This window comes from Primulina tabacum, chromosome 4 (assembly GCF_025594145.1).
Source record: "Primulina tabacum isolate GXHZ01 chromosome 4, ASM2559414v2, whole genome shotgun sequence".
Classification (NCBI taxonomy): domain Eukaryota; kingdom Viridiplantae; phylum Streptophyta; class Magnoliopsida; order Lamiales; family Gesneriaceae; genus Primulina; species Primulina tabacum.
Window position 1 is genome coordinate 45,832,583 of NC_134553.1, and position 72,089 is coordinate 45,904,671.

The window sequence follows — 72,089 nt, forward strand, 5'->3', positions numbered from 1 at the left end:
TTAAAGAAAATGATATCTCAACATCACAAGAAAAAGCAAAAACTATAATATTTTTGCGTCGACATCTTGACAAATGATTAAAATGTGAATATCTCATTGAAAAAGATCCAATGGCTTTATGGAAATGATTAAAAGAAAATTTTGAACATATCAGGGTAGTTATACTTCCGACCGCCCATGATGAATTGAATACGTTAAGAGTCCAAGATTTTAAGAAAGTCAGTTATTATAATTCGGCGATATATCGAATAATCACGCAACTAAAATTTTGTGGACATGAGGTTACAGAATCAGAAATACTTGAGAAAATATTTTCCACTTTTCATGTATTAAATATAACTCTACAGCAACAATATAGAGTGCGCAGATTTGCGAGATCATATTTTGAACTTATCGCATAATTTCTTGTGGCGGAAAAAAACAAACGAGCTACTAATGAGAAATCATCAGTCCCGACCCACTGGATCAACAGTATTTCCAGAAATAAATGTTGTAAGTAAAAATAAATTTAAACCTGGAAACCAAAATCAAATTCAGAGACAAGGTTTTGGTGGAGGTCATGGTCGTGGACGTGGTCGTGGTCGCGGCCGTGGTTTTGAAAACAATCGAGATAGTTACTTCTATAACTCATCTCAAAAGGACGTCACGAACCACCAGTGAAAAGGCTTAATGAGAACATGAGTGTTAATGAAAATCACTCTAAACGATTTGAAAATTCTTGTTTTAGATGCGACACTCAAGGACATTGATCTCGTATTTTTCGAGCCTCCGAGCACCTTTGTAAGCTCTATAAAGAATCGATAAATGGGATAGAAAAAGAAACCAACTTTACTGAACACAGTAGCCGTTTGAGTGATTCAATTCATTTTGATGTTGTCGATTTTCTGAATGATTTCTCTGAAAATGATCAATATATTGGTGAAATCGAAATGTAAAATATTTTATTTTTCATGTGCTCATATGCTAATGTTTTATAGTATAATTATGATATACCTTATATTTTAATAAATTACATATGTATTGTTAAGAATTTTTTTTCATTGCATATTTTTTTCAAGTTCAAATATGAAAACTGCTATGAACAAAGCTAAACAAGAAACTAATCTCATGGAAGTATTTATACCTGATAGTGGTACAACACACACTATTCTCCGAGATAAAAGATATTTCTTGGAACTAAAACCAACATGGTGAATACAATATCAGGTCCTGTAGATTTGATTAAAGGTTGTGGTAAATCACATTTTTTGTTACCTAATGGTACAAAATTTATGATAAATGATGCATTGCATTAACCACAACCGAAAAAAAATTTGTTGAGTTTTAATGACATATATTCCCAGAGTGAGTCTCATGTGAGACCGTCTCACGGATCCTAATATGTGAAAAGGGTCAATCCGTCTTTCACAATTTACCCGGTTTGCTTAAATTAGGATCTTTCTCAATTTTTATAGCAGTGCTATTTAAATTACCAGGTTTGCTTAAATTTCTCAATTTCGCAATTAAATATTAATCAAACCAGGATCTTTCTCTCCACTCTCCACTATTGTGACTGCCACACTATCTCCTTCTCGATTGAAAATTCCCACAAAATTTAGCAATTTTCTTCCAAGGGTTCTCGATCATATTTTGGGTGATTGTACATGGAATCAATGTTTCTATCCCCTCAAAGTGTCGTTGAAATCTTCGCATTGCATGTTATTATTTTCCTTTAATTTGATTCTGGATTTTTTCTTCAACTTTGTTTGTGTTTTTTGGGAATTTTTGTATGGAAATGTATTTAATGTTTGCTGTGAATGACATGGATCTATTTGTGTGATGTAAGGAGAAGGTTGAAATGATGCAATTCAATTTGCTAATTTTACTAATAAATGTCTGTTTTTTTCTTTCGTATTTCTTCGTTACAACACTATTATTTCAAACTCACAATCCTGAAAGTATGTATGTATGCTCCAACACGGCAATGATATGAATTGAATCTTGAAATGTATAAAAAAAAAATCATTTTTAGCTTGTTGAACAGTTTTTTTGGATATTGTTTTCTGGGTTTCATGGACTACTTAACAACTGGGATGAGGATTCTGTTGACCCTTGTATCTATTCTATTAAATTCTGTAATTGAGAATGAATTTTGTACAGGGGAGCTCCTAGCCAGGGTTCTTTATCAAGGGAGTAGCAAACCTAAAAAAAGTGTAAGAAAATTGTTGAAAAATATTCATAATAAAGCTGCTGCAAAAGAGATTTTTTGAATATATTTCTTACTCTTCCCATGGCACATTCATATTTCTCTCACATAAGTTGAGCCAGCGCTTGGCCAAGGTAAGTAATCTTGAATACATTGCTGCTTTTTTATGTTTATTTTTTAAATTACAGTTAAAAGAACTATATATAGAGGCATTAGGTTGTTCCTTAATTTCATATGATTGATTTGAAGTATGGAATTCTTGAATTATATTTGGCATACGTTGAAGATAAATCAAGGCTAAAATACAAGTGAAAGGTTGGTTACATTTCCAGTTGTAATTGTGAGATTTCATATTTAACCTTTTATATATGCAGACTGTTTTGCATCATATACTGTCATTGGAGGATTTAAATTACGATAATTGCACTGTTGGATGAACTTTGTACATGTATTGTTAATGAAGTATCCATCAATAAGTTGGTATAACTGTAATGGAGAATAACAGCATAGAGCTAGTTTCTTGCAAGGTAGATTACAGGGAAAAAAAGATTAAAAAATAACACTGCATAATTCCATCTAGTGTATTTTTGCATTGTGGTTAAACTTGTAATTGTGTATAGTATCAATTAATCCCAATATATTTCAGCAGCTTTGATGAAATTTTTGTGTAAATTCTGATTTATGTTCTCCATGATAGTGTACTGCTTCCAGAATGCAATTGGTATCATTATATTTAGCATTTGTTTCAACATGTTCATCATATGAGGTCGAGAATTTGTTGAATTTGTCGTGCAACAATCTTAGGGTCTTCCTATATTTCCTTGTTTCGACCAATTTGACTACTACAATCTACAATGAAGAATGAAGCTCAAACTGGTATTCAGGAAGATAATTTTTTTTCAGTTAACGATACTATAACATCTCAATGTAAACATATTACTTTATATTGAGAAGGTGGCACTTTAGTTGTTAATTTCTAAATTACATAACAACCAAAATGTTTAAAAGTATTAATTTTCATTAAAAAGTGTAATTTCTCCATATTACCAACTCCTGTAAATTTCTATACCTACTGTATAGATTATATGACATTTTATTTTCTATTTTGATTTAATTTATACTTTAATTTGTTCTTGTAGGTCAAAATTTAAATTCAATCGTCACTATTTGTAGCGATAAAGATGATATAAAAATCAATCAAGGTAAGATTAATATGATTTGTTTACCTACATTTTAATCAGTTTGAAATTTTTGTGATATTTATTTGTCTGCATATGAACTTTTAAAATTTCTTATAGATAAAACGCGGGATGCAGTAGCTATCATTGAACAAAATGTACATGTACTAGCCAATGAGGGTAAAGTTTCTAAATCTCGTGAAAAGTATTAGTTTTTGCTCCAAATGTTTAGGTTTTTACTCAAAAAGTATTACTTGTTTCTGAAATATTTGCAGAAGACATTATTGATTGTGTTGATGTATCTGGTTCTCTTGTTGGTATGACAAGAGAAACAATTGATGATATACATCAGTTGTACTGTAAAAATGATTGTGCATTAGGTTTTAGTGTCCATAAAACAACCACTAGATGCTCTAGCAATGAAGTTGTGGCAGAGAAATATTTTGTATGTTCTTGTGCTGGAGCAAAGAAATCGGAAAATGCAGATAACTTCAGTGACGATTGAATTTAAATTATGTCACGCCTCGAAACTCGGGATTTGACACCGGCGTCGTTTAACAATCACACAATTGAAAACTACTAGCCTCATAACATAGTATAAACCAAAATACCAGTTTATTAATCATAATCTCAAAAACCAAAGTCTTTACAACTGAAATAACTAATGCGGAAGCGTTTTACATGAAATTGAAAATACTAAAATTCAAAAAAAACAATAACATGACTAAACTAAATCACCAAATTCACCATCCCCAAAATTGTTCAGATTCTTCTTCTTCAACCTGTTCTTCGGATTTATCTGGGGAAGGGTGTAAGGGGTAAGTATTTTGGGAAATACTCAGCAAGTGGGGGATATCGAACACAACATAAATTTTTTTTCAATATTTTCGAAAATAACACATATTTACAACATACTTTTCATAATCGTAACATTGTATTCATATCATTGTAACACTGCGATTTTTCACCTTTCATGGTTTACTGATATCAGTCCCTAAGTTTTGATCCTCTAAGGGGGCGAGGCCATAAAACAGTTCTATCCCACTGTTAAGGGCCATATGTTGGAATTCCACCCATTTTCAGGGAATTATCACAGTGCCAACGTATAAACGTACCAAGATTTAAAAAAACGTAGACGGTGTTCGACCGAATTTTTCTTTAAAAAGAAAACACATAACCGAAAATTTAAGAATTTTAAAATTTGCCCACTTACCTTGAATTCTTGATGAAGAAAACCGTGAATAACTAGGATTGCTTGCACAGGAATTTTCGAAAATTCCTCTTCGGCGGCTGGACGGCGGCAGCGCTTCGCTGTGCTCGGAAATTCTAGGGAGACTAGGGCACAAATTTCGAAATTTTGTGTGATATGAGGTGTGATTTTCGAGTCTACAGGGTCCCTCCTATTTATAGGGATTGGCTGCTATCATGATCAAGAATAGGGGTGGGCAACGGTCGGTTTGGTCCGATTTTACTCTACAACGATTCGGTTTTTCGGTTTTCGGTTTTGAATATCTCTAGTCCAAAACCAAACCATTTTATTACGGTTCGGTTCGGTTTTTTTGTAATACGTTTCGGTTTATACGGCCGGTTATATACGGTTAGCTAAAATTTGTTGAGAAATAAAATTATATGTCACTTTAAGCCTTTAAAATCTAAATCATAGTATTTTTCAATTATTTAAATTGTGAGACTTAATCTTATATATATATATATATAAATATATATAACATGTATTGTGTACAAACATGTCATACGAATATAATAACAATATATAACTAATTAACCATGTAAACGCGAAAAATGCATGAATCCAACGGAATATTCAGTAAAAAGAATGATAACAAAGTGTCAACCAGGTCGAATGGACACAAATAATCTTACGAAAATATTAAAGAAATATATACAGAAAAAAAAGAGAAAACGTCGACTTGTGAGTGGTGAGAAAGAAGAGAAAACGATCGGATTGAAAAATTGAGGGTTAATGATACTAAGTTCCTAAATCTTAATAGGCCCATTATATCTAAAAAGTCTTATACTTAACAATAATATGGCCCATTATACATAAAAACCTTCTATTTAACAATAATATGGCCGGTTCGGTTTTTCGGTTTTTTGGGGGATTAAAACCGAAAACCGAACCGAAAAACCGAACTTCATAGATTTTAAAACCATAACCGACCGAAAAACCGATAAAACCGAACCATTTAAACCGAATTATTCGGTTCGGTCGGTTTTTTCGGTTTTTCGGGTTTTATGCCCACCCCTAATCAAGAGTTATAGTGCGTTTGAACTCTGAATCAAATCTTAATCCAGAATCATGATATAATCGTGATATTGTTCGAAATCTTAAACCTTCCATCCCCTAATTTGCATTATATATATACACTGTTTAATTTCGACTTCTAGGGATTTTATTATCTCTTGCTTGATTTTTATCCCGGTATCTCAATATCAACTCAATTCTTGGATTTTTATATGCTCAATTTCAAATCATATACACGATATTATTATTCACTCAATCTTGGTAAAATCTTACAAAGCTCACATTCTAAAATGAGATAAATCCTGGTATCCAAAATATACTATCGTGATAAATGATAAAACTTAAATTCTTGGATTTTACATCCCTCCCTCCTTATGGGAAGTTTCGTCCTCGAAACTTGGGTTGGCTTGGTCTATGAAGAGGTACGGGTATTGGTTTCTCATCCTTTCTTCTAGCTCCCACGTGGCTTCTCTTTCGGTGTGGTTAGACCATTGTACCTTGACGTAGGGAATGATTCGTCGTCTTAGTACTTGGTCCTTGGTGTCCACGATTCTAATGGGAACTTCTTCGTACTTCAGCTCTTCTCCCAAGTTACTTTCGATCATGAGCGGTTCTGCTTCCAACACGTGGCTTGGGTCCGAGATGTATTTCCGTAGTTGGGACATGTGGAAAACGTTGTGAATTCTAGACATGCTTGGTGGCAGGGCCAATCTGTATGCTAGTGTGCCCACCTTTTCCAAAATCTCAAAGGGTCCTACATAACGGGGGTTTAGCTTCCCAGCTTTACTGAATCGGACAACTCCTTTCATAGGCGACACTTTTACGTAGGCCTTCTCGCCAACGTTGAATTCCACTGGCCTTCTCTTCAGATCTGCCCAACTCTTTTGTCGATCTTGGGCTGCCTTGAGTTTTTCTCGAACTACGGTAACCTTGTCTATTGTTATCTGTACGAGCTCGGGTCCTACTATTGCTTTTTCTCCCACTTCATCCCAATATAAGGGTGATCGACATTTCCTCCCATACAGGGCTTCGTATGGAGCCATCCCAATACTGCTGTGACAACTGTTATTATAAGCAAACTCGATCAATGGTAGATGATTGCTCCAATTGCTACTGAATTCTAGGGCGCAGGCTCGCAGCATGTCTTCCAGGGTTTGAATTGTTCTCTCGGCCGTACTAAGAGTCACTTTAGTTCCCATGGCCCCTTGAAAGCTCTTCCAAAAACGTGAGACGAACCTTGGGTCTCTGTCAGACAGGATGCTCACTGGTACTCCATGAAGTCGTACAATATTGTCCGTATACAGTGTAGCCAACTTGTCCAGATTATAGTTCATACGGACGGGTAGGAAGTGTGCAGATTTTGTAAGTCTATCTACAATTACCCATATTCCGTCTTGACCTTGCCTCGACCTTGGTAACCCCACCACAAAGTCCATGGAGATATGTTCCCACTTCCACTCAGGTATCTCCAACGGTTGCAATAATCCTCCGGGTCGCTGGTGCTCTGCTTTGACCTGTTGATACACTTGGCATTTAGAGACAAATTCTGCCATGTCTCTTTTAATTCCATTCCACCAAAAATTCATCTTAAGGTCCCTGTACATTTTTGTACTCCCTGGATGGACTGAAAATTTGGACGTGTGTGCTTCTGACAGTATTTCTTGGCGAAGGTTATCGCTGTCTGGTGCACAGTCGTCCTTTCATCCACAGGACTCCTTTGTCATCAATTTGTAGATCTTGAGACTTCCCGCTTTCGACTTGTCCCTTAAGTTTCTTTAGCTCAGGGTCTCAATCCTGGTTTAACTTGACGGTCTCTTGCAGACATGGTCTCGCGGAGAGAAAGGCCAGAGTAATCTTGCTCTCACTTTTCCGACTCAGAGCATCGGCCACCTTGTTCGCTTTACCCGGATGGTAACTGATAGTCAGGTCGTAATCCTTCTGCAGTTCGATCTACCGCCTTTGCCTCATGTTCAGTTCTTTTTGGGTGAACAAGTTCTTGAGACTCTGGTGATATGTGAAAATTTCACACTTGGCACCGTAGAGATAGTGCCTCCAAATTTTTAAGGCAAAGACAACTGCTGCTAGCTCCAGATAATGCGTAGGGTAGTTTTGCTCGTGCGGTTTCAACTGCCTTGATGCGTAGGCTATTACTCTTCCCTCTTGCATGAGTACGCGCGTGGATGCGAGCTTTTCTTTTAATGTCTGAAAACTTTTCTCGCAACCTTCGTCCCATACGAACTTGGAATTCTTCTGAGTGAGTTTAGTCAGTGGTATGGCGATTGAGGAAAAACCTTCGACAAACTTTCTGTAATACCCTGCCAGTCCAAGAAAGCTCCTGATGTTTGTGGCGTTCTTAGGTTTTGGACCACTCTGTAATTGCCTCGACTTTCTTGGGATCCACTGATACTCCCGCTTCAGAGATTACGTGGGCTAAAAAGGATACACTCTTTAACCAGAACTCACATTTCTTAAACTTAGCATAGAGTTCCTTCTCTCTCAAAGTCTGAAGTGCAATGCGGAGATGCTCTTCGTGATCATGTTCGTTAGAAGAATAGACGAGGATGTCGTCAATAAATACCATTATGAACTGATCCAAGAATGGCTTGAAGACTCTGTTCATTAGGTCCATGAAGGCTGCAGGCGCGTTGGTCAACCCAAACGGCATCACTGTGAACTCATAATGCCCATATCTTGTCTGAAAGGCTGTTTTGGGGATATCTTCCGCCCTGACCTTCAGTTGGTGGTATCCTGTCCTTAGATCCAGTTTAGAAAATACTGCGGCTCCCTTAAGCTGATCAAATAGGTCGTCAATCCTCGGGAAGGGGTACTTGTTCTTGATGGTGATCTTGTTCAGTTCTCTATAGTCGATGCACAATCTCATACTCCCATCTTTCTTCTTTACGAAGAGTACTAGTGCTCCCCATGGTGACACACTGGGTCGCACTTGCTTTTTGTCCAGCAATTCTTGGAGTTGTTCCTTTAACTCCTGGAGTTCAGCTGGCGCCATCCTGTAAGGCGCTTTCGAAATTGGTGCTGCACCAGGGACCAGATTAATTTCGAACTCAACTTCGCGGTCCGGGACTATCCCTGGGAGTTCTTCTGGAAAAACATCCGGGAATTCGCATACTACTGGGATGTCTTCTATCTTCAGTTCGACTTCTCCTTGTACTTCGCTGATCATGGCCAGGTAGATATCTTCTCCGGATTTCATGGCCTTCCATGCTTGGGAAGCAGAAAGAAGTGATTTCCGTTCCTTGGATTTACCATGATACACGATCTCTTCCTGATTTGGGGTTCGGAGCTTAACTCTTTTCCTTTTACAGTCCACTATTGCATTGTTTCTGGCTAACCAATCCATTCTTAGAATGATGTCGAAGTCGGCCATAACTAATTGTATCAAGTCTGCACTGAAAGTCTGATTACGATACTGATTAAACAGTCCCTGTGAATCTCGTGAGTTTCGATGGCCTTATTTGTAGGTGTGGCTATTCGAAAAGGTTCGGCTAATAATTCAGGCTTAAGTCCTAGTTTCTTAGCCAATCTCTTAGATACAAAAGAATGCGTAGCACCACAATCAAATAACGCATACGCAGGCACTTTTTGAATTAGGATGGTACCTGACACGACTTCATTGGCGTCGTCGGCCTCTTCTTGAGTCATAGCAAAGACCCTGGCGTTAGGCTTGCTTTCCTTTGGCTTGTTGGGGTTAGCTCCTGAATTTGGCCCAGTTCCCTTATTGGGCCCGGCGGCTTGGTTGGCGGCAGTAGGGCATTCGGCAATTCGGTGTCCCGCTTTCCCACATCCGAAGCATACACCACTGTTTCTTCGGCATTCTCCCAGGTGTCGTAAGTGACAAGTTGGGAAAGGCTTAATATCCTGGTAGCTTGAGGTAGGCGAAGGCCCTTTAGATGGTCCACCGGACTGGTTAGGCTTCTTGAAAGTCTGATTGCTACGTGAGGACTGACTATTCATGGGCCTTTTGTTCTTAAATTCCTTCTCCCTGCGCTGGATGTCAGTTTATTAATCATAATCTCAAAAACCAAAATCTTTACAACTGAAATAACTAATGCGGAAGCGTTTTACATGAAATTGAAAATACTAAAATTCAAAAAAAACAATAACATGACTAAACTAAATCACCAAATTCACCATCCCCAAAATTGTTCAGATTCTTCTTCTTCAACCTGTTCTTCGGATTTATCTGGGGAAGGGTGTAAGGGTTAAGTATTTTGGGAAATATTCAGCAAGTGGGGGATATCGAACACAACATAAATTTTTTTTCAATATTTTCGAAAATAACACATATTTACAACATACTTTTCATAATCGTAACATCGTATTCATATCATTGTAACACTGCGACTTTTCAGTTTTCATGGTTTATTGATATCAGTCCCTAAGTTTTGATCCTCTAAGGGGACGAGGCCATAAAACAGTTCTATCCCACTGTTAAGGGCCATATGTTGGAATTCCACCCATTTTCAGGGAATTATCACAGTGCCAACGTATAAACGTACCAAGATTTAAAAAAAACGTAGACGGTGTTCGACCGAATTTTTTTAAAAAAGAAAACACATAACCGAAAATTTAAGAATTTTAAAATTTGCCCACTTACCTTGAATTCTTGATGAAAAAAACCGTGAATAACTAGGATTGCTTGCACAGGAATTTTCGAAAATTCCTCTTCGGCGGCTGGACGGCGGCAGCGCTTCGCTGTGCTCGAAAATCCTAGGGAGACTAGGGCACAAATTTCGAAATTTTGTGTGATATGAGGTGTGATTTTCGAGTCTACATGGCCCTCCTATTTATAGGGGTTGGCTGCTATCGTGATCAAGAAGTTATAGTGCGTTTGAACTCTGAATCAAATCTTAATCCAGAATCATGATATAATCGTGATATTGTTCGAAATCTTAAACCTTCCATCCCCTAATTTGCATTATATATATACACTGTTTAATTTCGACTTCTAGGGATTTTATTATCTCTTGCTTGATTTTTATCCCGGTATCTTAATATCAACTCAATTCTTGGATTTTTATATGCTCAATTTCAAATCATATACACGATATTATTATTCACTCAATCTTGGTAAAATCTTACAAATCTCACATCCTAAAATGAGATAAATCCTGGTATCCAAAATATACTATCGTGATAAATGATAAAACTTAAAATTCTTGGATTTTACACTTTAACACGACATATCGCACTAATAAGTATAATCTGATTTGTGCTCCATTAATTGGTATCAATAATCATTGGAATAATGCTATGTTTGGTTCTGCATTCTTAGCTAATGAGAAAGTTGAATCGTTTCAGTGGTTGTTTGAAGTTTTTAAGAAATCAATGGGAGGAAAATGTCAAACCACTTTGTTCACTGACCAAGATCAAGCAATTGCAACTGCAATAGAGAAGGTATATAAATATTGAAATGTAGTTTTAAATTTTATATTAAAATCCTTGATGTATATTGTGCTTGAAGTTATGCCAGTTTATTTAGTTTTAGATAATTGTCTTAGTTTCTTCCTTATTTTGCATGTGAAACTTTTAAGAGGGAATTGAAAAATCTTAAAAGAGTTTATTTGTTGCTTTTGTGTTTTTGCATATTATTGGGCTTATTGATGCATTCATCATCTTTTTGTTGTAATAAATATTCCAATATTTAGTAAGTACTGAAATTATGTACATTATCAATGTTTGATGCAGATTTTTCCACAAACAAGGCATAGGCTGTGCTTATGGTACCTTCAACAAAATGCTGTAAGCATATTTGCACAATTGAAAAGTGAGAATTTCTTTAAAGTCGCCTTTAAGATATGCTTGTCAGGTTGTGCTAATGAAAATGAATTTGAAAGCTGCTGGAAATCCATGATTTCAAAATATAATTTAGAAGATCATTCTTGGTTTTGTCGCTTGTATGTATTGTGGGAAAAATGGTATACTGCTCTAAGTAATGGACTTTTTCTCTGCTGATATTCTTTTTTCACAAAGAAGTGAAAGCACAAATCATGTCATTGGATTCAATGCAAAGAAAAACACCAGTTTAACTGAATTTTATGGTATTTTCATGGCAACAATAAAGCATTGGAGGAGCAAAGAACAAAATAATGAATTCCAATGCTCAAAGTCGGTTCCTGAATCCGTTCTACCAATGACTGGGGTGTTCAAGCATGCTTCTGAGGTATATACACCAACACTTTTCAGAGAATTTGAGTCTGAATTTCTGAAATCAATTTCTACTTGTTCTACTACTTGTTTTGGTTGAAGATAGTATGATGGTTTATGATGTTTCATCTCATGATGCCAGTGCGTGTGCCCATTGTGTTGTGTTTGATTGTCTTAGAAATATGATCACGTGCTCTTGCAAGAAATTTGAGGAGTGTGGTTTCCTATGCTATCATTGTTTAAGGGTCCTGCACATAAATTATGTGGTTAGTATACCATAATTTTATATTCAAAAAAGATGGACCAAGTTTGCCAAATCTGAAATATAGGATAAGTTAAACAATAGAATTAAGAGATCAAAGAAGGCTGAGGATTGCATTCCTTGGCGTCATGAAATGGCACGCAAGTATTATAATTTGGTGTTGAAATCCCAAGGAAATGAGGAGGCAAGAAGAATTGTTGAGGAAGCATAAAACAGAGATACATTATCTGTCGATGCTTTGATGACTTAATTGTCTTCCACCGAGCAATCAAAGACTTATGTTCATTCAAATTCATCTAATGTTGTTCGAGATCCTGCTCGTTCTATTACAAAAGGAAGATGTCAAAGGATAAAAGGACACTTCCATAAAAAGGAGAATAGAACTGTTAAATCAAATTTAATTCCAGCAAAGGAATTTGGTTTCAAAACTCCAAATGTTCATTTATTTTAGTGTATTTTTATTATCCATTTGAATTCTGAAATTTGGATATTATTTAATTTTGGGATATTAAAATTACTTCACTTTTAGATTGTAATTCTTGATATTTTATTAACAAATAGAATTTTCGTCTTGTAAGGATCAAGTTATTACAGTTCAGAGATAGGTTAGAGACATTTCTTGGAGGTGATAATGAGTGGTCACATATTACCTATATTACCTTATCTGATGTTTTGTAATTCATTAGTATGATTATTCATCTGTGGTGCCAGAAACTTCATTGCCCTGTGTTAAGGTTTAGTTTTTTCAAGCAGGAATTTGTTTTGTTGGAAATAATGCTCAAGAATCTGTTTTCGTGTATGCAAAATGTAGTTCAAAATCATTTTATCAGGATTTCTTCATATCAATTACGACCGTTTTCATTAATTTTTGGGGGATCATTCAGTTGGAAGCCAAAATATTAAGACACGTCTCTGGATAATTAATGTGCATCTCTTTGCCAACAGATCGACGGTCACCAATGTTTTCTGATAAGCACAAAATAACAATATAATATTATTATTTTGCATTTTCAATAATTTCTGAAACTATGCGTGTCCACATGCATTGGCCATAGTGTGTGTAATACATATGGGCTGCTGGCTGAATGAGGAAATTAAAGGGCCTTCTCAGTATATATATATATATAATAATAATAATTCTTATAAGTATTTCAATATTTCTAGTGAACATGGATATAAGAACTACAACCATTTTCGATCATCGTGATGAACTTGACCGATTTCGATGAATAATTTTGTTTACACATTTAACTTTTTCATGTTTAATATTGTATATGTGACTATTCTTGCAACAAGAGCAATCCCGATTCAGAAATACAAGCAAATTAACGATTCCCCACTCTCAAACTACCATCAAATGACAAAACTACAAATTCTAGATCACGTTTGAAAAATGGTCATTCTGAAATTTCAGTTATAGAGATATGTTAATTTATATATACATCTGACATAGTGTTTTACATAGAAGACGAGAAATGTAGAAGCAAATAGGGTAAGCAACTCAGCATAACTTCCATTTTTATGTTTGAACATTAGGAAGGAGACGCAAACTGGGGAGAATAAGATCTACAAAAGACAAACTACATCAAAATAAAATGTATTTGCAGGACATTCACAAATCAGTTTTCCTTAGAAGGTTGATTTTGTACATCAAACTCCACAAAATTCAGAATGTCACCTCCTAAATTGCTAAAAAATTTCAAAATATCACAATCCAAGATGTTTCATTTATTTTGCTTCTTCTTCTTCTTGATCTCTCTTTAAGCCCATCTTTTCAGCTTTCTTCGTGTAAAAATCAAACACTTTACTCAAAACATCGAATCTCAATTCATTTACCTCACTAAGCACAATGGTTGCACATATTTCAGCTCTAATACCGTGTCTTATATCAGCCTACAGTAAATCAAAAAAAAAAAAATCAATTATAACTTTAAGATTAAAAGAGGAAATTTAGTTAATACACTATAAGTCAAATTACCATACCTTGAACAAATTTGGAGATGAATATACTACACCTTCAAAATACTTCATGTGATGCATCAGGTATACACCACTATCAACATCCCTCTTTTTTGTTTGCCAATTGAAGGCCACATTTTCAATCGCATATATCAGAATTCCATCAGCTCCTTTAACATGATTGTTTGCTTTCAAGAACATAACCATTTCATTACACTACAAATTGAAAAACAGGAAATAAGACTGCATCATTTAAAAACATAATAATAATAATAATAATAATAATAATAATGCATCACACCCAAAAGACTATATCCATCCACCAAATTAAGAAACAATTGCTATAGCGTGGTACTTTTAAAACACATGTCAAAATAATGAAAACTCAAGTATGTTAGGCAGTTTACCACTATTTGTGCAGCCTGAAAGAAGGAATTTTCAGATTCATCATACTTCCAGTTGTCTAGATACTGAATTTTTTGTTCACGAAAGTTGATAACAACTGCAGCGACATGGTTATTGAAACGAAATGGCAGAAAAATCTACATTTTCAAAATAAAGATAATTGTTAGTGAAATATTATTATTTAATAGAAAAAAATTTCAAATAAAATCTAAAACAAGAATGATAAATATTTCCAAAGTTTCTTACCATCTCCACCAAGCTCAAATCATAACTATTTTGGCTCAACCAAACATTCCAACAACTCCTCATACCAATTTTAGCAATGTCGATATCATGATCCACATAAACAAGCTTTTCCAAAGAATCAAAAACAATTCAGATTTCAACAACACTAATAATAAATCTAAAAAAAAAGAATCACATGATAAAATTTTAAATCTTACACTTTGGGTGAGGTTGAAGCAAAAACGTCTGTGTTTCTTTTCAATTGCTTCTTCATCATTGATTGACAGAGACCATGCATCAATGACAGAAAAAAATATTTCGTTCAATGGACTCAATGATAAGATGTTCTCTTTTGAAACAGCACAAATACTTCCACTACGAAACAACATCTCCCTGAAAATTGAAAATATATAAGAAAATCAGAATACTTTTTGCATCGAAAATGATACATTTTTCACAAAAAGTAATACTTTGCATAAAATACTCGAATTATAGCTTCATTAATAACTTACTCTTTACTCAATGTCTCATCAACAAAGAGACAATAATCAACCAATTCTTTCTGTTGTCGATCAAAACCAGATAGGACATTTTTGTTGCTATTTATGAATTTTGAAAGATATCCAATCTCTTCATTATTAAGCCAAAAATCTTCTGATCGAACATCAGATGAATTTGCTTCACCCCCTTCATTATAAAATCCATCGTTAGTTTCCTCTTCTCCAACACCATTTTCATTTTCAGCTTCAGCATCTTGTCCATGATCCGGTGTCAGGAGATCAAATGTGGGCATCTCTTCAGTCAACTTTTTAATAATCTCAAAATTTTCAACTACTTCATCAATATATTTCTGAACTCTAGGATCAGAAAAGAAGTTTTGACTATCTGACAAAACATGTGATTGAGAACTTCCAACATTCTTCTTTTCCATTGTCTTCATTTGTTTCAACAAATTCATCATGTGATAGTCTGAAACCACTGAAATGTCCCTCTTCAGCAAAAGCAAAGTCTCATGTACTTCCTAAAGTTGTACAAGAAATAAATTGATTAATAATCAAGGAACATAAAGAAAATCAAGCAGTAATAAAACATGAAAAATAACTTACATCTTTTGCAGTCTTTCGGATCTCAAAATTATCAAGTTTGTCGGTAGGAAGCTTATATTTAATGAATCTGGATCCAGAATCATTAAATCCATCAGAAATCAATAGAATTTCATTCACTTCCTCCACCAGAACACTTGAGTGATGTTCTTTTTCCTCCACCATTGTCTTACCATTCAAACTGACAGGGTATGTGCCAATAACCCATTCTCCTTGCCCGTAATCCCCTGCAGCTGACTCTTCTTTGATTCTTCTGCGAATTCTCTCATTGGTCCAATGTTGAATGAGAGGTAAAGTACATCGTTCAGCAATGCCATGCCACTTCAGCTTGTGGAAATACAAAATTTGTAAAAGTAAAACACAACCATTCACATTCTTCTGAAGTGGATTGATATTGTACTTGTGCACACCTTTACAAAGCTTTTTCAGGACATACGTACACCAGTCGTAATCTGAAATCCTCTCCACATGAACCAATGATTTCACAACACCCAAACTGACCAAACGATTTGAACTAGGAGTTAAAAATGAATACAAACTATAAAGGATGAAAAATCTCTTAAAATCATCCCCTCCATCTGTCAACCTTTTCTGAATAACATCCTTCAAAGAGCTCAATGGTGACCGTGCATTTATACCATAATCATCCTTTAGTTTGACCAACAAATCTAAATTCTCGTTGCGTCCCAACTTCAAAACATCAGTTCCATTACTCCGTGGCAATAAGAAGACATCATGAACATCATCTGCAGTGACAACAAAGCTTCTGTTGTTGTCAATTTTCAACATTCGGCTGGCTCCATTAAAATTTTTAATCAACCATTTCAACATTTTTGTAGGGTAGGACTTAACAGACAAATGGAGCAAGCCACCAAAACCAATGCTCCTAACTGCATCTCTTTGCTGGTCATTAAAATTTTGTATGAGCTTGTATAGACCTTGTGGTCTGCATTGTGTAACAAAACCTCTGGCACACACACAAAAGCAAATCACCATATATTAGAAAAGCAAAAAAAAAATATATCAAAAGAAATTCATAGCATAACTAATATAACCTAACAAATAAAAATATATAAGTAATTATTTAAACAGAAATATCAAAGCAGAAATGACATACCAAAAGTGATACTTTGGCTGAAACAATTAATACATTTAATTTAAAAAGTAATAATAAGCAAACCCCAAAAAAAATTAAGAAAACAAAAAATTAATACATTTAATTTAAAAAGTAATAATTAGCAAACCACAAAAAAATTAAGAAAACAAAATCAGCATATATATTAGAAAATAGTGTCGGAGAAGCAATAACTAAATAGAAGTGAGACTTTTGAGGTAAAAAATAATACATTTGAGGAAAAAGGTGATACCTTTTACCATCTGGTTTGATAGGAGGTTTCTCCTCGTAATGGGAGAGCTCAGTGTACTTTGCAACTTTTTTTCTTTTAAGAAATAAAAATGTTAGAAAAAGAAAATCAGTATAGATATTATAAACAAATAAAATAATAATAACTTTTTAAACAAAAAAATGAAAGCAAAACTATAAAACCAAAAGTAATACTTGAGCTGTAAAAAATAATACCTTTGAGTAAACAATTAGTACTTTTTGAAACAACAGTAAGTAAGACACACTCAAACAAAGCAATTATATATCAAAAAAATATGATTAGTTATTTAAGCAACAAGATCAAAGCAAAACTAACCAACAAAAACTAGATCAAAGAAGCACTAACTAACAAAAGTGAGACTTCATCGGTAAAAAATAATACATTGAGGAAAAATGTGATACCTTTTAGCATCCCGTTTGATAGAAGGTTCTTCCTCGTAATGGGAAAGCTCGCTGTTCTTGATAACTTTTTTTCTATTCAAAAATATAAAACAAGTTAAGAAAAGAAAATCAGCATATATATTAGAAAGCAAATGAAAATATAATAACAGTTTTTTAAACACAATATGAAAGCAGAACTATAAAACCAAAAGCGATACTTGAGCTGTAAAAAAAAATATATTTGAGTAAAAAATTAGTACTTTTTGAAACAACAGTAAGTAAGACAAAATCAAACAAATCAATTAAACTATATCAAAAAAATATTATTATTTATTTAATCACCAAGATCAAACGAAAATTAACCAACAAAAACAACATCAAAGAAGCACTAACTAACAAAAGTGAGACTTTATAGGTAAAAAATAATGCATTTGAGGAAAAAGGTGATACCTTTTACCTTTTAGCAACTGTTTCGATAGAAGGTTCCTCCTCGTGAAGGCAAAGCTCGTTGTTCTTGGTAATAGTTTTTTAAACAGCAATATGAAAGCATAACTAAACCAAATATGATATTTTTGGCTAAAACTAAAAAATTCTATGAAAAGTGATATTTTTTAGAGAAAAAACTAATGCATTTGAGAAAAAAAGTAATACCCCTTATCATTTGGTTTGACAGAAGTGTAAACCTCAGTAAGGGAAAGCTTCCTCTTCTTTGCAACTCTTTTGGATTTCATATATGCAAATTACCTTGCGTATTATTCAAACAATCGTCAAGTTGGTGTTATAATTAAAAAATTTCAATCATTATAAACATAAATGGAAACAAACATATCAATAGAACACCATAACCACATATCCAACACAAAAGCAAAGGTAAACAATGAAAAAGCTTATCCAACACCATAATCACATAATTTATCATCCCTCTTATCAAACTTATCATCAATGTCCATACTAAACTCTTTGCATGAGTCACTTTGTTGTTGTATATTTAGCGAAGAGAGAGTTTCACAATTTTCTCCAAATTCCATGTATTGATAATTGATTAGTAGAACGTTGCACTTTCTGGTTCAAGATTGCAGCCCAAAAGATTCAATACATCGCTACCTCAAACAAGAAAATCAAATTGTAAATGACTAGGGGGAGGAAGGCAGCAGCTTGTCTAGGCAAAGCATAGTTATTATAAGCAAATTCATATAATAACTAGGGAGAGGTACAAGAAAATCAAATTGGAAGTGATTAGGGAAAAACGTTCAGAGGTGATCTTCTAGCCAAATTTATCACATTTCTTAGTCAAATGCAATGGTTTTTAAATTTCAGTCGGAGGTGATCTTCCAGCCAAATCTATAACGTTTCTCAGTCAAATGTCAGCAGCTCACATAGGTCTAACTGAAATTTAAAAATCATGTCATTTGAAAGATTTCAATGCGGCCCGCTAAGGTTAAAAAGTTGGGGCAATAACATAAAACAACAAGCTTTGAAGTTTTGACACTTGAAAAGCAACTGCACATCATGACGGAATATAAAATTCATATATATAAGACTTGGTTGAAAGAATTTATCACCGAAATAAAAAGTGCAATTTGAATTTAAGTATTAGAAAACAAAACAAAACCACCACCAAAACAAGTGTTTCAGATTGTGAGATGACATCAGTAAAACAAACAAGCCAAATCCAATTTGAAGTTTAGGGCTTTTGAGTTTTTGACAGTAAGTACCTTGAAACCAATTGCAATAAAAAATGAATCACAAAGATACAGACCAGAAAATGCTTTTCTGCTTTTCCCCTACTACCACCAAAACAAGTGTCGAGCCAAATTAAAGCGTACACATTGTTAATTCAACAATCGGAACAAAAACTTACGTGACTTGAACTTTGAAGTCTTCTACTCTTCTCCGAGAACGAGAGATGCGGCCGCTTTAATCTTGAACTGTTTGACTTGTTTGAGTGCTGTTTGACTTGTTTTAGTGCTGAAGAAGGTTTCCCATGTGTATTTTTTTTAAAAAGCAGGTGACGGTCTCATCAATATTTATCTGTGAATATTTTCTCGAATATTTATCTGTGAGACGGCTCAACCCTATCGATATTCACAATAAAAAGTAATATTTTTAGCATAAAAAGTAATACTTTTTTAATGGATGACCCAAATAAGAGATCTGTCTCACAAAATACGACTCGCGAGACTGTCTCATGCAAGTTTTTGTCTTTCTAACAATGGGCCACTCCAATTATAATCTCATTTTTTTATTTTAAAAAAGGAAAATGGTTAGGGTAGAAATCCGAATAACATATAATCGGGTTCGGGTAAATCACACCGATCCGGTTCGGAGCGGGTGAAAACGGAAAAACCCAATCTGATTGCCCACCCCTAACAAAAAACCCCATAAAACAACTAAACATACATGATATTTTATATTTTTTGGAAAAAATAGAAAATCCAAAAGCTTTGGCTAGTACGCCAACCAGACTAATTATCCAAAAAATGCACCCGGTTGGATTCGAAGCGGGTGGAACCGATTGTCCACTTCTAACAAAAACCCCATAAAACAACTAAACACACTTGAGATTATATTTTTTTAGAAAGAAATGGAAAATCCAAAAGCTTTAGTTATAACTCCAAAGTGCCAAACTTTTTAATCTTCTACTTCAGAAAGTAAAACAACATAGTTTTAAATAACCTGTCAGGAGGATAAAAGTTAGTTCTAATTTATAATAAATCTGCATAAGAAAACTCGAACATTTCACTCATTTGTTGACGTACATAACTAACATCAAGATTAATTGAAGATAAAATAACGATTAGAAACCACAATTTGGAATATAATTTTATCAATATTTCAACGAATTAAATGAGTTAATAAGGTGTAAAATCTAGAAATAGCAGAGCATAAAAGACGAAAATTAAAAAAAGGAAACTGATTGATGGGGGGCTACCAAAGCTGCTTAACTTCAACAAAGCATTTGTGATCTGTGTAGTGGAACAAGAAAATAGAGTCAAAGAACGCCTAAAATGAGCTTTCCAAGGTCATTTTCAACCAATTACGATATCTTTAGTGTAAATTTAACTTCGAAATAATATAATATTTACGTTAAATATAAAATTCATTTCCAATCCATCAACTATTACTATATTATAACAAGAATATTCTTTATTAATCATATCTATCGTTCCGCCAACTGTGTGACTCATTTTCTAACTCGCATAACTTATGTTTCTCTAGATTTTCATTGGATAAATAGAAATATTCCATCTAAATTTTTTCGTGTTGTTCTTCGAGATCTCCTTCATTGATTTTATTATATTTTTTAATGTTAAAAAAATATTATCTATTATTTTATTTACAACAAATTCATCCCACAATATTTATTACCACATTAATTAAAATATCAATATATTAATTAATTCCTATATTAAATTGGATTAAAAATATCAATTTTTTTACTAACTAATTTAAAAATAATAAAAAATTCTTTAAATATTTAAATATCCAATTTTATTATTCTAAATAGATAATCCAACATGTTTTTATATATATAATTTTATTTTTTTTACTAATTATGAATTATGTGTGATTGATTAATTCTACTCTATCGATTGACAACAATATTATGATGAATGAAATGACTAAAAATAATTTAGATAAGTAAACAAACGTAATAATATCCATATAAAATTGGACGTAAATCCAACAATAGCACATTAAACTTCCCAACAATTCAAGTTACACAAGGCATTCGAATCTTTGAAGCTCAACGGGAAGCATTTCACGCCCTTCTCTCAACCCCGTAAGCTCTCTCATATCACCTTCCAAGTAGCCTTTCAAGAATGCCACCACGACCCCTCCCACGAATCTCCTCATCGGCTCTCGGCACTTACCATTCTTGCACAAACAAAACGTTGCCTTCCCTCGAATCCCCTTCGTGTCATCGTCCAACATATCAAGATGCCCGTAATCCTTGGCCACGAAATAATAAGCCGGTTTGCAACATTCGTTGTAGAAGTCCTGATGATTCACCCCTTTTGGTGCACAAGGAGGAAAGAGAGGATTCTTCTTTATTTCCCCTAATCCTGATCCTATAACCAAAACTCCCGAGCCACCAAGATCGAATGAATGAGGAGCATAACTTAGGATCGGAGGAGGCGTTTGTCTCCCTTTGTCCATCCCATCGACAGGGTCGATGCCTATGATGGCCGAAATGTCGAGGGTCGTGAGATTGGATTTGCGCAATGCTAAGCCAAACGCGACTTTACCTCCACGACTATGGCCTGCTAATCCTAGCTTATTCAAATTTGGATTCACCTGAGGTGGGAGGAAATGGACTAATCCCTCGGACAACCAGTTGATTATCTTGGCTGTTGCCTCGATTTCTTCGTGCGAATCTGGTCCCGCCACGGTGTATAACTGGTCCAAACGAAACAAATTTGTCATGTTTCGGACACAGTGAATCAAATACACAACATTATTCACAACACTATTCAAGAACTCATAGTTGACATAAGTTCGATTAATGCAAGTAAAGAGAAATCGGACACTATACTAACCTGCGGCGCCACAACAATGAACCCATGGGATGCAATATGTTGGATAAGTTGAGAATAGAAAGAGTTGTAGAGTAGATACCCGTGAAGAAGTAACAGCACAGGGAACTCTCCTGTTTCTGTCGGGCTGCAAATTAAAAGAGGCTTTGGGGGTGAAAAGGGGGAAACTTTACTGCTGAAACCGCATGTTCTTGACTCGATAGTTATGAAATTTGTTGGGTATTTTCCAAGACTGAAGATATTTGTAGAAGCAGGAGTGGAGATGGTAGGTGCTGAATTCATGACCTTCAGAATTCTTCAAGACCCGGGCTTGTTTCTTTTTCTCTTTGATTAGAGTGAGCTCTTTCTTCGGAAGGGATAACAAGATCAGTTCGACTTTTGTGGCAACGAAGAGTCCCCTACTTGGTGTTTTTCTTTCCACGTTCTCACTTGAATTTATATTTTTTTAAATGGGAACCGAGACTTTGGTAAGTAGATATTTTTGTGGCAGATGTTGATATAAGTTATCACGTTTGGAATTATTATTTAATATTTAGATTCAAGATTTTTTTTCTCAATAAAATAAATGAATTAAGACGAATACGAAAATTATTCATTCTATTATTAGAAAACCACGTAGAGAAATCATTGTTAAGTCAATTAATATTCGACACTGAGTTAAGGATGTATAGAGCCATATCATGCGTGACTTCATTAGTTCTCTTCCTGTAGTTGATAGTTAAGTTTTCCGGTCCTTGAATAATTTCCTCGATTTCCAAAACTAATACGCCACCAAGATCAAGTTCAGCTTCTGACTAAGTAATAGCGTTAATAACTGATGTTGCTGAAATCCAAGGTGGTAGCTGAGCGGTCGAAACTTCACTTGGAAAACTCGGATCGGACCTTCGAAATTTGGAAGCACAAACAAGAACATTAGAAAGGGACCGGAAGGTTGTTCTGACGTAGCCCCTCCGACGTTCAAGTCAGATAATAGAAAACAGAGAGAATATTGTGTGTGTAGAGTGAGTGAGTATATGAATGAATAAACAATGAATGAAACCCGGTATTTATAGGAGGAGAATATAATCCTTATTTGATATATTTAGATTATTAGAATCTTGCACAAAATTAGGTTAAATCTTAATAAACTTTACCTCTCTGGGCTTGATTTCTGTGGGTTATCTCTTAATGTCTAGGTAAGAGCTCTCTTAGGCAGTAGCCCATCCATAGTCTGGACCCTGTGAGAGCTCGGATTGGGAGCTCGGCTGAGACATTTCCAGTCAACACGCTACCATAATCTAGGAGGTCGGCTCGGTTCGTTCTGGGAGGTCGGCATGTGAGGTCGGCATGGGAGCTCGACACCATCTTTTCTGTCATGATTACGGCCGTTTGGGAGGTCGACTGAGATGACCTCCCGCCAACTTCGTGCGAGTGAGAGGACTTCCTATCGAGGCTTTATCGCGTAGATGACCTTCCAGGAATTTCTGAATGCTGGGCCATTAACTAGCACTAGCTGGGCTACTGAGAGTGGGTCGAACCCCTCCTCGGTTCGGGGGTATCAATCACATTAAGTGAATATGTGTAAATTCTTGCATCATTTAGCCATAGCTGAACAAAGATATTAACTGTACATGCAAACACCAACTCTAAGCTTGGTGTTGAAAAGAATCATCAAGATAACTGTTATCGTGCCGCCTAGGCCGATAATTCAGCCATTGATTGAGAAACTTGATGATTGAGTTCACAAAGGGAAAAAGAAATAGCTGCAGTCTTTATGTGTAAAACACATGTGTAGCGAGTACTGAACAAATTGGAAGAGCAAGAAATATAGACACCCATGGAACTAAGTTTGTCCAAGAAGAATAATATGAAAAAGATGAACTCCAAGGTGATAAGTTGTTAATGGCGTCATCTCAAATAGAAGATGGTTCTTAAAATAATATATGCGAGTGCATTACTGGAAGAAGGAATCAAGCATGATCTGATTGGCTTAGTGATGGAGTGAGTAAAGAAAGCAGGACACTGTATAATTTGTTAGGCCACTTTGCATATATTTTTATGTTTATGTTATGGTTACTTCTGTTAAATTTTATGAAATATTGTGGAGAAAGTAGGCTCATAGCCATTATTATTATTATTATTATTATTATTTTTTTTTTTTTTTGTTGGTGTCGTGGTAACGCATGAGGTGGGTCTTCGGACTACTTGAAAGGCAAAAAAGAAGATAGCATGGAAGTGGGGAATTAGGCTTGCTTTGGTCAACTATAAGAGAATTAAAGAAGAAGAAGCACATGATGAGGAGACTACATGGTTTATTTAGTCACTTTTGAAAGTTTCATCATGTATAGAATATGCTTTCTAGCCACCTTTATATTAATTTTGTTCTCTATTTAAAATTTTACTCTGAGTAGATCATAGGGTCACTACTGTAAATAATTTGTGTTTATTATTCAAGGATGAAAATATTTGAATGAAGTTGGCCATTAGATCACTTTTATCATTTTATATGTTTTTTGGTTTATCATGAAATCAATGAAAGAAATAAGCGGAAGTGGAGAGTTGTGCAGGCCAATTTATGATTTTTGACAAGAAATGGGAGAAGAGAGTTGGCTGGATTAGCTCAAAATATGAAAATCAAAATAATGAATCATCTCCAACATCACATACATACAAACCCATCTCCATTACTCAACCAACGTCTAACAATCACAATATCAAACCAACAGTCACCAAATGTAAGCAGAGCCACCTCATGCAAGAGCAGTAAATAAAGATGTAAGCGGGTAAGGGGTCTGACTAAAGTTTATAGAGATGTATGTGGGGAAATGATCCAAGTGAAGTGTTATGCAAAAATGCTAGGGACATGGAAGTTTCTATGAGTGAATGCGCCACATAAGTTCAAGCATAAGATAAGAATTACCTATGTTGCAAGCTCATTTTCATATGTTAAGCTCTGAAAACTCACCAATACATGTGCAACAGTCATTGGAGAGTTATGCCAACACATGGCCTATAGCTGTCACGGACAAAACCTACAAGCGTAATTTGCCATGAAAGATGCATGCACACAAATAACTGCTTGGGAAGGGAGAGATGACCCAGGTGAAATACGACACACAAGCTTAAATATAAAAAGAACATAATCTGCGTTAAAAATGCATTGGCTCGTGATGAAGCTGCAATGGGATTTTGACTAAAATATGGCATGTCAATTCTCGTCTCAATAGTAACTCTCACCAACAAAAAGAGCCACAGAAACACTCTCATTATGCCGAACATTTGGATCCATTTGCAGCAACCAAATGAGTTCTTATATTCATGGGTTGTTCAACGTTTAACGGGGTTGAGAACAAGGCAGTAGAAAAATAGGTAGCCATGAAGAAAAAAGATTTTGTACCGGTCTTCAGAAATAGCACTAGACGTTGGACAAGTTCCTGACCCAGTTGGTGGTTGTCTGAAACTCAATACACCTGCAACGAAGTTATGACATATCAAACTTCCCCGTCAGACAAATAATAAGTAAAGATGCGAGAAGGCCAAATAATGGCTTATGACGCTCGCATACATTACTTGCACGAGGTAAATGAATCAAAAGAGCAAAGTCATACCTGATGCAATGGGTGCAAGAGATGAAGCCATGGAAGCGGCTAAGACCGAGTCAGAAATAGATGCCACAACATCAGACCAATTGGTGTGAAGCATGACAGACATGGATGGAAGGACAACCTTTGATGATAAAGTTGGTGCAGCAAAAGTCATGAAAAGTGGAGAGATCGCAGTAACTAACGACCTATAATTCAAAAAAGGTACTGAACAAAGCTACTCCCTACACTGCACTAAAGCAACAAAAATGCGTACATATTCTCTTTAGTGCGTGTAAGAAGGAATAGACTCGGAACCAATATGTTTCTGGGATTAAAAAACAACTGCACACATATAAGAAGTCTCTCACTCAAGAACCAGTTTTCCTCGAATACATATCATAAGGTCAGTCATCGCACCAAAACCGTGGTATAAAGGCTAATGGATGGCCCGAAAACATCAAGTCGCCTAACTCCCCACAAGAGTTCACAAAAGCAAATAAAAAAGGGCGGTGAGATGTAAACATTTTGAAGGAGCAAACATAAAAAATATATAAAACATCGTGGAAGTGACTGCTGTGGTGACAAACCTAATCAAATTTATCTCGAATAAAAAAACGACGAGATATGCATAAAAAAAATGTGTACTTTGTTTCTATGAAGTCAAAACACATCAAGGTGAATCACGGAGAGAAGAAAGAGATAAAATCCCATCTAATCAAGGTAACGAACGATTCCACGTAATCATTTTTTGCACAAATACAAGTAACATTGTGATTAATTCTACAAAACATGGAAAATTCAAGAAAAGAGAATAAGATACCAATAGCAATATCGGACGAAGAAACTCCAATGATTAATGGGTATAGCCAAGGATTCAACTTGGGTCGGGCCGAACTGGCCATGAAAGCCTTGCAACCAGGGCTCGAGCGAGGAGCAGTAATCGATTCGGTTGGGAAGAGAGAATCGAGAATCGATCGGGCTCCGGAGACAGCTGCGAACGGGTTGGGAATAGTGGTGGAGGCCGCGAATATGGCAGGTAGCGAAGTCAAGGACGACGCTGGAGTGGCGATTTGCAGGGGAGTGGTTCTTGCGATAGTCGATCTAGGGGACAAACAATTCAGGTGGAAGAATATATCTGCTTCTAATTTAAAGTCTTGGCTTTGGCTTTCCAGCTGCATCATTTTATACATAAAAATTTATTTTCTGCGTTTTCTACTCTAAATTGGAGTTCATGTCCTTGTACAAGTTTGTATTTTCTTGATTTGTCCAACACTTATTATCATTGATTCCTATGTCATATTTTCCATCCGAGTATATCTTGTAAGATGGTTTCACGAATCTTTATCTATGACAATGGTCAATCATATCGATATTCACAATAAAAAGTAATAATTTTTCATGGATAAATAAGATATTTGTCTCACGAAATACGACCTATTAGACCGTCTCACATAAATTTTTGTTTTTCCATCCAATCCAAAGGGCATATATATTGATTGAGTTTAATTTTGATCCCAAAAGTGTATTGGTTTATAAATTTGACCCCCTTTTTATTTTTATATGATCGAGTTTTGGTCTCAATATATCCACATAAACTGAATTTATATTTTCAAAATATTTGATTTGCCAAAAATAAAATTAGTTTGATGTGTACATATTATTGCTGTTTAATTTGGATAGAGAAGAAAACGAGGACCGAAAATGATGAGCGCAAAACATCTTGGGGCCAAAATCGATTTGGTCTCATATTTTGGGGATCAAAACTGAAATTATCTCTTGTTGAGAACTTTGAATCTGGTTTATATTTAAGTATCTCTCGAGTGATCTTTAATTTCTAAAATGCATTTTTTTAAAGTGGGAGAGAAGATTGTTATAATTGGATCTCGAATCTAATATTAGTCTCGAACTTTGAAATTTCTTGTCAGATGAACTATAAGGTGAGACAGGTTTAGATAATTATCACTTAACTAATCTTAAATTCCCATTTTTACAACGAAAACACGAGGTGAAAAAAATACCACCCAAGCTTCATAATATATTGTTGGTCCACAGCTCTAAAAGATTGAGAAATATTATTCTATAAGGCTATACCAGATCCACTCGATCGACTACTACCTTTTGTGCACATCATTTTCAAGAAAATATAACATCTTTGCGTCCATTGTTCTTCTCTGCTGCAATTGCGAATAATCTTGTAACCCCTTGAGTCCACATATCATATTCTCTTTGATTCCTACATTCGAACTCGACCACCCCTCGTGCAACGGTCTTCAATGCGAAATACCTCCGGTGCTCGCCGCCTTCCAGAAGATGGCGGCCCGCCCATGGAGGGATATCTTTCAACACCTCCAAGACTACATCTGAAATTCCAAAAAGATGGCCAACGATAAAGATTGCAACTTTTTCATTTTTAAATTTCCACAGAGATCTCAAACCACTTTCTCAAATCCCAAAATAGAAAGAAGCCCCACTTCCTAGAATTATGATCTCGTTATCATTGAAAAGACAACAGCAAAAATAGAATAAAACCATGAATAATCGATAAAAACTCACTCTTTTTCTTTTTAGTAAAGGTACCAGCAACATGTCTGCTCTTCATCTTGAGCATCACCTGCCAAATTTGAAAAATATTATGATTATGAATCAAAAGTGAACAAAGCAGATTCATTTTGGACACTTTAACTTTTGTTCTTGCAAGAAGTTTCATTGATATCCATAGATTTTGAAGTGTATTATAAAGTTTCGAGGGACTAATAACAGGCTCTCGATGGATCAATCATGTAGAACAAAAGCTTACCTGTCCCATTCTGTTTATATATACTGACACTATTTTCCAATGAAGATCACCTGCAAATACCACAGGAAATCGAACTGTCACCGAGCAGAATCTAAAATGAAGTCGGAACTTTATCATCCGATGGTGCTAATATGCCTAATTATGTTACCACTGGATCTGATCTAAACAAGATTCACGAGGGTAACAACTATAGAAAATTTTAGCAAATACAGATTAGTTTACGAAGTCTGGACTTCAAAGAGAAGAGTGTGTGTTACCCTTGCGCGTTCTTTTCAGAAGTTCACAACCTTTGGCTAGCAACTCTTGACCGCAGATTCCAAGAAAATTTTCTTCGCGAACAAGTTCGCCACTAAAACTGTCATTTGAACTTCCATTATCACTCCCACCATTTGTATGTCTCATGCCCTTGTCCACAGGGATCACAGAAGCAATGTTCCACACTTCCTTCATTGCCCTTGCTTTCAATGTGGCAGCACCGCGTAGCGCTAAAAAGTCGATATTAAAATCAATCAACATAAACAAAGCTCCAAGTTCATGTAAATTACGTACATAAATCAAAGTGTCATTTGCTGTGGTGACATTAGACTGAACATACAAAAACAAAATTAATCCAAGAATTCAAAGCCAAGAAGCCAGAATTTGTGCCTTTTTTGGTTCATCTGCTTCAGTTCTTACTCCTATTACTTGAAAAGAACAGTGCCAAATAGCTTTTTTTAAAAATTAAGTCGTTATGGATCAAAACTTTCCGATAATTTTATGAAAAAATAAAGTATGATACCAGTAGCTGCAGCAGCCGTCAAGGTCATGATATCCCCAGCTGAACGAACATTCACAGCTGAGCTCACGACTGAAGCCAAGCGTTCCCGCTCGGCTCCCATCAGCTCAGCTGCTTCGACACATTGTGCAGCCACCAATATGGCGGCAGATGCAACAGCTATGTCTGTTTTCGCCATCTGTTCATCTTTTCCAGCACGGGACGACGCAGCAGTGGCCGCAGCAATCGCAGCTATAGCAGCAGCAACCCCTGCAACCGAAATTGTAGCATGTAGCTGTGCGTTTTGCACCCTTGCCTCCTCTTTCTTTTTCTCTCTTCGGTCTTTCAACCACCGCCCCACTGTTTTTCCTCCACCACTCGTGGCAGTTCCACTAGCAGCGGCACAGCCTCTGTACTGGTTGCTCACCGGAATGCTCCATTGTGAATTCTACACGCCGAAATCCACGTCAGCATCGGGAAAAACCGAACCGTTAGTTGTACAAGGTCTTAATCAACCGAAATACGACCCATAAAATTCAATGCAGAGTCTACATACCGAAATTTAATAAGATTCAATTAATGAGACCGTTAGAATACATCCCATAAACAACCGGAAAATTTTTCTTGTCCCACGATTTGGCCCCTCTTCTCAAACCAACATGAATCACAGACTAAATATCGTGGTCCCTTCATCATTGATTACGTAAAATCCTTTGGTGCTAAATAACAGTAAGACAAAATTTTATAAATAAATCATGCCAATTCATGATAATGAAGAAGATTGACGCTAGTGTACAATAACTTGGCAATATTCTTGTACCTAAGAGAGGTTGATATGGTAGGATGGCCACCCCATCGCTTCATGGACCATTAACAGATTACCTATGCTTTTACCTTTCTCATTTATCTTCATCTGACAATGACACAGTTTCATAACATGGTACCGACAAAATATTTCTTGGAAAAAATGCATATTTCTTTTAAAAAATATGCTATGTTTCCGCAATTAATCCAAGTTAAATATCATATTCCCAGAAACAAAATACAATGAAAAACTATAAATTTTAACGAGTAGAATTAGGAAAGGTATCAAAGCAGTACTTTTTTGACTCGTTCTGAGTATGTATTTGGGTAAAGAGAAAGCTGAAATATGCTCAAGATTATATTTAAGAAGATACCAAAAAATGTGAAGAAAATAAATATGGTAAAAATAAAAGTTTATTAAACCTCGGGGTCATCAATTTCAGAGGGGGAAGCAGGGGGGCTGTTAGTGTGAGAGCCGCAGCTCTGGCCTCCATGCAGAGGGCCACTGCTGTGTGATAGCCTTCTAGAAGTGCGTGGTGATACATCCTGCTGCACCTGTCGTACGTATATCATATCAAACAACAAAGAAGTGCGATGACTATACTATATAATTTTAAAAAAATGGGATTTAAGGAGAGAGAAAGAATCTAGAAAAAATGAAAATCCAGGGGTTTTTAATATTTGATTTGATATTGATCTCCTTCTCAAGGAGACAAGCCTACTTATTAAATGCTCTCTAAATAGATTAAAGTTCCAAGAAACTCTTTGTTTTCACATATCCAATTACACCTAAATTAAATGCTGCTTCATATTTTACAACCTCAAAAAATAATAGTTCAACAAAACAAAAACACAAGAACGCAAACAAACAGCAAGAATGAACATAGTTACTGGTAAATCGTGGCAACGTTAATCCTAAGAATCAACAAAAGAACAAAAAAGGACCACAAAATTGCAATGATCCCCTTGTCAAGAAATAAACCCGGAAATACAGAACCGCTAAATGTATTCAAAATAAAAAAAATTCGCAAGCAGACACAAACCCGAGGACAAATACCCAAATAGAATATAGAAAAAAAAGAAAGATTTTTTTTGGCACCAGTGGAACAAGTCAAATTTAAAAATAGTTCCAACTCCAGCAACACACTTGGAGAAACAAAAATCAAGGCGCATATGAAATCAAACTAGTGATGTCAAGCGACACAAAAAAAAACATTCATTTTGTGCATAAAAACAGTTTCTTGATTCCCCAAGCAATTTTGAGCCTTCGCTTACAGAATGCGACATGATACGCTCCATAACAAGCTGAGACGTCTCAGAACAAGCAAATGAGAAAGGGTTCCCGGAAACAGTGGCCGAAGCAGCCTCCAAGTCGTGGGAGACATCTTCAAGTATAGTTTCACCGCCATCCCTTATGTTTTTGTGACCACTCCTCGGTGGAAGCTTGGGTGGCGGTGGAGCCAAAACTTTTGTAACTTCGAAGGCCGAAACACTCCAAGAACGTGCCAGAAACTCCATTGGCTCCATTGGAGTTTCTGGTGGCCTAAACATCGGCTGAAACTGAGCCTTCTCCATAAGAAAAGGAGCGATAGCAGGAAAATATTGAACTGTGGATGAAAGGTAAACAGAATAGCAGCAATATATTAAGAACTTGTGTAGTATATGTACATTATTATCGTAAAGAAAAAAGAACAGTTTGTGAGAGGGGAGGAGGAGAGAGAGTCAGGCTTGTCTACTGAAGGCGTTATATTGGCAGAGCGACGAGGGTAAATATTTTCACTTTGTCACTCATTAGAATATTTTGTGTGTACATATATTTTTTTAATTAAATAATTGATGGAAATTATTTTATAAATTTTTCTTTCACTCGTATGTATAGAAGATAACTTTCTACACGAATTTAAAAACCCACGAGGAAAATCGGAAACAAGGATGAAAATTTCTGATTTTTTTTGTTTTTATTCGGATTCGGAGGTTTTTTAAAATCTTTCAAAGTAGTTTGAGACAGATATAAAATTACCATGTTCATCCTCGAACTAGTCTCAAAAGTAATATTAAAAATAATAATATTGATATTAATATTAATATTATCACTAATAATAATAAATAATAATAAGTTTTGGTTTGAAAAAATCTCTAAACTCGTCTTCGTTTTATCTCATTAATATTTTTGAAACGGAGATGAGGCGGGGATGAGAATTTGATCTCCGCAGTTTCGGATTCGAAGATTCCTCGAACATGAAAAAGCAGCGATCAGAGCTGGTATAGGATGAAGATGGAATTCAGAGACGGAGATGAGAATAATAAACCGTCTCCGCCCTACCCCATACCATTGCCATCCCTACTCTTACGTGAAGTTGGTTTATCACAGTTTGAATATTTAATTCCTTTGTGGTTTAAAAATTTTATACAAATTCTTTTCAATTCACACATCAAAATCTAAATAAAGACATATTTCTGATCAATTAATAACACCAAAATAATTTTTGAATAAATTGGAGCATGATATTTATATAAAACCTCCTCCTCCCTCATAAGATTTTCAATATCATGATTTATAGAATATTACATTAGTCCGTAGTTTTACTCAATAGTGTGTATCAAAGTTAACAGCAATGTATTCTCACTTAAAAAGATATCACATATTATATACATATACACATATTATATATATATATATATATATATATATATTGATGCGATCCGGGTTAAATGGGTGAGCCGGGTCGGATGCTCCACCGGATCAAATCAATAATTTATAGTGTTGTTTAGGAAAATGAGCAAAGTAGATGACTTCGATCGTGACCTGCACACAATGAAAGGAACTCGTGAATGGGCGCCGGAGGGGTGTCCGGCGTGGCCACTCCGATGCTTAAGTCAGCAGGTTGAAGATGAGAGAAAATGGCGATATATGTGCGAATATATGTGAGTGCCAATGCTCATGATTTTTCCCCCCTCTTTAAATGAGAAACATACCTGCTATTTATAGGAGGAAATATCATGATTACTTCGACTTGCGTGTACACCTACCACTCATAGCCTTTGATGTTGACTTCCTGTCAAGCCACCCTACCTCTGATAGCTTCTCTGACACGCCAAACCCCTGTAGTTCTGACAGATAAGACTGCCTATACCGATACACTCGAGTATGGTGCGCTTCTCGAGGTAACCCGAGTAGAAAGTTCTCGGGAGCTTGCATGAGAGCCCGGGCTATGATGATGGCCCGGGAAGAAATGGAATGCCCGAGAAGCTGGCTATGATCTGGGCTTCTCAATTAATAAACCGGGTTAAAGACGACCCGGATCCTTATGGGGGTATCACCACCCATCCCTAAAATAGTCGGGCTAGAGCTTGGCTCGCTGTCCCGATCAGTCATACTTTGTACTTTTGTTGAAACATAATTTAGAGTGTGTAAGAGCATCGGAGGCTTCAAATGTCCCATAGATGAAATGGGGTACCGGGGTCTGATACAACCCGGGTTTTGAATGAGGCGACTGGCTCGGGCTCTCAGCTCGGTAACTCTCTTTTCCTTGTCTTGTCTTTCCTTTTCTTTATTTATGTTTCTTAGGTGATACCCTTTGTTTTTTCATAAATGCAGACAAGATGCAAGAAGCTTTCGCAAAAAAGTGGGAGGCTGAGCGGCTAGCCAAGGAGAAGAAACTGGCAGCACGGAAGGCTGCTGCTGAAAAGAGGAAACAAGCACTAGAGGAGGCGGCGGCCCGGGAGAAGGAATTAGCCCGGGCAAATACTGAGCCAGAACGGGAGGTGCCTTGCTCCCCGGAGGATGAAGAAGATCATATCCCCCTTCGGCAGAGGAAACGAAAGGCTACCACAAGCCCAAAGTTGATTCTGGTTGAAGATGATCAGGCAGGAGACCAAGGTTCCTCCCGGGCAAGCCAATCCAACACCCCTTCCCTCCAACAGGCCCTTCAGGAGCCACTCCAAGAGCCCTCCCTATCCGAGCAGCCTACCCGGGCCAGCATCTTCACAGCAGGGGCTACGGCACTCGGGGTGAACCTTATTAGGCAGATGTTGATCCCTGCCAAGGAGGCTTTTCTGAAGAGCTCCACCCCGGTTCCTCGGTTCCTCGAGGGCTCAAAGAGGCTTCTATCAGTAAGTTTCCTTACCCTTCTTTCCTCTTTCTTTTCTTGTTTGTTTCTAACCTCTTTCTTACAAAACAGGGCATGCAAATGCTGATATCAGCCTTCGAGGAGGTAGCTGCCATAGCTACTCGGCAGGCTCCCCAAGTCCGGGCTTCCAGAGAGATCCACGATCGCCTCCAGGGAGAGATTGCCCGGCTGAAAGGGCTCCATGAAGAAGAAAAGGCTGCCCTTCACGCCTCCCTGGATGTAGCCCGGGATGATTTACAAGAAAGTCTTGTCCGGGAGAAATCCCTTCAAGAACACGTCTCGTTTCTTGAAGGCAAGAATAAATCCCTGGCAGAGGGTATGACTGAGCAGACGTCCCGGGCGGATGCCGCGGAGGAGGCTCTGGCTGAGGCTGAGCGAAAGAGGGAGCAACTTCAGACCTCCTTCCTCACCTCCCCAGAATTCAAGGCAGCAGTTGAGGATCGAGCTTATCCTCTTTTCAAGACTGGTTTCAACAAATGTCGCAAACAATTTGAAGATGTCGGGCTCTTGCCTAAGGATAAGTCTAACTTCCCAGACTTTAGGCTAGCCATTGCATCACTTCCAAAGGCCGGGGAGGAGGAGAAAGAAGACTCCGAGGATGAAGAAGATCAGCCAGGGTCCGCGCACCGGACATAGAATAGGATTTGTACTTGCGTTTCTCTTCTTTTTCCTGCTCTTACTTGTAATTTCTCGGCCTTCGGGCCTTCTTTTTTTAATGAAATCTTCATTTTCCCTTTATCATTTTTGCAGTCATATCCTGATAAATCTTCAAAGATCCAAGTAATATAATTTCTTGTGTACAAAATAATTTAGAAATTTTTTAAGTGTTGTGATTTAACCGATAACTTCAAATGAGTACCCGGGATCTTGATCCTTATAATGAATAAAATGCCTCATAATCAGTAAGTGACCCAGATGTAAGCAAACTTAAACCCGGATATTGGTGCATATAACCAAAATGGGAAAATCGGGCAAGAAAACAAATCTCGGGATTTAGATTGGTCGAGGTGTGGTGCTCCGAGCCAGGGTGTAGTGCCCTGGGCTTTTGAATAACCAAGGTGCGGAGCCTTGGGCCGGGGAGCGTGTCTTGGTAGTGGTCGAGGTGCGGAGCCCCGAGCCAGGGTGTAGAGCCCTGGGCTTATGAATAACCAAGGTGCGGAGCCTTGGGCCGGGGAGCATGTCCCGGGACTTGGGAGTGGTCGAGGTGCGGAGCCCCGAGCCAGGGTGTAGTGCCCTGGGCTTATGAATAACCAAGGTGTGGAGCCTTGGTCCGGGGAGCATGTCCCGGGACTTGGGAGTGGTCGAGGTGCGGAGCCCCGAGCCAGGGTGTAGTGCCCTGGGCTTATGAATAACCAAGGTGCGGAGCCGTGGGCCGAGGAGCATGTCTCGGGACTTGGGAGTGGTCGAGGTGCGGAGCCCCGAGCCAGGGTGTAGTGCCCTGGGCTTATGAATAACCAAGGTGCGGAGCCTTGGGCCGGGGAGCATGTCCCGGGACTTGGGAGTGGTCGAGGTGCGGAGCCCCGAGCCAGGGTGTAGTGCCCTGAGCTTATGAATAACCAAAGTGCGGAGCCTTGGGCCGGGGAGCATGTCCCGGGACTTGGGAGTGGTCGAGGTGCGGAGCCCCGAGCCAGGGTGTAATGCCCTGGGCTTATGAATAACCAAGGTGCGGAGCCTTGGGCCGGGGAGCATGTCCCGGGACTTGAGAGTGGTCGAGGTTCGGAGCCCCGAGCCAGGGTGTAGTGCCCTGGGCTTATGAATAACCAAGGTGCGGAGCCTTGGGCCGGGGAGCATGTCCCGGGACATGAGAGTGGTCGAGGTGCGGAGCCCGAGCCAGGGTGTAGTGCCCTGGGCTTATGAATAACCAAGGTGCGGAGCCTTGGGCCGGGGAGCATGTCCCGGGACTTGGGAGTGGTCGAGGTGCGGAACCCCGAGCCAGGGTGTAGTGCCCTGGGCTTAGATAATGTGCCGGGCCCTCGTGTCTCCCGGACTTAAGATAATGTGCCAGGGCCTCATACCTCCCGGACTTTCAACCTTTTTGCTCCTCCTGCTATACTAGTTTTATTAAAAATCAAATCACTAACCTGGAAATATTGAATCCGAATTCATTTCCGGTAGAGTGAAACTTCTCTGGTTGAGCTAAATTAGGTGACTAATATAGCTGTATGCTACTGAGTGCATAGTAAATGATCTTCATGCCAATCAGGGATAGCTGCTGAGCTTTGAGCCCATATGAAATCCACATATAAGATCTGTGTGTCGAGTTGGTCGGACTTGTATGTTTGCCAAGCAGAGTTGGGCTTACTGAGGTGCCGAGCAAGGTCGGACTTACTTTTGAATGAAAACCATATCTACGTCTTGAGCTCAAGATTCCCACAGACGGCGCCAATGATGCGATCCGGGTTAAATGGGTGAGCCGGGTCGGATGCTCCATCGGATCAAATCAATAATTTATAGTGTTGTTTAGGAAAATGAGCAAAGTAGATGACTTCGATCGTGACCTGCACACAATGAAAGGAACTCGTGAATGGGCGCCGGAGGGGTGTCCGGCGTGGCCACTCCGATGCTTAAGTCAGCAGGTTGAAGATGAGAGAAAATGGCGATATATGTGCGAATATATGTGAGTGCCAATGCTCATGATTTTTCCCCCCTCTTTAAATTAGAAACATACCTGCTATTTATAGGAGGAAATATCATGATTACTTCGACTTGCGTGTACACCTACCACTCATAGCCTTTGATGTTGACTTCCTGTCAAGCCACCCTACCTCTGATAGCTTCTCTGACACGCCAAACCCCTGTAGTTCTGACAGATAAGACTGCCTATACCGATACACTCGAGTATGGTGCGCTTCTTGAGGTAACCCGAGTAGAAAGTTCCCGGGAGCTTGCATGAGAGCCCGGGCTATGATGATGGCCCGGGAAGAAATGGAATGCCCGGGAAGCTGGCTATGATCTGGGCTTCCCAATTAATAAACCGGGTTAAAGACGACCCGGATCCTTATGGGGGTATCACCATATATATATATATATATATATATATATATATATATATATATATACACACACACACACACCGATAGTTCCAAAGGTTGCACAGTGGGTTCCAAAAACACGAGTAGCTTGTTCCATGTCAAAATAAAATACCTATTTTGTATTGAAAGACCTAGTAACGGGACATGCCCGTTGTATGCAAAATGTTAGGATTGTTTGGCACATTCGGCGCACAGTGCACGCAGTTGTAAATTTATCAGCATTTTTTGTTATTTCTTACCAAATTTTTTTTGTTTGGAAACCCAAGGAATTTTGTTATTGGTTTGTAAATTTTGTAACCATTGATATTTCTTAATCTCAATAATATTACAAGTTTGGTATAAAAAAAAACTATGATAACTTTGTTAATTAGAAGATCACAAAGGTCCAATTCAATTAATTTTTCTTATATATATATATATATATGGGTTTTTTTAATAAATAATTTAATTTTTAAATTTTTTTAAATTAATTTAAATTATTTTTTTTTTTGCACATTTACTGCAATCCGTGAAAAATTTGTTGTATCGATTCCTAACATTTGATGCACAACTTCAACCAACTCCAACAAATTAATAGAGCGTAATACTCGTATCGGTCTAACAAATGGAATGCTATATTCAACCGATCCATTATCGATAACTACATGACCACCAAAATATAAGAGAATATCGATGTTAGACATTTTGCCAATGAAATTTGAGAGAAAAAATCAAGAGGCAATTGATAACTCATTCGTCGAAGTGATCGTCAATTATATAGACGAAAAATATTGAAGAATATTTACATTATAATTATTGAACTTCATGTGAAAATTCAGATATTCAGATTTCACGTGAAATGTTAAGGAAATGAATGGATAATAAGGAAGCGAAAAAAATCAACTGATAATAAAAAGCGAAAAAAAAGGGAAAAAATAATATAATATACAGCGTATGTGCTTCGTAAGCACGGACTCTCACACACGTGTGTTGGTCCCACGTGCCAAAATTAAGATAATAAAACCCGAAAAATAAAGAATAAAATGGACACCGAGATTTACGTGGAAAACCCCTAAAAATTATTAGGGTAAAAACCACGGGCAAGATGAAAAGAATTTCACTATAATATTTTGTGGTGTACAACTCACTCACTGTGTTTCCAAAGAGAACACACACTCTCTTAATACAGGAGAACAAAACACCTCACAAATATTATAGAACTAAGCACTCAAATGCTTATAAGATGAGAGAAAACTCGAAGAAGGGATAATTTCAGAATGAAGGGGGGAGCTCTATTTATAGAGCCTATTGACCGTGTGAAAACGCGTTTTATACGCGCTTCCGTCTTCTGAGTTATTCAATCAAACAGCCCACGTTTCTTTTGCCAATTCAATTCGATAGAGTCTGCCACTTTGGCCCTACCACCTATTGCCGACATTTCTCCCACTTGGAGATTTGATTGAGAATCAAACACATCTCCACACATCCTTTCAATCTTGCCATTCCCTGTTGCTTACGTTTCCGCTAGGTCACTTGAGGATCTACACCACTCAAACTTATCAATGTTCACTGGCTTGGTCAGAAAATCAGTTATGTTATCCTTCGTATGGATCTTCTGCATATCCACACTTCCTTCTTCTACTACTTCTCGCACAAAATGAAATTGTACTCCAATGTGTTTCGTCCTAGAATGAAAGGCTGGATTCCTTGCGATGTGCAAGGCACTCTGACTGTCACAAAACAAAGAAACATTTTTTTGTTTGTGCCCGATCTCCTCCAATAACCTTTTGATCCATATTGTCTCCTTGCAACCTTGAGTAGCTGCCATATATTCTGTCTCTGTTGTAGATAACGTCACAACTGTCTGCAGTTTTGAAACCCAACTTACTGCTCCCCCTGCAAGTGTAAACACATAACCAGTAGTAGATTTCCTCTTATCAGGATCACCTGCATAATCTGAAATCGACAAAGCCCCTGAGTGTAAAATCCGATCCTCCATAACATAATGCAGCATTCGAGGTACCCTTAATGTATCTAAGGATCCTCTTAACAGTGCTTTAATGCTCTCGTCCAGGATTCGCCATATACCGACTAACTGCTCCCACTGTTTGAGCAATGTCCGATCTTGTACATATCATGCGAACATCAAACTTCCCACTGCTGATGCATATGGTACTCGAGACATCTCCATCCCCTCTGCTTCACTGCTAGGACACATCTCGGAGGATAACTTGAAGTTAACAGGAAGAGGGGTCGATATTGGCTTACTATCTTGCATGTTGAAGCGTTGCAAGATTTTCTTCAAATAATTTTTCTGGGAAAGCCAAATCTTTCTGTTACTTCTGTCTCGGTGAACTTGCATCCCTAGAATCTTGTTTGCTAGTCCCAAGTCCTTCATATCAAATTCCCTAGCCAATTGTTCCTTCAATCCTTCGACATGATCTTTGTTGGGGCCTGCTACCAACATGTCGTCCACATACAACAGTAAAATAAAATAATCATCACCAGACCACTTGAAATATGTACAAGGGTTTGCACTCAGTCTGTTGTATCCAAGGCTCATGGTATAGGAATCAAATCTCATGTACCAACACCTTGGCGCCTGTTTGAGACCGTACAGAGATTTCTTCAACCTGCAAACCAAGTTCTCTTTGCCTTTTTCCGCAAAACCTTCTGGCGGGAGCATATATATTTCTTCTTCAAGATCTCCATGAAGAAATGCTGTTTTCACATCTAGCTGTTCTAGATGTAGGTCAAACACTGTACACAATGCCAACACTACTTTGACTGTTGTAAGTCGAACCACAGGGGAAAATATCTCATTGAAGTCAATGCCTTCTTTCTGAGTATACCCTTTTACCACCAATCAAGCACGATACCGCTCCACTTGGTTATTGTCATCTCGCTTGATCTTATAGACCCATCTGTTACCGATGGCTTTCCTTCCTCGTGGTAGTGTAACAAGATCCCAAGTTTTATTCATGTCTAATGCCTCCAACTCTTCTTGCATTGCTATCATCCACAAAGATACATCCGAGCTTTGAGTATCCTCGTGGAAACTCGATGGCTCACCATCCTCTGATAATAGACAATATGCAATGTTGCTTTCAGTGACATAATCTGAAAGCCAACCTGGTGGTCTTCTGTCTCGAGTTGACTGCCTCACATTGGAAACTTCAGATCATCGTGCTCTGGTACTGCTTCACAAGAAACTTGACCTTCATCCGTCTTATTTTCCACCTGAAAAATAGTAGTTTCTGAATTCGCTGTGCCTTTGTCTCCCTTTACTTTATCTTCCTCGAACATAACATCCCTGCTGATGACAAGCTTGTGAACAGTAGGATCCCACAAGCGAAATCCCTTTACTCCATCAGCATAGCCCAAGAAGATACATTTTTTGGATTTCGAATCCAAGTTTGATCTTTCTTGCTCATTGTACAGAACGTACACCGGACTTCCAAATGTATGCAAATGAGAATAATCTGTCGGCTTTCCGGTCCACATCTCCATCGGAGTCTTCAGATCAATCGCCACTGAATGAGAACGATTGATAATATAACAAGCGGTTTTGGCTGCCTCCGCCCAAAATGACTTGTCTAGACCCGCAGTCCTCAACATAGCTCTTGTTCTGTCCAACAAGGTCCTGTTCATCCGCTCCGCCACTCCATTCTGTTGAGGTGTGTAAGCCACCGTGAACTGTCTCTTGATGCCCTCATGTTGACAAAATGCATCAAACTCGTCACTGGTATATTCTTCTCCATTGTCAGTCCTCAGACACTTGATTTTCTTTTCAGAATCAAGTTCAACCCGCGCTTTGAAATCTTTGAAGACTTGGAAAACATCTGATTTCTTCTTGATTGGATACACCCAACATCTCCTAGAGAAATCATCAATGAACGAGACAAAGTATCTCGCTCCTCCTAGGGATACAACCGGTGCTTGCCAAACATCCGAATAAATCAGCTCCAATATGCTTTTGCTCCTGGCAGTAGAAGTGCCAAACTTTAATTTGTGTTGTTTACTGGTAACACAGTGTTCACAAAAGGGTAGTGACACTTTTGTAAGTCCCGACAACAGCTTCCGTTCTGAGAGAATTTTCAACCCTCGTTATGACATATGCCCGAGCTTTCTATGCCATAACACTGTTAATTCTTCTCCTGAACCAATTGATGCAACAACTAGTTCTGCTTTTTTGTGTGTTTCTCCCAAAAGTACATACAGATTTACAGCAACCTTTTCCGCCTTCATAACCACAAGCACGCCTTTTACAATTTTCATGATCTCGTTCTCGATACGAGTTTTGCACCCGATGTCATCCAACTGCCCCAAGGACAAAAGATTGTTCGTCAGTCATTTCACAAGTCGTACCTCCTGAATTGTGCGAATGATGCCATCAAACATTTTAATTTTGATATTACCGACCCCAGCGATTTCCAAGGCATGATCATTTCCCATGAATACAGATCCTCCTGAGACTGGTTCATAATGATCAAACCATTCTCTCCGAGACGTCATGTGCCACGTCGCTCCTGAATCCATAATCCATGTGTCACAAAATTTGTGCCTGCCTTCTGCAACTGTGCTGCTTCGCTGAATAATATTTCACCACTGCCTGAAGTACTGGCCACATTTCCTTGAGAACTTTTCTTGATACTCATACACTATCTCTTGAAGTGCCCTTTACCGCCACATTTAAAGCAGTAAATATTTTTCTTCTTACTTCTCGACTTTGATCTACCTCGCCTTTGGCTCCCACTGGAGTCACGGTCCATGAATCTTCCTCTTATCATCGGTAAAGCCTCTGCTTGCTTCGAGGTTACCAACCTATATTCCTTATTCTTGCGCCGGCTTTCTTCTCCGAGAACCGCAGTTAAGACATCGTCGAATCTTAGAAAGCCCATAAGAATATTGTTGGTAATGTTGATGATAAGTTGATCGTATGAATCTGGTAGACTTTGAAGTAGAAGCTCCGCACGTTCATTTTCCCCTATTTTATTCCCCATGGAAGTGAGTTGGGCAAATAGAGTATTTAGTGTTTTGATATGGTCGGTCATCGAATGGGATTCCGCCATCCGAAGAGTATAAAGCCTTCTCTTTAGGAAAATTATATTATGTAGGGACTTGACCTCGTACATCTTTATCAGAGTATCCCATATAACTTTTGCTGTTTTTATCTCAGAGATATTTGATAAAATTTCGTCAGCTATAGCCAAGTGTAAATTGACAACAGCATTATCATTCATCTCGTTCCACTTTCCATCATCTGTAATCTCCACCGGTCTATCTCCAATAGCCGCCAAGCAATTTTCCTTTCTTAAAACTGCTTGTATCTTTATTTTCCACAGCATAAAATTGCTTCCATTGAATTTTGTTATCTCGTACCTTCACGTCATTAGTCTACAACAATTTTAGTAGACCAGACAAAATAATCTCGCCTTAAATAAAAAATCTCAAAAAATCTTTTCTGATGTGGAAGATCAGTCTATGCTGCAACCACAGAGCATACTCAGAATTTTAAGAAATTTTAAACCAAGGCTCTGATACCACTTGTTGGTCCCACGTGCGGAATTCGATATAATAAAACCCGAAAAATAAAGAATAAAATGTACACCGAGATTTACGTGGAAAACCCCTAAAAATTATTAGGGTAAAAACCACGGGCAAGATGAAAAGAATTTCACTATAATATTTTGTGGTGTACAACTCACTCACTGTGTTTCCAAAGAGAACACACACTCTCTTAATACAGGAGAACAAAACACCTCACAAATATTATAGAACTAAGGACTCAAATGCTTATAAGATGAGAGAAAACTCGAAGAAGGGATAATTTCAGAATGAAGGGGGGAGCTCTATTTATAGAGCCTCTTGACCGTGTGAAAACGCGTTTTATACGCGCTTCCGTCTTCTGAATTATTCAATCAAACAGCCCACGTTTCTTTTGCCAATTCAATTCGATAGAGTCTGCCACTTTGGCCCTACCACCTATTGCCGACAACGTGGAGCATGGTCCGTGCTTACGAAGCACGGACCCTGGTCCACGTGAGCGTGGTCTGTGCTTCATAAACATGGATTGCAGTAAATGTGCAAAAAAAAATTTTAAAATAATTTTGAAACAAAATTTAAAAATTAAATTATTTATAAAAAAACCCATATAAAGATTTAAGGTAACGGGTTACCCCTTGCTCTCCGAGAAATAGGACCCCAATCATGATTCCTTTGTCACATTAAAGAAAGCAATACACAAAAACAAATAGATATGTGACGGTGGGTTTCTGGACGTAATCAAAAAGTCTAAATCTGATCTACAAAATATTTAATGAAGGGACCATATATTATATTAATATTAATTATAAAAACAAAAAAATAGTGTATATTTTAATATGATAAGTTTGAGATACAATAGAGAGAGGAGATCCCACATCCGCCCGTGGACCCGACCCGACAATCCAGTACTACATTTCGATTATGGCTCAATTACTCATTTATTTCATAGCTGGAAAACCTCGGGTAATCGAATAAAATGTTCCAATCCTCACAGCTACGTCTCTCTCCCATTATGGTTCCCACTCTATATAATTCCAGGGTTTTATTAATGTTATGCTAGAATATTTATTGTTTAATACATTAGTTACATAGACGGAATAGAGCTTATATTTACGGTTCTCTTGTAAATGTTGCATACTAATATCTATCGTTATTTGTGTAGTAGAATTTGGAAAGATTGATTTGTTTTGTTACTTCAAAACATGCATGTGAAGCCACCGCTGTCATCTCTCGAGCCGGGGTTAGTCGGCATCAGCGTTATTTAGTAATCACATAATTGAAACAACAAACCTGGTATATCAAAGTTTAGTCAACTAGTTTATAAATCATAATAAACATTGTTGTTACCACGTAAAAATTTTCGAAACATAAATAAACTTGAGGAAGAGTCTTGTAACTTAAATTAAATAAAACTTAAAAAAAAACATAATTAAAATAGGCTCCTTAATTTCTCTCTATTACCCGTCCCAAAACTGGTTATGTATTTTTGACATAAAAAATCATACTTTTTAATGAACCGGATCAGATTTAAAATCAATATAAAAAATTGACATGTAAAATGGTTGATAGATTTTTTTTTTTTTTTACGAATTAGTGGAACATATTCCTATTTAGTCTCATTCTTACAATTAAGGCTTCGTTTAAGTCTGTCCGTACGATAGAACAGGTTCGATGTGGGCCTACAAAATTGTGTGAGATCTTACGAAATCTTCGTTCTTAAAAACGAAAAAACTCGTTGCTGCCATTAGGTATGGACAAAAAAATGATATTGGGGACGAATAAATTTTTTTAATGGTGATTTTTTCAAAAAAATATATTTTTTAATGGTAATTTTTTCAAAAAAAATATATATCAATTGACACGAATGCACAAAATAACAACACTTTATTTATATATATAAATATATATTCCAAATTTAAAAAAATTATCACAAGAATAATTAGTATAATAAAAAATCATTAAATAAAGCTACAATTTCAAGATTTTCAATTCTTGTATTTCCTATAGCAGTATTAGTATATAACTTGAAAAAATGAGAAAAAAATATTGTAATCTTTATAATATACTAAGATGAAAAATAGATATAAAATAATCTTCTTTATTCTTATGAAATCTCTGTCTCCTTGTTAAATTATTTTACTATGGTGATTTAGGTTTCTCAAATTTGATTATTATATATTGTGTCGTTTTTTATTGAATGTGATTTATCATGTTTGTTTGTTACGATTGACGTTTTATTTTTAATTGATTTGGGTTTTTCGGGATTCTATAAATTTGTTATTTGTTTATTTGACTCTTGACCGATTACTCAGTTCGATCATACTTATTACTTGTATATGTTAATATTTAAATTATAGTATGTATTTGTTTTGGGACAAAAATAAATTATTCATGTTTCTTTATTTTGATGATTGAATATATTAGTGAAATTTAATTTATTACAACTTCAAGGTACTTGAACACATTATACACGTCATGAAATGAGTCGATGTTCTGGAAATACAGGGACCAAATTGATGTGAGTAAAATGAGATAAGGATAGAACTCCAATTTAATGAATATAAAAAAGAAAAATGAATTATTGTAAGGAATATTAAATCCCATCACCCCAACTTCCAAGGTGTTGGAAGCCCACATTTACCATTGAAATTCCTTAAGCTAAATCATTTAAATTTTATGAAAAAATCAAATAAAATTTAAATGGAAGACCGACAGCCAGTTGGTTAATACTTGCATACACATATTTTTCTTAAGATTTTAAGATCGGATCATTTGAGTTTTTATACTTATCCACTCTTCCTTTATATTAAGACGTGCTTGATTTGGAGGGAGAGATTTGAAGTCACGAGTTTCGAATTAACTTGATTGTTTGGATGAATTTATGTCGCGTGAATTTCGAAAACATGTTTCAGATTCATTCTCGAATCAGATCTTATCATCCAACAAAATACGTTACTGATATCTGGAATTCAAAGTTGGCAGCTACATAAGAGGTGCACAAGACTCGATTTTCATTAGAATTGTGTGATGTAAATGTGGATATTGACATAAGAATTCAACTGATAAATGTGAGGATTGAATTAAAATCCTAATTAATTATAGTTTGGGTGGTATAGATAGCTGGACAGGACCATTAACCCATAAATGAAAAGGTAGTCCAAATCAGACTGCACCGTATAACTAAAATTGTGTGACTCGGTAAATTATTAAGTGTACCATCTATCATTCTCAAGAATTAAATAATTATAGAGACTTACATTTAATTGATTTTGTAATGAGCGGATAATCTTATATTACGAGGTATTACTCACGAAAAATTTTAGGTTCCGTTTCCAGCAAGTGTCACTAGTCCAGACGCAGATTTTGAAATTATCCTGAGCCTGAAATCACAAATAAGATTATTAGAAGGGGTCAGGAGTGTGTCCTGACGTAGTCCATCCGACGCTCAAGTCAGAGACTGAAGATATATGGGGGAGCAGCTAAGGATGCTGCTGAAAATAATATAGTGAATGAATTAAATGACCACTCAAACCTGATATTTATAGGAGAATACGTGGACCCTTGATGGGTCTGTCTTCCATTTGGACTTGAGATGGGCCAGGGATAGTAGGCCCATCCATGGGATATCACGAGGTTAATAAAAATAATAAAATGAAGCGTAGATCATTGAAAACTTAAATAAATATGATTAAAGATGATATCTTAGATCTTGATTTTAAGATATGAAATATGAAAAAATCGTTTAATTTAGATAACTGATATCCATATAATTGATCGCGCAACTAATAAAAATGTGCTTTGAGACGAGATGTAATGACACATAAATTTCAAAGAAATATATATTTGAGGAGAAAAATTAAATGACATGAAATTAAGTTGAAAAGTATATATATATATATTCTATATTATTAAGTGTGAGCACATGATAATAACTACCTAAAGAGGACATCAATTTTTTTTCCAATTTTACCCTTACATGATACTAATATTACACTTTTGTTTTTTGTTTTTTGTTTTTAAATTTCAACACACTTTTATTTTTATTTTTTTTTATTTCAATCATTCAAATATCAATTTAGTCCCTCCATATTCTGTCAAATTTTACTTTAGTCCAACGATAATAATAAAAAAAATTGTACACACACGCATCGCGTGTGCAGAATAACTAGTATATATTATATTTGTGTATTTTCATGTCAGATTCCTGAAGTCAGAAATAGCTAGCTGTATATCAGGAGCCTACCACCTTAGCCTGTCACACAGTCTTCCCATGCCTGTGCTAACTCCTTTGATCCGACAGCCTGCGGCGCCGCCGCGAGAGGGGGCTCGTATCCGTACAATATAGGGCGTCTGCCCTTGATTTAATCACGCACACGGGCACCAGAAATTATGGAGCTAGAATAGGTGATTGACATGAAAACTAGTTACGAAAAAGTTGGTACTGTATCGAATCCTTTGCATTGTGATTTGGACCTGGCCCAGCCCATGTTGATAATGATAATTTCTATCGTGATTTGGACCTGACCCAGCCCAGCCCATGTTTTACCGGATTGGATAATCAATGGGTCAGTTTTTTAAACTCAACATGAACATGTCATCAAATGCACATGCATGCATACACACACACACATGTATATATATATATATTACATTATTCATTACTGATATTTATTTTTAATAAAATAAATCAAATAATAGAAAAAATAGATAATTTTATTAGTGTTGTATTTTTTTTATTAAGAATATATATGTTCATAATTTGGAAAACGTATTGCTTAGATTCTTTTACATGTGATTATAATCTTTTTTATTATATTAAAATTTAAACTTATGTTTATTTTTTTATTTTTTCATATATCAGGTCTATATATTTTTTCCCATTTTTATATTTTTTGACAGATCAGTTTGTATTTAATTAATTTAATAATTAGAATAGTGGGAGTTTTTTTTGAGTAGGTCTACGGTCTCACAAATCTTTATCTGTGAGACGGGTCAACCCTATCGATATTCACAATAAAAAATAATATTCTAAGCATAAAAAGTAATAATTTTTCATTGATGACTCAAATAAGAGATCCATCTCACAAAATACGATCCGTGATATCGTCTCACACAAGTTTTTGCCTTTTATTTTTGAAGAAAAATAGTAATAGTTTTTACAATTTCTGGAGGAGTTAATAAATCATCGATCAATTACCACCACTTTTAATTAATAAAATTTAGATGACAAAAACTTGTATGAGACGTTCTCATGGGTCGTATTTTGTGAAATAGATATCTTATTTGGGTTATCCATGAAAAATTATTATTTTTATACTAAGAATATTACTTTTTATTGTGAATATCGGTATTGTTGACTGTCTCACAGATAAAAATTCATGATATCGTATCACAAGAGACCTATTCAAATTTAGATGATTTGACGCTGTTAATCTATATAGTGATTCTTGAATTGAAGAAATTTTATTTATATAAATATGAATCATTAATATATTATATCAACATTAAAAATTAATGATCTACACATATATTAACTATCTGCCAGTAAAATTATTCAATTCAATTGTCTCTCCGTATTTATTTATCCTTTTTTCGACCATATGATTTAATTTCTTTGTATATTAAAAATCAGTTACTATATTTTACGATAACCTCTTCTTCGAGATGTGGTGGTGTTCTCGTAGAAGTATAGCTAATGTTAACGCGAATCTCGAGTTTGAAGAAAATTTGAAGATATATTATCTTGAAACTTATAAGGATTCGAAAATTAAGTGCAGAGTTAGTTTGACAACTGCTATTTGGACTAATGTTAAAAATAGATCTGATCTTGTCATTACATGTCATTGAATTAATGATATTTGGTGTTTGAAAAAAAAACTCTAGAATGTTTAGACGAAACACACACTTGTTACATAACTATTAGATATATCATAAATATTCGTAGATATTATCTTATTTAAAATAAAATTATTTTCATCACATTAAACAATGTATCAAATTATAATGTTGCGATAAAAATATTAAAAATCATTCCCAATTCAATGTTAAATGGTGAATTATTTCATGTCATATGTGTGTATCATATAATTAATTTATATGTTAAAAGATGATTTGTATGATAACAGTTGTAATTAGATACAAAAAATTAAATGTTGTGGTAAATGATATATGATACTTACTGAAAATTTAAGGTCCGATTTCAGCAAGTGACACTAGTCCAGATGCAGGCTTCGAATTTGCCCTGAGCATGAAATTACGAAGAAAACTGTTAGAAGGGGGCGGGAGGGTGTCCCAGCGTAGTCCCTCCGACGCTCAAGTCAGAGACTGGGGATATAAATGGAGAGCAGTTAATGAGTGCAGCTGAAAAATAATATAGTGAATATGGATAAGCTGGACACTCAAACTTGATATTTGTAGGATAATACTTGGGCTTGTCATGAGCCTTTTATCTTGGCTAGGGATGGGCCGGGGCCCATGATCCGGTGTGTGCTCGATTTAGATGGGCTCATCCCCGGGGTATCAATATATATAAAAAAATATGGTAAAAAATTTAAATATTTATATGAAAATAATAGTGTTAAAGATAAAATATTTCCTACTATCGTTGGAATTTTTTTATCGTTTGTTTAATACAAGATTTTCATATAAAAATTACTTGAAGAAAATGACTGAGATCTAATTACTAAACGTACTGCTTTATTATAAACATTTAAAAGTGCAATTGAAAGATTCTCAGACATTCATTACTCAACCACTCTCATGTTCATTCATTTTATTTTTAATATGTTTTATAAATTTGTTGAATATAAAGATGATAAGATTTTATCACAAATATATTAAACATAAAATAGAAATTTTAAAAAAATTGGGAGGTAATCATACATGTGCATTGTCTAGCAACTTTAGTTGACCTGAATCAAAATAAGTGAGGTCAGTAGAAATATTTTTGAATATTATGGTAAATTCTGGAGAAGAATGTTAATGATCAGAGGACGTCTGCGATGCAATTGATTCAGAAAATGTTTCAATTGTATTGTAGTGAACAATAGGAGAAGGAGCTAGACTTGGGAGAAAATTCAGTAACGAAATCATTATGAAATTAACTTTCTACGAACTTTATGACGCAAAAAATGTAAAGTAAAAATAATGTCCATAAGCTCAGAAATTGAACTACAATTCTTTTTGAATCAGAGTTTTCAAACGAGAACTAATTTCGAGTTTTACAATGATGTAAATAAAATTCAAAATAATATGTAATCTTATCATCAATTGCAAGAGACATATTTGAAATTCAGTGATCAAGTCTAGCATATGATTCTGCTTTCTCAACATGCAGATGAGTAATTGAGAATCATAGATACAATAGTTGGTTAGAAGTGAATCACTTTTCATGGTTCTATTACTACAATATTGGTTTAAGGCTAAAAAAAGAATAGGACGGAATGCACTATTGATGAATTTGTGAGTCAACAATATGAAGTGGAAGAAAAAGAATTCTAGAACTGTTTTTATTAATTATGATGAAAATCGAGATGTAATTATTTTAGCTAAAATTAAAGTTGAAATATTCATCTAAGTTGAAATTTCAATAAATGAGTATTTATATTGTTTGCAATTTTTATATAGTATGTTGGAATTGTTAAGTCTAATGAATTTAAATAACGCAATGAAATTTTTTTAAAAAAAGACTCGAATTAAATAAAGCGACACAAGAAAAGAATAACAGTCCAAAAGTTGTCCGGGAAGTTTTGGGCAGTAAGGGGCACCCCAACTCCCCAAGTGTTGCCTGGAATTTCACGGCATCAAGGGTAGGGCAATGACACTCATTTTGGAGCCACTGCGCTCCAAATTTTGTCCGATAACTTCTCGAATATTTCACATGTGGGCTCGAAACAACTCTGATGATACGGAATCGGACTTCCATTCCCTTCGAACCGGAACTTAACCGGGTTTCAAACTGTTACGTCCGGTTGCTGGACCTCTGGCATCGGAACACGTCAGAACCTGAGAACCCTTGAGCATGCCAACTCAAATAATTGAAACTAAAATTTAAAATCTTCCGGTAACTTTCTTATTTTCAATTGGATTTGACCGAAATTCCTATGTGGACCACCTATAACTCTTTTGATTAATCCATTCAAAATACTTATTGAATTATATATATATATACACACACCCACACGTGTGTGTTGCGATTCAATATATCTTTTCTAACAAAAAGAAAAAGAGTAGGTCTCTTGTGCGACAGTCTCACGAATTTTTATCTGTAAGACGGGTCAACATTATCGATATTCACAATAAAAAGTAATACTCTTAGCATAAAAAGTAATATTTCTCATGGATGACCCAAATAAGAGATCCGTCTCACAAAATACGACCCTTGAGACCGTCTCACACAAGTTTTTATGAAAGAAAAAAAAGGAAAAATACATGTCACGTGCGATTTGTCGTGTACTATTAGAATCTTGGCATGCATGCATATGAAATTCACGGACTCCTGAAAAGTGTATATCAAAAAATTTTATTAAATAGAATGAACTTCTTTCAAACTATAGGATAAAAATTCATACATACGGGGAGACATAAATAATTTTATGGAAGTGGTTTAAATAAGCTTTTCTAAACATTACATATATAAAATTTAAAAACTTTTTTGTGGGGACGGAGGGTATTCAGAGATTTTTAAAATTCTTTTTTTTTTTTGTAAAAATAAATTTAGTGTACTTTTGCTTTCAAAGTTAAAAAAGATCATTGGATTAAAATTTAATTTAGCTAATTATAAGTAATTAATATTAGTGGGGATAATCATAATCTCAATCACGTGATTGCCAACTATTAAGTTTATTTATTGCCATCAATTGAAAGCCACTATTTTATAATAAATTATTATAACGATATATTATTTTTTTAAAGAACAGGATATTATATTACTAATCCAGCAAACCACCAAATACATTATAATCGATACATTCCCCTTTTGAGAGACCAAAAACCTGCAATGATTTCTTGTTTGCATATGTTCTACAATGTTGAATCGATCAAAGGAGATATCGCAATAAGAAATGTAAAGTAAAATCTATAATAGACGTCTTCGTTGTCGAAGATTTAAAATGATTAATGAAATGAACAACATTACTTGCATCTGTCTCAACAATAACTCTTGGCAACTATTGAGAATCTGTCAAAATGAAACTATGTTCTAACCGTCATTAACTCAACTAGATAGCGTGTAAGATGACCCTCAATACATTGTGCTTGGGCGAATAAAACAAGTCTAGTTTCATTTCTCGGGAAAAAAATTTGTGTGAGACGGTTTCATGGGTTTTATTTTGTGAGACGGATAAAAATATAATTTTTTTATGTTAAAAATATTATTTTTTATTGTGAATATCGGTAGGATTGATCCGTCTCACAGATAAACTTCATGAGATCGACCGTCTCACAAGAGACCTACTCTTCATCTCGGACAATCATCCCAACTCCAAACAATTTCGAGTCTCTGACGATCGCGACATCAATGTAATTTTAACAAAACCCGAAAGAGGAGCAATATAATGAACTATAAGTAGATAAAGCTTGTATTATAATATAATTGATTATTCTCTTTTATAAAAGGTCAAAATAAAGTATTGTACGTGATTAAGTATGTTCATTTGTTGGAGGGTCTTTTTTGCAATAGTCAATTTCGCCCTAATTCTCCACGTAAGATGTAACAATAGTCTCGGTTAGGTATGTGGTATATTTTGTTTGACAGTAAAACGAGTAAATTCATATGTGATCGTAAATTTGTGTTTATCAGAATAAGTGTTATGTGAAATTGTACGACATTTCAGACAACATGCAGCGGAATATATAAGTTTGTAACATAAATTAACTAAGTAAATACGATGAATTGAATAAATTTTGAACAAGTATAAATATTTGCGCTGTGACTCAGGGCAAAAATAATCACTAGAAAACCAACGAGTTTATACAAAAACTATCACTAATGATTTTAATCAAAAAATCAATTTTCTCAACACGTTGAGAAAATCAAATGCTTCCTAAAACAAAGAACCACATTAAAAACAATTTATAAGAAAGCAAAACACGATGCCAAAACTGGAGCAATAAAAACAAATCATTAGCCTACTCCTTCACAGTTGTTGTTTGCAGATGTCTCCAACAATCACGGCAACACGTGGATTCAGCACTCTTCGATCAACAACAACGTTTTAGATTGTTTTCTCTAAAGTTTATAGCGTGTAAAGGTGCAAGAGTATGTATGTATTTCCGCGTAAATCACCACCCTCTGCATGAGATGAATCATCTTATTTATTGCCTTAAAATTTATCAACAAGGAAACCTACACAGTATGGAACATAATAGTTTTATTAGAAAAAAACTCTTTTTAAATAAAGATATTATATCACAAAAAATTTAGCATAATTATTACATTATTTAGAAAAACAAAACTATAATTAAATATTCAAAATCATATCAACAATGAAAAATTAATCTTGGGAAATAAAGTTAATAATCGAGTCTCCTTATATTTTAATACAACATATCAAGAATTTAGATAAATAATTAAATATGGTTGTTACTCCAAATATAATATAGACTTACCATACGAAATAATATATTTACTAATGATCATCTTTTGTGGGTCTTTTTTACAATTGTCATTTTTGTTCTATGTTTCAGAGATGTGAACTATCCGAACGAATTATACAGTGACACAAAATATGTCTTCTTGGTGAACGTTAAATATTGCATTAACTAATTTGTTTGTCTACTATTCTATTCATAAATGCTCGTTGGTCCATTTCCTCCTTGTAACATCTTTTTTTAACTATGAAATCGCTTATATACATGGATTTTTTATATACGATCGAGTGCTTATCATTTTACCAAAAGCTATAGTTAGTGTTAATGATGCAACTCAAATCTTTTAAATCACACAGCAGCTCAAACACCACGGTTCGATCGCTCTACTAAATAATAAACACAATTATTGCACCCAATATTTCAATTTCAGAAAAAAAAAAGTTAAATAATAAACACTTTAAAATACCTGGAGAAATTAACATGCGCATTGTTGGAGTGCGTCTCACAAAGAAATGGCATCGGGATAAGAAGTTTATCAGTTGGTGACCATAATTTATAGGGAATTTCATATACAGATGGCTGTAAGAACTCACATATGACAGCAAGTCCAGAGAAGCAAAACACTGGGAATTATCCTTATCATGTGGAACAAGATCCGAGAGCTTTGGAAGGAGAGGAAAGATGAGTATAATATAAAAGAAAAACACTGTAATTATATATAAAGTTATCTTTGTGAAACTGGGCATCGAATTGGGGTGACAACAATAGAACAAGCGCGGCTATTCTCCCGTAGATGTAAGTCTTCGACCGGACTTGTTGCGAATATATTTGTTCGCTGTGTTTGATTCATGGTTACCAATCTCAATTCGAGTTCAATATCCGCGGTTCGAGATTCTTTTGTCCTTAGTTGAGAATTAATCCAAGAATATTTCCATAATTCTAATCAACCGAAGAAAAATCAATTCATAACAGGCATCTATATAATATAATGTATATATATAACGTATATGTAGACATATATATAAGATCAGTTTCGATTTGATACACTGTTCCTCATACTTTTTTCAATGAGATAATAATCACTTATTTGATGTACAATTTGAATATACTTAATCATATTAATAGGTGAGTATCATTTCAAAAAGCCGTCGTCCAATGGGGTCATAAATAAAAACTTTTGGACCCATCAAATTATATTCCGGATAGTATTCATTAAATTAATCTTCATTCTTCTGATATATAAAAATTTATGAAACGAGATAAAATATAATGAAAATATTATTTTTTAGGTGCAAATCGCTGAAAAGGATTATTTTTTAGAGAATGAAATTTCATGCAACTCCATGTGTGACATGCAATTGGAGCACTGAAGAATACGTCATTGTCTTATGAATCTTTATCCGTGAGACGGTCAACCCTACCTATATTCACAATAAAAAGTAATATTTTTAGTATAAAAAGTAATATTTTTTCATGGATGACCTAAATAAGAGATCTGTCTCACAAAATACGACCCATAAAATCATCTCACATACATTTTTATCAAAGAATGAAGGCATGCTAAAATTGGCCACCCCAATTTAATGTGGGATAATATATCCCTATTATTGCATGAGTATTGTGCATGTCACGCCCCGTGACGGGGGTTAGTTGACACCGGCGTTGCTCTCAAATTTACATTCGAAAACAACAAGCCTCAGAAGTACGAAATTCAGAAACCAGTCTTTTTATTCATAATACGAAGTAATTCATTGTCTGATACAAACTCGAATCACTAATGTTTTACAGCGGAAATGTAAAATAAACATAACATTGCTTCTACAGATACAGCGGAAAATATAATCTAAAACTGAAAGTGACAGTCTTCTTCTTCACCATCCCCAAAACTGGTTCTGCTCCTCTGCTTCTAATCTTTCTTCTTCGTTCTTATCTGAGATGTTTTGGTGGGTGAGTGATATGATTGTCACTCAGTAAGCAGGGGTGGGAATAACTCCCAATTTCGAAATCGTTTTCAACAGAAACAGTAATACAATAATATACAGAAACTCTTTATTTCAGAACAGAAATCAGTATTCAGAAATCAGTAATCGGGAATCAGTATTCGGTATTCAGAAATCATAATTTAACAAGTAAGCACTGAGCACATTCGTGAATTTCATGGCTAAACTGATATCAGTCCCCTATATGTTCTCTCCTCTAAGGGGTGAGGCCAGTAATCAGTAATCAGTAATGTTCAGAATATATATTCCTACCATTAGTTCACTAAGTTTCAGTGCTTCGAAATCAGATATCAGAATTCAAGAATATACTTTGCTTTAAAACAGAAATCATCAAACGGTTTTTAAGATATTTATACATAAGCCCACTTACTGTAATTTGCTAGAGTTTCGGTTGAAGTCTACTGGAAATCTGGTTGCTCTCGCTACTGGATTTTACAGCTCCAACAAGGCACTCTCTTAGCTCGAATATTTCAAGTGATACCTCAAGATTTGTGTAACACCAATTCAGAGGTTTGAGGGTGTTATATATAGGCAAAATTCTGACTGTTAGCCTCCCAATTAATGGCCATAATCTGCCATTAACAATCTTTATTCCGTGTTAAATGCTTCAGTTACAAGTCATGGGCTGAATTAGTAACTGTCTGCTGGAATTTCGTGCTGCTGCTGCTGGATTTTATCTGTGGTTTTCGTGCTGCTGCTCTTGAATTTTATTTGTGGTTTGCTGCTGGATTCTAATCTGCTGGAAAAATACCAGCTTCTGAAATATTAGCTTATGCTGGAATTTTGCATTGCTGCTGGAATGCTGGAATAGCTTCTGCTGGAAATTTGCATTGCTGCTGGAATGCTGGAAATTCGGGTTCTCACATCCCTCCCTCCTTATGAGAAGTTTTGTCCTCGAAACTTGGCTATACATGATCTTCAAAGAGATAAGGGTATTGTGCTCGCATCTTTTTTTCCAACTCCCAAGTAGCTTCTCTTTCGGTATGGTTGGACCATTGTACAATGACATATGGAATAGTTCGTCGCCTCAGTACTTGGTCTTTGAAATCCACAATTAGAATCGGAATTTCTTCATACTTCAGTTCTTATTTAAATTTCCTTCAACCAACAGTAGTCAGCTTCAAGAATATGACTAGGATCAAAAATATATCTTCTCAGCTGCGAAACGTGGAATACATTGTGAATTCTTGACATGTCGGGTGGAAGTGCTAATCTATAAGCAAGTGTTCCCACTTTCTCAAGAATTTCAAATGGTCCGACGTATCTGGGATTTAGTTTCCCAGCCTTATTGAATCGGATTACACCCTTCATGGGTGACACTTTCACATATGCCTTCTCTCCAACTTCGAATTCCACGGGTCTTCTTTTAAGGTCAGCCCAGCTTTTCTGTCGATCTTGTGCAGCTTTTAATCTCTCCTTGATCACAGCAACTTTATCCACTGTTTCTTGGATCATTTCGGGTCCAACAATGACTTTTTCCCCTACCTCATCCCAATACAGTGGCGATCAACACTTTCGTCCATACAGAGCTTCGTATGGTACCATTTCAATACTGCTGTGGTAACTATTATTGTACGTGAACTCAATTAAGGGCAGATGTTCGCTCCAATTACCACTAAAATCTATAGCACATGCTCTCAGCATATCTTCTAGAGTTTGAATTGTCCTCTCTGTTTGGCCATCGGTCTGAGGGTGATATGCCGTACTAAGAGTAACCTTAGTCCCCATAGCTTGTTGAAAGCTCTTCCAAAATCGAGATGTAAATCTAAGATCTCTGTCTGATACTATGCTAGCTGGTACTCCATGTAATCGTACGATCTCGTTCATGTACAAGGTGGCTAGCTTGTCCAAATTATAATTCATGCGGACAGGTAAGAAATGCGCAGATTTTGTGAGTCTATCTACGATTACTCATATTCCGTCATGACCTTGTCTCGACTTTGGTAAACCAACTACAAAATCCATGGAAATATGTTCCCATTTCCATTCCGGGATTTCTAATGGTTGAAGAAGTCCACCAGGTCTTTGGTGCTTTGCCTTGACTTGCTGGCACACGTGACACTTAGAAACAAACATTGCCACGTCTTTTTTCATTCCATTCCACCAGGAATTTTTCTTCAAATCTCTGTACATCTTGGTACTGCCAGGATGTACTGAAAATTTTGACTTATGTGCTTCAGACATTACTTCTTGTCGAAGGTCATCAATGTCTGGTACGCACAATCGTCCTTTCATCCACAAGATTCCTATGTTATCCGTCTCGAATTCTGGTGATTTCCCTTCTTTAGCTTGCTCTTTCAGCTTCACTAAAGCGGAATCTTTATCTTGACTCATTTTGATGGCCTCTCGAAGGCATGGTTGTGCTGAAAGTGACGCTAGGATTACTTTGTTCATATCCTTCCTACTCAAAGCATCGGCTACCTTATTTGCTTTGCCTGGGTGGTAGCTTATCGTCAAATCGTAGTCCTTCAAGAGTTCAATCCATCGTCTCTGTCTCATGTTTAACTCTTTCTGAGTGAACAAGTACTTGAGGCTTTGATGATCAGTGAAAATCTCACACTTAACACCATATAAATAGTGTCTCCAAATCTTTAGTGCGAACATCACTGCAGCTAATTCAAGGTCATGTGTTGGGTAATTCTGTTCATACGGCTTCAACTGTCTTGACGCGTATGCAATCACCCTTCCCTCTTGCATGAGTACACATCCTAAACCTTCTTTAGATGCATCACTATAGACGGTGTAGTCCTTACCTTCCATAGGTAATACCAGTACTGGGGTGGATGTAAGCTTCTTTTTCAAAGTCTCGAAGCTTTGCTCACATTTTTCACTCCATTGAAATTTAGAGTTTTTCTGTGTGAGCTTGGTGAGGGGTATGGCTATTGACGAGAATCCTTCAACAAATTTTCGATAATAGCTTGCTAGTCCCAAAAAGCTTCGAATTTCTGTCACATTCTTTGGTCTAGGCCAATCTGAGGTTGCCTCTACTTTCTTAGGGTCCACAGATACTCCTGCTGCTGATATTATGTGTCCCAAGAATGTGACGCTCTCTAGCCAAAATTCGCATTTCTTGAACTTGGCGTAAAGTTCTTTTTCTCTCAGCGTCTGTAGGGTGAGGCGAAGATGTTCTTTGTGGTCTTCTTCACTTGACGAATACACTAGAATGTCATCGATGAATACCGCAACAAACTTGTCGAGAAACGGTTTGAACACCCTGTTCATGAGATCCATTAATACTGCCGGAGCGTTTGTTAACCCCAACGGCATCACTGTGAACTCATAGTGTCCATACCTTGTTCTGAAGGCTGTCTTCGGAATATCGTCTGATTTGACCTTGAGTTGGTGATAGCCTGACCTTAAGTCGAGCTTGGAAAAGACCGTAGCTCCCTTGAGTTGGTCAAACAAGTCATCTATCCTTGGAAGTGGGTATTTATTCTTGATTGTGATCTTATTCAGTTCTCTATAATCGATACACAATCTCATGCTTCCGTCCTTTTTAACAAATAGGACAGGAGCTCCCCATGGAGATGCGCTTGGCCATATCTGCTTCTTATCCAACAATTCTTGAAGTTGATCTTTGAGTTCTTTCAACTCTGCCGGAGCCATTCGGTATGGTGCCTTTGAGATTGGTGCAGCATTGTGTACTAAATTAATCTCAAATTCCACTTCGCGATCGAGAAGTTCGCCAGGGAGTTCTTCAGGAAAGACATCCGGAAATTCTTGTACTACCGGAATCTCTTCTAGCGTACGTGTGGTTTCTTTCTTTACCTCGCTTAACATAGCCAGGTAAACTTTTTCTCCACTTTTCATGGCTTTCCAAGTTTGAGAAGCAGAAAGAAGAGTCTTTCGTTCTTTTGTCTTGCCATGAAATAAAAGTTTCTCTTGGTGTGGAGCTTGGATGGTTACCGTCTTTCCATGACAGTCCACTAAAGCATGATTCTTGGCTAACCAATCCATTCCAAGAATTACGTCGAATTCCACCATGTTTAGTTGGATTAGGTTTGCCTTGAAATTCTGATCTTCTATGAGAACACTAATATTCCGATATAGAGTGCGAGTTTCTAAAATTCGATTTGCAGGAGTTGCTACTCTATATGGTTCTTCTAAGTTATCTGGCTTAGCTCCTAACTTCTTGGCAAATCTCTTATACAAGAATGAATGCGTAGCACCACAATCAAATAATACATAAGCAGGTATATTATTGATTAGAATGGTACCAGCTACGACATCATTCGAGTTGTCAGCCTCTTCTTGAGTGATAGCATAGACTCGAGCATTTGGTTTATTCTCCTTTGGCTTATTTGGAGTTGTCCCACCTGCTGGACCATTACTTGGATCTGGAAAAGGGCATTGAGCGATGCGGTGGCCCATCTTTCCACAACGGAAACAAGCTCCAGAATTCTTACGGCATTCACCAGTATGATTGAATCCACAATTTTGGCACTTGACTCCCTCTTTGCTTGATGGAGAAGAAATGGTTCCTTTAGCTGGATCACTGGTGAATTGGTTACTTGAAAACCTAGGCCTCTTGAATTGTTGGCTCGGTTGGTACTGGCTTGACTGAGGACGTTTGAGTTTGTTTTCACCTTCACGCCTCTTAATGTCATTCTCAGCCCTGATGGCGGCTCCCATCAATTCATCAAAATTGTTGGGCTCGATAACGGTAAGGGCAGATTGAATACGTCTGTTCAATCCCTTCTTGAAGCGATGCATCTTCAAGGCCCCTTCTCCCATGATGGTTGGGGAGTAAGTTCCCAATGAGTGGAACTTAGATGAATACTCCACCACTGACATGTTTGGTTCTTGAACCAAGCTTTCGAATTCTGACAGCTTCTGCACTCGGACTGCTGTCGGGAAGTACTGCTTCAGAAATGCCTCTCGGAACTTTTGCCAAGTGATAGGTCCCGCCCTTACCATAGCTGGTGAGACTCCTTCCCACCATTTGGCTGCTTTATCCACAAGAAAAGGTGTAATCACATCTACTCTGATCCCTTGTGGAACCTCAAGTAGTCGAAGGTGATTCTCTACCTCTTTCATCCAATTTTGTCCAACCTCAGGATCGGAGCTTCCATCGAAGTTAGGGACTCTTGCTCTTCGGAGAGCCTCATAGTGCTGTTTTGTCCCATTCTGAGCTGGTGGCGGTGGCGGTGGCGGTGGCTGGTTAGCATTAGGGTTGACCAACCCTTGTAGCGTGGTTGCCACAATCGTGGCTATAGCCATCAAGTCCACCTGACTGAGGCCAACTGCTGGTGGTTGCTGTGGTGGTTGTTGTGCATCTTCTTCATTGTGGTTGTTGTAACGAGGGTTGCGATTGTTTCTTACTGGTCTTCCGTCCATTTCCTACAAATACGAAAGTTCTAAGGTTGATGGCAAAATATGGACTCAAGAAAAGAAACACAATGATTGAGTAATTGCTCAAAATTTGGATATGAAACCAATGGCTAAAAATAACTTTTATTGATTTCCCAAGAAAGTGCAATTACAACTGAACTTCGAAATGAAAACAGAAATGCAAATAGAACAAGTGTTATTACAAAGAACTACTACTGACGTTCTAATCTATCACTTCTCCCAAATCTAAATCCATAGGATCCTCTTCAACTTCTTCTTCTTCTTCGGGATCCTCCTCGGGTTCATCTTCATGGTTGGCTATTACTGCTTCTAGATGTTCAATATGACCATGCAGAACTGCATTTTGGTCACTAAGAACTTCCACAGTATCCTGCAGCTCTTGAATCTGAGCATCAGTCTGTGCACTATATTGGTTATGCTGGTGCACGAGTTGATGGTTTTGATCCTTAAGTACTTGGATCTTCTCAACCAAGGTATCACGTAATTCGATTAACTATGCAACAATCTCTTGGGAGGTTTCGAACTCCTCTTGAGCTTTCCTATTCCCCTCTTCTGCCTCATGCAGATAGTGAGCATATCTTTGAACATCACTTCTTAAGTGTTCTGCTCGACGCTCTAATTCATCCTTGTCCAGCTCTAGGCAGTAGTTATGTTCTTTTAGTTTCTGTAGCTTCCTCTCTAAGCTTTTAATGTAGCTATTCTGGTCAGTCATATCCTACATCCAAAACATGAGGGTAAAGGTTCAGAAATGATCTTGAAGAATACAGGTTAAGTTATAGACGAATACTGGAATGAACAAAATCAGTAAGCCTATAACATTCAGTAGTAGAAAATAGCCCAAAAATTTTCGGTCTCAGAATTGCGTGAAAAATTTACTAAAAATCCTTCACATCAAGAACATGAATGATACGAAGTTTGGTGTAAAAATGCTAAGCCATTTGAAAATGAAAATTCCTCAAAGTTTCGAAAAGTTAAAATTTTTTACGAAAATAATGATATCACTATCTTAAAGAAGGATTTTGGGGTTCGTCGGCGGTGCCAGAACGATTGAATTTTTTCTAGGTTAGGTTCTACTCGTCAAGAGCTTTCCAACACCTACTCTTAATAGTAAAAATTCCTCCTGGATCAAAAGTTATGGCCGTTTGAAGTTTGCGCGAAAAACACCTCAACTTCCATGTCATTTGCAAGGTCTACTGCATTCGCTTGCTGGAATACGCTATCTACTGCAATTCTGATGCTACTGCAATCAGTCTGCTGCTTTTCCAGCATTGTCTGCTGCTTTCCAGCACTATTAGAACCAGTCTGCTGCTTTCCGAGTCTACTGACCCAGTCTTCTGCATTCAGATCTACTGGTTTCCATCTACTGGTTCTGGTTTCAGACTACTGGTCTGATACTACCGGTTTCCATCTACTGGTTCTGGTTTCCATCTACTGGTTGGTTCTGGTTTCAGATCCACTGGTTTACCGATTTGTTTCCCTACTGATTTTCCTAACTGTACGTATTCAGTCTATCATTTCAGTAGTCTATTACAGTAGCTTATTTTCAGTAGTCTATTCCCGAAATTTTCAGAACTTATTTTCAGAAGTCTATTAGAACTTATTATTTCTAGTTCCTCCTCCCCAGATTATGAAACCTGGTTTGCTCTGATACCATTTCAATGTCACGCCCCGTGACGGGGGTTAGTTGACACCGGCGTTGCTCTCAAATTTACATTCGAAAACAACAAGCCTCAGAAGTACGAAATTCAGAAACCAGTCTTTTTATTCATAATACGAAGTAATTCATTGTCTGATACAAACTCGAATCACTAATGTTTTACAGCGGAAATGTAAAATAGACATAACATTGCTTCTACAGATACAACGGAAAATATAATCTAAAACTCAAAGTGACAGTCTTCTTCTTCACCATCCCCAAAACTGGTTCTGCTCCTCTGCTTCTAATCTTTTTTCGTCGTTCTTATCTGAGATGTTTTGGTGGGTGAGTGATATGATTGTCACTCAGTAAGCAGGGGTGGGAATAACTCCCAATTTCGAAATCGTTTTCAACAGAAACAATAATACAATAATATACAGAAACTCTTTATTTTAGAACAGAAATCAGTATTCAGAAATCAGTAATCGGGAATCAGTATTCGGTATTCAGAAATCATAATTTAACAAGTAAGCACTGAGCACATTCGTGAATTTCATGGCTAAACTGATATCAGTCCCCTATATGTTCTCTCCTCTAAGGGGTGAGGCCAGTAATCAGTAATCAGTAATGTTCAGAATATATATTCCTACCATTAGTTCACTAAGTTTCAGTGCTTCGAAATCAGATATCAGAATTCAAGAATATACTTTGCTTTAAAACAGAAATCATCAAACGGTTTTCAAGATATTTATACATAAGCCCACTTACTGTAATTTGCTAGAGTTTCGGTTGAAGTCTACTGGAAATCTGGTTGCTCTCGCTACTGGATTTTACAGCTCCAACAAGGCACTCTCTTAGCTCGAATATTTCAAGTGATACCTCAAGATTTGTGTAACACCAATTCAGAGGTTTGAGGGTGTTATATATAGGCAAAATTCTGACTGTTAGCCTCCCAATTAATGGCCATAATCTGCCATTAACAATCTTTATTCCGTGTTAAATGCTTCAGTTACAAGTCATGGGCTGAATTAGTAACTGTCTGCTGGGATTTCGTGCTGCTGCTGCTGGATTTTATCTGTGGTTTTCGTGCTGCTGCTCTTGAATTTTATTTGTGGTTTGCTGCTGGATTCTAATCTGGTGGAAAAATACCAGCTTCTGAAATATTAGCTTCTGCTGGACTTTTGCATTGCCGCTAGAATGCTGGAATAGCTTCTGCTGAAAATTTGCATTGCTGCTGAAATACTGGAAATTCGGGTTCTCACAGTGCAAGAATCAGACATCTTCTTCCACCCAATCTCACATGCATTCTGACCCTCATTCAATTTTCACTACATTTTTTACTTGACAAGATACCCTTTTATTCGCCATTTTCTTTGCCAGATTTGTCAGATTAGGAAAAAAGATTTTTAGCTCTTCCGACGGGTAAAGAATCAACCTCACTTTCAAGATTCCTCCTTTTCTGCGTTGTTGTTTATTCTTTGTTTCCTGAAACTTCTCATCAGATTTAAACTATGCAAGAGTAGTTAAAAGGTTGTACAATTTATTTCTTGAAAGCTACTGATCATCGTATGGGGGAGTTTTGTGTCATTATTTGTTTAAATTTATTTGAGAATAAATGTAGAATGCGAGGGGAAAGAGTCGTTTGATTGTGTGAGGAGTTATGGGGAAGACTGGCAAGTGGATAAAGAATTTCTTGACGGGAAAGAAAGATAAGGAGAAAGAGAGTGAAAATCCAAGAAATCAAAAGCAAATTTCGGCCAACGGTGGTGGAAATGAGAATCGTCACACAATTCCTTCGCCGGCTCCGCATCCCACGACACCGAGGGAGAAGAGGCGGTGGAGCTTCCGCCGATCCTCAGCCACGGCGCTGGGGCGGCACGAGACGAATGCCGTGGACAATGTCGCCACCGCCATCCCACCTGCGATGGAAGCTGACATAAAGAAGTGTGCGTTGGCTTTGGCTTTGGCTACAGCGGCGTCGGCGGCAGCCAAGGCAGCTGCTGTCGTGAATCAGATGCGGGCTGCAGCATCCCGTAGGGGAAGTGCTCCAGTTGAAAATGCTGCAGCAATAAAGATTCAGTCTTGCTTTAGAGGTTTTTTGGTATGCATTTTTTGAAATTTTATCAAGTTAGAATTGGTCATTAGCTCGACACAGTTGTTTTTCTAGTCGTTTTCATAAGAAGTTAAGCATATAAAAAATAGTTACAAAAGAGCAATCTTAATTATTTTTTTGAAAAAGATCTTTCCTTGCAATATTATATACTAGTTTGTATGAGAAACAAGAGTCTTGATCTGTTTAATGAAGGCCCTGATTCAATTGTTAATTATTGTTTTGTTTGTTTTATATATATATATATATATATATATTATATTATTTATTTATTTTTCAGGCAAGAAAGGCTTTGAATGCATTAAAAGGACTAGTGAAGTTGCAGGCATTGGTTAGGGGCCATTTGGTGAGAAAACAGGCAGCCGCTACCCTTAAGTGTATGCAGGCACTGGTCAATATTCAAGCTCGAGCCCAACGACTTCGAATGGCCGCAGATGAAACAAAATTCATTGCACAGAAGCAGTTTAATCACAGAAAATCATCGCAGGATGCCAAGTTTAGGAGCACTAATGAAGTAAGTTAAGTGAAGTTTTCGACTAAATTCCAAAGTTTGCTTGTCTTCACCGTCGCCATTGCAAATAGTCTCGGTACTAGAATATGGCTTATGAGTGAGTGTTACATGTGTAGGATTTGGAAAGAAAATGAAAACTTTTGAGATGAAGTAAATAATTTTATAAAAATTACTCGTAAATTTGAATAATGTACTTTTACTTGGATGTCATGAGGACTCTTCTCAGTTTCTTTGGTTCCTTTATGTGGCAACGAGAATCCAAGAAAATGATAAATTTGCTTCACTCCCAATTGACATTGTTGTTTTCTTTAGGATGTAGATAAAATCCATGAAGAAAACATCAAGATTGTGGAGATGGATCTCGGAGGCACCAAACTAACGGCCAAACCAAGAAACAGCTGCTCAAACCACAAGCCTAATGAACCCCGAGTTTCCACGCCTCGTGCATCACTGAAGTTACAAGAACGGCCCTGCCAAATCTCACCAGCACCATCAGCCATAACCGAAACGAGCCCACAAGCCTGCAGCAACCATTTCGAAGAATACTCGTTCGAAACAACACAAAGCAGCGCTCAGTGCCACGCTCCAATAACGTGCAAACCTGATCAAGCTAGGCTCCCTTTTTCCTACCCCAGATCAGAATGTGCCGAGCCTTTTTACAACGAATTCTCATTCTACCCAAATTATATGGCTAACACCGAGTCTTCCAAGGCCAAACTTCGATGCCACAGTGCCCCAAAGCAACGCCTTGTCGAGACATTTGAAAGGCAGCCGAGCCGGGCGAGAAGGCCGTCTTTGGAAGGAAGGAATCATGTCCCGAAAGCTGTTAGAATGCAAAGATCATCGTCTCAAGTTGGATCAAAGGCTCAGAACTATCCAAACTTCTATTCTGTGAAGCTCGATAAGTCAAACGTTTCAATAAAGGAAAGCGAATGTGGATCGACTAGTACTATCATGAGCAACGCTACATACGGCAGATCCCTCATGGGAATATACGACATAAGCAATTAAACGAACCTTACTGTCTATACTTCACTATGATCATGGATCAAAATACTAAATATTCGATACTGACCGAGTTTTTCGCAGGTTCAAGGAGTTGGGTACTAATTTCTTGTGGTTTAAGAACAAGTGAAACCAGAACCAGATATGATCAGAGTAATTTCTATAAATACAAAAGTACGTAAAAACTTGCAAGGTTTGGTTTTATGTAGGGAGAGCTGCATTGAATTAAAGCTAGTTTCATTTGAACTTCTTGGTTTCTTGGGAACAGCAGTGGTTGCTAGAACGATCTTGTGAATATCGAACTTTGGTCGATTATTAAATTGAAGTCAAATCCATCGGAGATGTTCGAGGAAAACACTCTTAACACTCAAGTCATCCATTAACCAAATAAGTTTTAAAGAAATCATAGTAAAATTGCAAAATAAACGTACTTTGAAAAAAATGAGAATTTTCGTTATTTATGAATATTTCCGAGTGCCCCCTAAATCCCAAGCCTCCATAATTTATTAATTTTAGTGGCTATAAAATTAATTAGATAAAAATTGGTCCGAACCATCCAGTTGGGTCTGGGCTGGGGCGGACCCGATAATCAAGTCGAATGGATAGTTTTAAATTAATTAAATAACTAACTCATATCCTAAATATAGACATCCAACTTATTATCACCGTCACTCAAATTTATTATTATTATTATTATTATCATCGTTTAAAAAGAAATGAATTTAGTTGTTTTCTAATTTTAGTTCCAAACTTCCAATGTACTACCAGCTGAGAGCAGCGGAACCAGGGAATTTTTTTTAAAAAAAATAGTTGCGATACTGATTTTTAAATGATTATACTACGATGTTCTAAATTGCGGCTTAGGCTGGCCGACTAACACATTTTACGATGTATGCAATGATTTAAATTGCGGCTGGGAAAAGTGCTAGTCGGCCAGCATAAACGGCTATGCGTAGACATGTTGAGTCATTATACTCTCGCACGGAAGCTCCAACAGCGACAGTCTGCAGCTGATCCTTCCATCTTCCTTGGATTGTAAGTCCCTCCGACTAGACGGTAAATCTTAACATGAGATTGGGGGAATCTGATTTATGAGATCTAGGGTTGAATATTTAATTATGGACTAATGTGACTGATCTATTGATTTAAAAATGACCCTAAGTCTCATCTAGTTGGAAAAAACAGTGTGTAATTTAAACATAATTCTTATTTTTTTTTTATCATTGATAATACAAATCCTATTTTTATCAATCTGTCTAGGCAGCAGCCTAGTCTTTGCCTAGACATTAAGCAGTGGCCTAAAGTCCTATTAGTGCCTACAAATTTTAGAAACTTGACTAAATGAATAAATTTTTAGATATAAATATTAGTATTTTATTAACAACTTAATAAATTCTATTCAAATCAACCCCCAATACCATGCACTATATACTATCTAATAGTCTATTCAAAAAATATATACTATCTAATAGTTTATTAATGTTGCATTTATTTGCTGTGATTAATATAAGATAAGGTATTAATCTCAATGCATACTCTGTTTATTTATAAAATAATTTTTTTTTAAAAAAAAAAAACCCAAAGTCCCCTCAATAGTAGGATTTGACCATGATTTTTAGTCTTTAATTTTAAATATAAATAATATATGGTATGCAAAAATGGGAAAAAATAAAAAAAATTCACAATATACACTTCATTTCCTTCCATTATGTCATAAAAGAAAATTTTTTTTTATTTAATTACAATTTTAATCAATCAAATTAGATATCCATAAGTAATATTATGATTATTAAAATATTTGAATAAGATATGAAATTATATTTGATTTGATTTTGAAATAAGATTATATAATTATATTTTTATAGTTTTGAATAATTAAAACACAAATAAATAAAAATATAAAAAAAATTTATATTAATGATTTGATTGATGTTACGTTAATAATTAATTATAACTAAAGATTTGATTGATGTGAAATTATATCAATACATTTAAATATAATATAATATTAATAAGAATAAGTCTTGTAAGACGGTCTCACGAATCTTTATTTGTGAGAGGAGTCAACCCTATCGATATTCACTATAAAAAATAATATTCTTAGCATAAAAAGTAATATTTTTTTATGGATGACCCAAATAAGATATATGTCTCACAAAATACGATCGGTGAGATCGTTTCACCCAAGTTTTTGTAAATTAATAAATTAGAATACAGATCCCGTCCTATGATGTTTACAATCAATGACTTCAAATTCGATGCTAATCGAAAATTGAAATAAATAAATATTTATTTGCCTCCCAAGTCAAAAGGGTCCTTCCGAAAGTGATACAAAGGAGAGATGTAAATTTTTTTTTTTAAATAAAGCCGAATGTTAGAATTTAGTAGCTAGAAAGGGCCCAAATTAGGAGTATTTATAATATTAAACTATCTCATTTTTTTTTTAAAAAAGAAGGTTATTCTGATTCAGTGGATGAATTTTTTTTTTTTCCAGATTTAAAGGGAAAATGGTCAATAACTCCTTAAACCTAAAACTCACTATTCTTACTCCCCAAGTCTAAAGACATATAGTTTAGTAGGATTTCAAAACTATATATATCCGTAAAATAAATTAAAAAATTTATTTATTTGACCAGAATGATGTCGAGTTGTACCTATTGAGTTTTACAGACTCCTCCTCACATCTTAACGTAGTCGCAACATATAGTTCTTGACATAAATTCCTTCAACAGCCTTATCACAACCATGTATTAATGTTTCCTACCTCCGAGTGTATAGTACAAAAGTTTAATTTTGAAAATAATACGTGAGAGATGCAATAAACATTGGTTCTTTAATTCAAACATACAACATATTATTACAAAATAATATCCTGTAAAGGAGAAAAAAAACTTTTTTAGCTTCTTATCATAACTGAAATTACAACACACATAAACTGAAAATATTACAATTTTTTTTGAAAGAAAAATGAAGAGGTTGAGTGATATCTTCATTTTATTTCTATCAAGATATATATAGATGTCTTAGTGAATTTGAAACCCGGACTTCAAAATTGTGAATTGCTTTGTCAGTTGTGGCCGACAACGTCTTTTAGTTGGTGTACTACTAATTAATGGTTTGTCATGTTGTTGTAGTTGAGTGGACCATCAGATGGAGTGATTGAATCACACGTCTTCTTTACCTTTGTCGAGTAATCTTTTGCTTTTGTATGGTCCCCGAGGAAAACGTGACTTGTATGGACCTTTACCACTTGGACTTGTCTCCGCATTATGTTTTCGGTCAGATTTGGGCCGAAAATCTTTCTAGAATTCTGGCACTTTCTGGTCTGGGCATTGTGGACAGTTTCATTATGAAAATCTTCCCACATGAGCCATATTGCAAAATTTCTGACGAGTTTCTTTACTCTCCGACAGCTTGTTCTTCCAAAGAAGATTTTTTTTATTTTCAAATATTTTTTCTGCAAAGCTTATAGTTTTTCCTATCATTGTAGCTAACAGAAAAGATCTATTTACAGAATTTTGATAAACTTAAATAGAAACTTGGCTTTTCCCATCTCAGTGAGATAGGCCCATAATCTCCATACTCATCTAATGGAGATGTCATGTTCAGTGAGTGACGTAACAAGGGGTTTTTCATTTTTCGAAGAATCCTTTATTAACTTTTGAATGTTCATGTTTAGTCTTCTCAACTTGATGCAGTGAAAGACTTCATGCGAGCCTTTCCTTGCTGGTTCTGGTGCTGCACTAAAAAAGTAAAGCTCCGGAATATCTTCTCTTGAAAATTAAATATTATTTTCTCATATTTAATGAACAGCTTCTTGGATCTATTTTGGTAGTGCTGAGATTTCTGATAAGCTGGGCGATATAGTATAAACTGAGGCAAGGGCCCCAAATGCATATCATGCTTTTACCTCATTGGGATATGATTTTGGTTTCATCCACATTCTAGGATACTTTTCTGCTATATCAACTCGGATTGTGACTGAGTTGATACATATTCTTGTTTTCAGTTACTTCTAGTTCTATTGATATACCTGAAATGGAGAAATGATAATCTCCTTAGTACCAACATTAGATTTTCCCTTATCAGTTTGAGGTTTAATGTTGATATCTTCCTCTTCAATCCTCGAGATGATGGATTGACTTGAAGGCTAGAGATAAGGATACAGAGTTTCAGTTTTTGCTTTGGCCGACTCATCTAAAAATGATCTCGATTTAACACTTGTGCTAGAGGTATTTGAATCATCTGCTCTAGGCATAGAGCCATGTACTCGAAATCTCTCAATTTGGGAAACCAATGGCTTCTCGATAGCTTGGAGGATAGGCTTTTGCAATACAGAACATAGCTGAGTATAAGCATGTAAACAACATGTTATTCGATCGGAAAGAATGCTCTTATATATTTGTTGTAGCCTACTCACAATTTCTGCATTTAGGGCAAGCTTATTAACCTCGGTTTGAAGCATTTCAAGTTGATCCCTCAAGTGCATCTTTATTTTCATGATGACATCGACAGTAGCAATGTTCATATCTTGTTAAGAAATCTGCAAAAATGTTTCATGAAATTTAATAATAACAATGTTGAGGATCGGGTTGAGTTTAGAAGGGGGGTTGAATAAACTCAATGGCCAACTTATTAAATTCTTTCGAAAGATGTGCTAAAATCATGTTAGAGATTTTAACGATTCTTGTTCAAGTATAAAGATCAGCAGATCACAAGATAATGTGCGGAAAACGATCTGTTGGTTAGTGGGTGAAAAATAATAAAGCCGAAAAGCAGTAGATAACACAAGGTTTGTTTCTGGAAGTTCGAAAATGAATCTTCTACGTCTCCCCTTCTTCTGTTTCCAGAAGGTATCACTAAAAGACTTTGGTGAATACAGCACAACAATTGTACACACCCACTTCAACAGGACTTACTCTTCGTCTATTGAAACTCCTAGCTTTACAACTCAACTTCTTGAATGATCTTAAGTTCTGAAAAAGACTCTTTTCCAGTTACAAATTCTTCTATCAATGAAATAGTGAAGTGAATAGCTTGAGAAGATATAACGAAAAATAGCTTAGCACAATATGATCTCAATGATCAAGAGTATGCAATGAAGCGTGTGCTGCTTTTTCAGTGTTTGAGCTCTTTAGGTAACTGAAAATTCTAACAATGCTCGAATGATGTTTTTCAATTCAGATTTTTGTTCAATGCTACGTGCTACTTCACGAAATCCTTCATCTCCATATATAGGCTATATTCAACGTTCAAAAACTGAACGGTTCTTTTCTTTTTGGTGGTTCAGCTTTATTGCTTAAAATGAACCCTGCAGAATACATCAAAAGTAATCAGTCGCAGTTCATATCAAAAATGGTATACCGTCTTAAATGTTCTTGTATAGCATTTAATGACATTTAATGAAGCAATAAATGCTGGTATCACGTTAATAGATCAACGGTAATATTTAGAGACTTTGAGATACGCAAGATTCTGTTAGTGTATATTTCGAATTTTGTATCCTTCTAGTTCTGGTTTTAGCTAAGAAACAGTACTTGACAAGTGCTACAAGTGCTTCTGTTTTTCTACTATTTTACATCTACTGGTTTTGTACTAAGTCAGCATCTATTGGTTTTTACTAGCATCTCCACTTTTACTAGCATCTCCACAACAAATTTAAGTCTAACAATTTCCCACTTTGTGGTGAAGCCAAAACCTAGATGTTCCTTAGACGTTAAGATGAATAGATAAAACAGATTACGAAGCAGATAAAAACAGTTATTATCCAGAAAAATCACGTAAAGCACAAATTAGTTAAGACAAGAAAATAAAACTAATTTGTTCCAATATCTCTGAAAGTAGCTTCATCTGGATTTTGATCCCTTCCAGAAGAATGAGGTCTGCTGCTACTCGCTCCAGTTCTATCTCCAGTTCTATCTTCTTCCCCCTTTTTGGCATCATCGGCAATGACCCTAGCAATTAAGTCATCCATTCGCCCAGATAAGTTGTGAATGCCATTAGTCAACATCTCCAGATATGGAGCCTGATTAGAAACTCGATCATTTAGAGCGGTGAGAGATTGAGATTGAGAATCGATCTTGGCATCCATTAGGTCCATGGTGGTAGAGATTGAGCGAAAAAGACCATCATGCTCGGTGAGCCGGGTAAAGTATGTCAGATTGAGCAATCATGAGCTGACTGGAACTTCTGGATATAGCTTGTCGAAAAACAATGGTTTCAACATTCATT

At 36.4% G+C, this 72,089-nt stretch overlaps 4 protein-coding genes and 1 long non-coding RNA gene across 18 annotated transcripts; 2 read left to right on the forward strand and 3 right to left on the reverse strand.

Annotated features, from left to right (window-relative positions):
- The first annotated feature begins 1,502 nt into the window (after window positions 1-1,502).
- LOC142543448 (uncharacterized) lies at window positions 1,503-12,425 on the forward strand. 4 transcript variants are annotated; one of them, XR_012819745.1, is made up of 5 exons: window positions 1,503-1,792; window positions 2,078-3,387; window positions 3,484-3,543; window positions 10,946-11,041; window positions 11,333-12,425. It is a non-coding gene; the product is annotated as an uncharacterized LOC142543448 (long non-coding RNA). The 4 variants fall into 4 exon arrangements; XR_012819747.1 differs by having other exon boundaries at window positions 1,503-1,697; window positions 2,140-3,387; XR_012819744.1 differs by having other exon boundaries at window positions 1,503-3,387.
- A 1,195-nt stretch (window positions 12,426-13,620) lies between these two features.
- LOC142543449 (uncharacterized) lies at window positions 13,621-19,469 on the reverse strand. 9 transcript variants are annotated; one of them, XM_075650715.1, is made up of 11 exons: window positions 19,372-19,469; window positions 18,162-18,254; window positions 17,532-17,603; window positions 17,113-17,184; window positions 15,749-16,712; window positions 15,155-15,663; window positions 14,861-15,035; window positions 14,664-14,768; window positions 14,420-14,554; window positions 14,037-14,228; window positions 13,621-13,946 (listed from the first exon to the last, which is right to left on the reverse strand). In XM_075650715.1, the coding sequence occupies exons 2-11, from the start codon at window positions 18,239-18,241 to the stop codon at window positions 13,782-13,784; spliced, it is 2,469 nt and encodes an 822-aa protein (XP_075506830.1). In that variant the 5' UTR covers window positions 18,242-18,254; window positions 19,372-19,469; the 3' UTR covers window positions 13,621-13,781. The 9 variants fall into 9 exon arrangements, with proteins under 9 accessions (XP_075506830.1, XP_075506834.1, XP_075506831.1 ...); XM_075650719.1 differs by having other exon boundaries at window positions 15,749-16,491; window positions 19,372-19,414; XM_075650716.1 differs by lacking the exon at window positions 19,372-19,469 and adding an exon at window positions 19,226-19,272.
- Window positions 19,470-21,115: 1,646 nt separating this feature from the next.
- Window positions 21,116-23,366, reverse strand: LOC142543450 (chlorophyllase-2-like). Its single transcript, XM_075650725.1, has 2 exons — window positions 22,052-23,366; window positions 21,116-21,911 (listed from the first exon to the last, which is right to left on the reverse strand). The coding sequence occupies exons 1-2, from the start codon at window positions 22,328-22,330 to the stop codon at window positions 21,231-21,233; spliced, it is 960 nt and encodes a 319-aa protein (XP_075506840.1). The 5' UTR covers window positions 22,331-23,366; the 3' UTR covers window positions 21,116-21,230.
- A 4,369-nt stretch (window positions 23,367-27,735) lies between these two features.
- On the reverse strand, window positions 27,736-31,688 carry LOC142543451 (VAN3-binding protein-like). Of its 3 annotated transcripts, none has more exons than XM_075650727.1 (7): window positions 31,242-31,688; window positions 30,390-30,515; window positions 29,187-29,610; window positions 28,666-28,893; window positions 28,409-28,458; window positions 28,165-28,222; window positions 27,736-27,971 (listed from the first exon to the last, which is right to left on the reverse strand). In XM_075650727.1, exons 1-7 carry the CDS (start codon window positions 31,539-31,541, stop codon window positions 27,745-27,747), a joined length of 1,413 nt encoding a protein of 470 aa, XP_075506842.1. In that variant the 5' UTR covers window positions 31,542-31,688; the 3' UTR covers window positions 27,736-27,744. The 3 variants fall into 3 exon arrangements, with proteins under 3 accessions (XP_075506842.1, XP_075506841.1, XP_075506843.1); XM_075650726.1 differs by having other exon boundaries at window positions 30,390-30,521; window positions 31,242-31,687; XM_075650728.1 differs by lacking the exon at window positions 27,736-27,971 and adding an exon at window positions 28,039-28,088 and having other exon boundaries at window positions 28,144-28,222; window positions 30,390-30,521.
- A 31,813-nt stretch (window positions 31,689-63,501) lies between these two features.
- LOC142543452 (protein IQ-DOMAIN 19-like) lies at window positions 63,502-66,085 on the forward strand. The gene is made up of 3 exons (XM_075650729.1): window positions 63,502-64,333; window positions 64,623-64,856; window positions 65,166-66,085. The coding sequence occupies exons 1-3, from the start codon at window positions 63,893-63,895 to the stop codon at window positions 65,862-65,864; spliced, it is 1,374 nt and encodes a 457-aa protein (XP_075506844.1). The 5' UTR covers window positions 63,502-63,892; the 3' UTR covers window positions 65,865-66,085.
- The last annotated feature ends 6,004 nt before the right edge of the window (window positions 66,086-72,089 follow it).

Bases quoted from the DNA above. Each gene is read 5' to 3' on its own strand.
- LOC142543450 (XM_075650725.1), bottom strand. From the start codon at position 22,330: ATGAATTCAGCACCTACCATCTCCACTCCTGCTTCTACAAATATCTTC. The intron at 21,912-22,051 runs GTTAGTATAGTG...CGTTTGGACCAG, and splicing joins TCATTGTTGTGGCGCCGCAG to TTATACACCGTGGCGGGACC.
- LOC142543451 (XM_075650726.1), bottom strand. From the start codon at position 31,541: ATGGAGAAGGCTCAGTTTCAGCCGATGTTTAGGCCACCAGAAACTCCA. The intron at 30,522-31,241 runs GTAAGCGAAGGC...TACGTACGACAG, and splicing joins AGCGTATCATGTCGCATTCT to GTGCAGCAGGATGTATCACC. The intron at 29,611-30,389 runs GTTTAATAAACT...TTCGGCGTGTAG, and splicing joins CTGAAATTGATGACCCCGAG to AATTCACAATGGAGCATTCC.
- LOC142543452 (XM_075650729.1), top strand. From the start codon at position 63,893: ATGGGGAAGACTGGCAAGTGGATAAAGAATTTCTTGACGGGAAAGAAA. The intron at 64,334-64,622 runs GTATGCATTTTT...TTTATTTTTCAG, and splicing joins CTTGCTTTAGAGGTTTTTTG to GCAAGAAAGGCTTTGAATGC. The intron at 64,857-65,165 runs GTAAGTTAAGTG...TGTTTTCTTTAG, and splicing joins AGTTTAGGAGCACTAATGAA to GATGTAGATAAAATCCATGA.
- LOC142543449 (XM_075650715.1), bottom strand. From the start codon at position 18,241: ATGAAATCCAAAAGAGTTGCAAAGAAGAGGAAGCTTTCCCTTACTGAG. The intron at 15,036-15,154 runs GTAAGTTATTAA...TTCAATTTTCAG, and splicing joins GATGAGACATTGAGTAAAGA to GGAGATGTTGTTTCGTAGTG. The intron at 14,229-14,419 runs GTAAACTGCCTA...TTCAATTTGTAG, and splicing joins TTCAGGCTGCACAAATAGTG to TGTAATGAAATGGTTATGTT.